Source organism: Capricornis sumatraensis, chromosome 16 (genome assembly GCF_032405125.1).
Source record: "Capricornis sumatraensis isolate serow.1 chromosome 16, serow.2, whole genome shotgun sequence".
Lineage (NCBI taxonomy): Eukaryota > Metazoa > Chordata > Mammalia > Artiodactyla > Bovidae > Capricornis > Capricornis sumatraensis.
In genome coordinates, this window is record NC_091084.1 from 49,942,623 (window position 1) to 50,014,711 (window position 72,089).

The window sequence follows — 72,089 nt, forward strand, 5'->3', positions numbered from 1 at the left end:
ATGCTCCTGAGTAGAATCCTTGAGGAAACTCTTAATTCAATAACAGTGGGATGTACCCCCATATCCCTTTCTCTTGCATGTAGGATGTGGGATGGGAGACAGCTCTTTCCAATGATTCTCTTCAGACATCTTTATTTAGATCCTCTAATTCATAACTCTTTTACACTTTTGATTAGGGCAGAGTTTCTCAACCTCAGCAGTGTTAACAATTTGTTCTGAATAATTCTTTGTTGTGATGTGATGTCTTGTGCATTGTAAGAATTCTAGCAGTGTCACTGGCCTTTACCTAAGAGATGCTCTACCCCCATTATGACAATAAAAAAATGCCACCAGGCATTGACAAGTGTGCCATGCAGTACAAAAGAACCTTTGGTTGAGAACCACTGAATTTTGCAAGTTCAGTTCAGTTCAGTCGCTCAGTCGTATCCGACTCTTTGCGATCCCATGAATCGCAGCACGCCAGGCCTCCCTGTCCATCACCAACTCCCGGAGTTCACTCAGACTCAACGTCCATCGAGTCAGTGATGCCATCCAGAAAGAAGTGTATAAGTCAGCTAACTGGTTCTATGAGAATCAAAATTTCCCACGATTGTTCATTAAAAATACAATAGCCATTATCTTCACATATGAACCGGTCTAAGATACACAGGATCCATTTAAAAATTCTGTTTCATGTACAAAGCATCTCAAACTCTGAGCACATTAGAATTTCTCATCTCAAAAGTGTGGTTTGTGCATGAATTAGGAAAGAATTTTCAGACACGAGGCAGAATCAGAGGTGAATAGAGTTTATTACAGAGAGAGATGCTGTTAGAATAGTGGGCCAGGTCAACGGAAAGCAGAGCCCTTTCAAGGGCTACTAGGCAATTTTTATAGCCTCAAGACAAAATTCCTGCAAGAACAGTGGCATTAGGTGATTGGTTAGGATGCTATAGGGTGGTTATTTTACCTAATATGGGGTCAGAGAGTTGGCTGGGGTAAGTCAGGGGGCTTGGTAATAGTTGCTATGGGGCTTGGTCAGTTCTGGAGAATTTTGTCCTGTGACTGTGGTAAAGGGTTCCACATCTGTGGCCTTAGTACAAGTTTCCCCACCTGTGACCTTAGTGTAGGGCTCAATAATAATCTCTCAGCTCAAATCTTTATTACATTCTTTTCTTTCTTTCTTTCTTTTTTAACTGAACCTCTTGCAGATTCTTTTTTTTTTTTCCTTTTTTTTTTATTACATTTTAAAATCTTTAATTCTTACATGTGTTCCCAAACATGAAACCCCCTCCCACCTCCCTCCCCATAACATCTCTGTGGGTGATCCCCATGCACCAGCCCCAAGCATGCTGTATCCTGCGTCAGACATAGACTGGCGATTCAATTCTTACATGATAGTATACATGATAGAATGCCATTCTCCCAAATCATCCCGCCCTCTCCCTCTCTCTCTGAGTCCAAAAGTCCGTTATACACAGCTGTGTCTTTTTTCCTGTCTTGCATACAGGGTCGTCATTGCCATCTTTCTAGATTCCATATATATGTGTTAGTATACTGTATTGGTGTTTTTCTTTCTGGCTTACTTCACTCTGTATAATCGGCTCCAGTTTCATCCATCTCATCAGAACTGATTCAAATGAATTCTTTTTAACGGCTGAGTAATACTCCATTGTGTACATGTACCAAAGCTTTCTTATCCATTCATCTGCTGATGGACATCTAGGTTGTTTCCATGTCCTGGCTATTATAAACAGTGCTGCGATGAACATTGGGGTACATGTGTCTCTTTCAATTCTGGTTTCCTCGGTGTGTATACCCAGCAGTGGGATTGCTGGGTCATAAGGTAGTTCTATTTGCAATTTTTTAAGGAATCTCCACACTGTTCTCCATAGTGGTTAACTGAACCTCTTGCAGATTCTTAAACAAATATGCCATTTCATGACCTTGTGCTTCTGTATTTGTTCTTTATCATGTCCTCTGCTGGGAATTTTTGCCACCTAAAACATTTCCTAGTGAATCCTACAGCTGTAAGAACCTTACCTGCTTATTTAATTATTTTCCTAATTTCTTGTGCTTTTTTGTGATTGTTTGTGAACTTGACATTTCCCTATTTCTGGTTTTATCAAATGCTACTAAAACTTTACATAAATCAAGCATTTTGTATCTTCAGTTCAGCTCAGTTCAGTTGCTCAGTCATGTCCGACTCTTTGCAACCCCGTGAATCGCAGCTCGCTGGGCCTCCCTGTCCATCACCAACTCTTGGAGTTCACTCAGACTCATGTCCATCAAGTTGGTGATGCCATCCAGCCATCTCATCCTCTGTCGTCCCCTTCTCCTCCTGCCCCTAATCCCTCCCAGCATCAGTCTTTTCCAATGAGTCAACTCTTCACATGAAATGTCTTCCTTATTACATTATCCTCAATACCTAGCTCAGTGCCTGGGGCTTTTTTGACCCTGAGAAAGAATGAATAGAGAAAATTATTTTCAGCTTCATAGTCACAGAAACCATGTCTTATCCAGAGTCTGGCTTGACTTCACATGATGTAGGCATTTAGTAATTGATTTTGGAATGGAGTCAGTCCATGACTGACATAATCACAGAAATAGCTAAAGGCTTCCTCACAAATAAGCAGTTTTAACATGTAACCTAAGATAGAGTCATCCACATTCAGTGCCATTCATGAGTTTTCAAAATTTCTCTAAAAAGAAGTTGAGGGAAATTTCTAAGGTGAAGAAATAATATGGAATGCACAACTAACCATTTTAAGGATATTAAGTGGTATTTGGCCTCTTTTAACCCAGAGTTTGAGTCTTCTTCTTTTATCAGTTATTTTCTCCCAAATACTGCCTACCTCTTAACATTACCAGGAATGTTTTAGGTACTGTCAATGAATTTATTCACAATTTCCTCAGACTATCATCACAAAACTCAATATGGGGACTATAAAAAAGGAAGGAGTCTGGTTCCTCTTGTTTCCCCACAGTATATATTGGGTACTCAATTTGTTTGTTAAATTATAAAATTAATTAATAAATAAATTAGCCAAATACCATTTTTAAGTAGCAACTATATGCTTAGACTTGATTAAAGTTTTAGATTATGATGTATGAATCTTGTATCTATATTAGTTATCAATTGATATGTAACAAATTAACAAAAAAAACCCTCAGTAGCTTAATACTTATTAACTCATTAAGTTATGAACTTTGTGTCTTATTTATGAAGGGCCAGTGATTGACTTGGGTGAGTGGTTCCAGCTAAGATTCTCTCATGAGGTTGCAGTCAAACTGCTGGTTAGGGCTCCAGTTCACGAAGAATTGACTAGGTCTGGAGGACCCTCCCCCAAGTTAACATGGGTGTTGGCAGGAGGCTTCAGTACCTGGTTGCTTAACCCTCTCCACAGAACTGTCTGTGATACACCTTCCTCCAGAATGAGACAAGATGGATGGTGCAATCTCTAATCTGAAAGATGGATGATGTAATGTTATACCTCTTCATTAAAAGAAAAAGAATCTAGTCTTTGTTTCACACACGATCATTTACTTCTTATTTTATTACTTATAAATGTCCCTAAGTCCACCCATACACAATGGGACAGTATTGCACAGGGGCATGCCTACCTGTATACTGCTTCCCAGGGGGCTCAGCGGGTATAGAATCTGCCTGCAATGGCGGAGCCGCAGGCGACATGGACTCGATCCCTGCCTGAGTTGGAAAAATCTCCTGGAGGAGGAAATGACAACCCACTTCAATATTCTTGCCTGGATAATCCCATGGACAAAGGAGCCTGGTGGGCTACAGTTCATGGGGTCACAAAGAGTTGGACATGACTGAACACACACACACATATATGCATATCTCTAGCTGGGTATCTTTGGGGGCAGGAGAAAATTAATGTTAAAGCATGTGTTGATGATTATAAGAATAATTTCTAGGATTTAAAATATTTACCTCAAAGCAAAAAAGAAAAGAATACAGGAAAGTTCCATGGATTAACTGGTTGTAAAGAAGTTAGTGTTCAAATCACCACCATCTTCCCATAATTTTTCTCTTTTTGTTTCTCATTCTTTTTCTCTTCTTTCTGCTTCTGCTTTTGATTCTACTTCACTTTCTTCTAGATATTTCTCTTATCAATTAACTTTTTTTTCTAACTGCTCAGCGTTTGTGGGATCTTAATTCCCTCACAAGGGATGGAAACTCAGTTGCAGTGGAAGTGCAGAGTCCTAACCATTGGACATATAGGGAATTCCCCTATTATTTCTTCTTATTTTCTCATATTTTCTTCTTTCCCAGCTCTCTTCTTTTTTCTTCTTTTTCCTATGTTATGGTCCATTTATCCTTCTTTATCTTCTTCCACAGCAAGAGCTGTGGTAGCATTGGTGCCTTCAGCTTGACATCATCAAACCCTAGGCTTCAGCTCATGCTGTTCTGTATTTCCTTCACACTGCAGAAAACAAAGCAAAACAAACCAAAATAAACAAAAGAAAACAAAACTCTAATTCTACATTGCCCAAGTCATTTGAAACTATCTCTATTTATTCAATCAATATATAGAGAGCCTTTACTAAGTGCCAAAGGGCTTCTCAGGTGCCCCTAATGGTAAAGAATCCATTTGCCAAAACAGGAGACACAAGAGATGTGGGTTCTATCCCTGGGTCAGGAAGATCCCCTGGAGGAGGGGATGGCAACCCATTTCAGTATTCTTGCCTGGAGAATCTCACGGACAGAAGAGCCCAGGGGCCTACAGTCCATAGGGTTGCAAAGAGTTGGACACGACTGGAGCAACTTAGCATGCACACACGAATGTATAGCTTAATATGTCAGCATTAGCAAACCTTAGAATATAACAATATATTTTTAGTTTTAATTTTATTTTCTTCAACCCTCTCTTCCTTCTCTGAAATTCCTTGTTATTGTCTATCATCTCTATAAACACCATCCAAATTAGCTTTGGCTGTTTTGTTCATAGTTGTGTCTACATTATTTTAAATATTGTAGGACACTTGTTGGGTTTTTAATAAGCATCTGTTGACTAAATGAACTTATACTCCCTGTTCTTTTAGATGAAAAGAGCAGGGAAAGACACATTATATATATGTCTCTTGCTTAAACATCTTTGAAATTTTAGGGTCTTTTCTGTTCAAATGTTTTTAATTACTTGCATAACGTATGCTCAGGTACTCCCATAATATTCCTTACTTTCTTGGTAACTGTCCTTTCACATGGATTGTGATGAACTCACTTGTTACATTTCCAATTGGACAATAAGCTCTCTTAGAGAGGAATCCCACCTGTGTTGATATTGCTACATCTCCAGGTCCTAGGAATACAGAAAAGTTGCTTGGAAGGTAGCATATAGTGATGTCTATTGAATTCATGCGTTAGTTGTGATCTAACCCAGGAAACAAAAACTTGGTATAGTTATGGTCCAGTCAGAATATAAGGACCACGTCAGTTCCTTTAATTAAGAAAAATTAATGTAAAACTTCATAATTAATTATTAAGTAATGCATAAGACCAAAAGAGATTATGATGGTTGTCACTAGAGGTGATAATTTCAGGAAGTAGTTTTTAACCATAGGACTTGAAGAACAAGGTTAGAGTTTTGAAATTATTAATTCTTACAGTTTTGAGGGAATAGTGGTGAAGAGCTGAAACTCAGACTCCTGAGAAGAAGATACTGTTTAGGTGATGCTGGGATCTTGAGTTCAGACAAGAGGTCTTACATAAATAAGATTTACTCCTCTGAGGTGAGAGGGACAGGGAACTTCTCTGGCTTGTTCAGAGGTCTTTAAAAGGTCCCATAAGACCCCTTCTGGAGTTTTGTTGTTGTTTAGTCACTAAGTCATGTCTGGTTCTTTGTGACTCCATGGACTATAGCCTACCAGGCTCCTCTGTCTTTGGGATTTTCCAGACAAGAATACTGGAGTGGGTTGCCATTTCCTTCTTCAGGGGATCTTCTCAACTGAGGGATTGAATCCAGTTATCCTGCATTGGCAGGCAGACTCTTTACTACTGAGCCATCAGGGAAGCTCTTGGAAAGCTAGAAAATGGAACCAGCTAATGCATTGGAAAGAATCATTGTCGCTCAAGTGCAAAAGTGTTGCTGGGGTAACACTGAAAGCAACAAAAAACAATCCTCCGTCTTGCTCTAGTTTCCTAGCACATCCTATTTGCAGATCTTGGGAACTGATTGGAAAGTGAGAAATGGAGTTTACAGAGACGCAGTACCACAAGGTAATGTAAATGTGTAATTGAGCCTGAGAGACAATAATAAAATAACTAGTACAGTAAAACAGAGTGAGCTTAATCTTGGAAATTGTTTGTACATATTTCAAAAGATCCAGGAAATGGATCTGCTGTTGCTAATACAACTTAGAGATTTGCCACTATGATCCACAGGCTGAAGACTCGAGGTGGGATCACCAGAACTGAAGCCAGGGTGGTTCCAACTGGCAAAAGCTGGAGCTGTGGAAGAAACGTAACACATTCCAGAGACTTCTTTAGACAGGAGAATGGAGAGAGTGACATAATCTCTGTGCGTCAGTGTTTCCTAACTACTGAATGTATCTGGAAGCTAGCTGATATTCAGTTCAGTTCAGTTCAGTCACTCAGTCGTGTCCGACTCTATTTGACCTCATGGATTGCAGCATGCCAGTCTTCCCTGTCCATCACCAACTCCCAGAACTTGCTCAAACTCATGTCCATTGAGTCAGTGATGCCATCCAACCATCTCATCCTCTGTCATCTCCTTCTCCTCCTGCCTTCAATCTTTCCCAGCTTCAGAGTTTTTCCCAATGAGACAGTTCTTTGCATCAGGTGGAGCTTCAGCTTCAGCATCAGTCCTTCCAATGAATATTCAGAACTGGCTCCCTTTAAGATTGGTGGTTTGATCTCCTTGCAAAGGACTCTCCTTGTGAAGGGACTCTCAAGTGTCTTCAACACCACAGTTCAAAAGCACCAATTCTTTGGCACTCAGCTTTCTTTATAGTCCGACTATTACATCACATCACATCACTACTGGAAAAACCATAGCTTTGACTAGATGGACCTTTGTCAGCAAAGTAATACCTCTGCTTTAAAAAAAAAAAAATTTATTTTTTTGAAGGATAATTGCTTTACAAGGTTCTGTTTGTGCCCTCCAAGAGTCTATTTCCCAGTCCTGTGTAATTTCTGGCAGCTCTTTGGTGGGGTTAATGGCGACCTCCTCCAAGAGGGCTTATGCCATATCCAAGTCTGCTGCACCCAGCCATACCCAAGTCTGCTCTACCCAGAGCCCCTGCACCTGATCAATTCACTGTTGACCCATACCTCCACAGGAGAAACTCAAACACAGTTTTGTCTCAATCTCTGTAGGGTCTCTGAGTCCTGGTGCACACAAAGTTTGTTTGAGCTCTCTGAGCATCTCTGATGGGTATGGGATTTGATTCTAAATGTGATTTCACCCCTCCTACCATCTTGCTGGGGCTTCTCCTTTGCCCTTGGACATGGGGTATCTTCTCACAGTCACTGCAGCACCTAGTGTCTTACTGGGGTTTCTCTGACCTTGGATGTGGGGTATCTCCTCATGGCCACTGCTCTTGACCTTAGCCATTCAGCCACCTCTCCAGCTGCCATCCCATCACTTCATAACAAATAGACGGGGAAACAGTGGAAACAGTTGCAGACTTATTTTGGGGGGCTCCTAAATTGCTGCAGATGGTGATTACAGCCATGAAATTAAAAGATGTTTGCTCCCTTGGAGAAAAGTTGTGACCGACCTAGACAGCATATTAAAAAGCAGAGGCATTACTTTGTCAACAAAGGTCCATCTAGTCAAAGCTATGGTTTTCCCAGTAGTCATGAATGGATGTGAGAGTTGGATTATAAAGAAAGCTGAATGCCAAAGAGTTGATGCTTTTGAACTGTGGTGTTGGAGAAGACACTTGAAAGTCCCTTGAACTGCAAAGAGATACAACCAGTCCATCCTAAAGCAAATTAGTCCTGAATATTCATTGGAAGGACTTATGCTGAAGCTGAAGTTCCAATACTTTGGCCACCTGATAGGAGGAACTGACTCATTTGAAAAGCCCCTGATGCTGGGAAAGATTGAAGGCAGGAGGAGAAGGGGATGAAAGAGGATGTGATGGTTGGATGGCATCACTGACTCAATGGACATGAGTCTGAGTAAACCCCGAGAGTTTGTGATGGACAGGGAGGCTTGGTGTGCTGTGGTCCATGGGTCTGTAAAGAGTCAAACACGACTAAACTGAACTGAATTTCTTTACAGAATTTTGCTGTTTTTTGTCAAACCTCAATATGAATCAACCATAGGTATACATATACCCCCTCCCATCTCCTTCCCCATCCCACTCCTCTAGGTTGATACAGAGCCTCTGTTTGAATTCCCTGAGCCATACAGCAAATTCCCATTGGCTATCTATTTTACATATGGTAATGTAAGCTTCCATGTTACTCTTTCCATACATCTCACCCTCTCCTCCCCTCTCCCCATGTCCATAAGTCCATTCTCCTTGTCTGTGTCTCCTTTGCTGCTCTGTAAATAAATTCTTCAGTAACATTTTTCTAGATTCTGTATATATGCATTAGAATATGGTATTTATCTTTCTCTTTCTGACTTACTTCACTCAGTATAATAGGTTCTGGGTTCATCCACCTCATTAGAACTGACTCAGATGCATTATTTTTTATGGCTGAGTAATATTACATTGTGTATATGTAAAACTACTTCTTTATCCATTCATCTGTTGATGGACATCTAGGTTACTTCCATGTTCTAGCTATTGTAAATAGTGCTGCAATGAACAATGGGATACATGTGTCTCTTTCAATTTTGGTTTCCTCAGGGTATATGCCTAGGAGTGGGATTGCTGGGTCATATGGTGGTTTTATTCTTAGTTTTTAAAAGGAATCTCCATACCATCTTCTATAGTGGCTGTATCAATTTACATTCCCACCAACAGTGCAAAAGCATTCCATTTTCTCCACATCCTCTCCAGCATTTATTGTTTGTAGACTTTTTGATGTTGCCCATTCTGACTGGTGTGAGGTGATATTCTAGTTTTGACTTGCATTTCTTTAGTAATGAGCAATGTGGACCATATTTTCATGTGTTTGTTAGCCATCTATATGTCTTCTTTGAAGAAATGTCTGTTTCGGTTTTTTCCCCACTCTTTGATTGGGTTGTTTGATTTCTGGTATTGAATTGTATGAACAGCTTGCATATTTTAGAGATTATTCCTTTGTAAGTTGTTTCATTTCTGTTATTTTCTCCCATTCTGAGGGTTGGCTTTTCACCTTGCTTATAGTTTCCTTTGTTGTGCAAAAGAGTTTAAGTTTAATCAGGTCCTACTTGTTTACTTTTTTTTTTATTTCCATTACTCTGGGAGATGGGTCATAGAGGATGTTACTTTGATTTACATCATCAAGTGTTCTGCCTATATTTTCCTCTAAGAGTTTTATAGAGTCTGGTCTTACATTTAGGTCTTTAATCCATTTTGAGTTTGTCTTTGTGTATGGTGTTAGAAAGTGTTCTAATTTCATTCTTTTACATGTAGCTGTCCAGTTTTCCCAGCATCATTTATTGAAGAGGCTGTCTTTGTCTGGGAAAAGGAGACCTCAAACACAATAAGTTAAAAAATAATAATAATAAGGCAGGGAAATACTATACAAATGAAGGAACAAACTAGAAACACAGAAGTCCAAATAAATGAAGAGCAAATAGGTAAACTACTTGAAAAAGAATTCAGAATAATGATAGTAAAGATGATCAAAAATCTTGAAAACAGAATGGAGGAAATGCAAGAATCAAGTAACAAAGACCTAGAAGAATTAAAGAATAAACATACAAAGACAAACAACACAATTACTGAAATTAAAAACACTTTAGAAGGAATCAATAGCAGAATATCTGAAGCAGAAGAATGAATCAGTGAGCTGGAAGATAAAATGATAGAAATAACTTCTGAAGTGCGAATAAAGTAGAAAGGTTGAAAAGAATTGAGGACAGTCTCAGAGACCTCTGGACAATATCAAATGCACCAGTATTTGAATTACAGTGGTCCCAGAAGAAGAAGAGAAAAAGAAAGCATATAAGAAAAATTTTGAAGAGATTATAGTTGAAAATTTCTGCAACATGGAAAAGGAAATAGTCAACCAAGTCCAAGAGGCGCAAAGAGTACCATACATGATAAACCCAAGGAGAAACATACCAAGACACATACTAATCAAACTAAAATGGACAAAACACAAAGAAAGAATATTAAAAGCAGCAAGGGAAAAGTAACAAGTAACATACACTTAAAGCTGATTTTTCAGTAGAAACTCTGCAGGCCAGAAGGGAATTGCAGGATATATTTAAAGTACTGAAAGGGAAAATCTACAACCAAGATTACTGTACCTGGCAAGGATCTCATTCAAAATTGATGGAGAAATAAAAATCTTTTCAGACAAGTTAAAGTTAAGAGAATTCATTACCACCAAACTAGCTTTACGACAAATGTTAAAGGGACTTATATAGTCAAGAAATACAAAAGAAGAAAAAAGATCTACAAAAACAACCCCAAACAATGAAGAAAATGGAAACAGGAATGTATATATCAATAATTAGTTTAAATGCAAATGGATTAAATGCTCCAACCAAAAGACACAGACTGGCTGAATGGACACAAAAAGAAAATCCATATATATGCTGTCTACAAGAAACCCACTTGAGACCTAAAGACAAATATACACTGAAAGTGAGAGGATGGAAAAATATATTCCATGCAAATGGAAAGCAAAAGAAAGCTGGAGTAGCAATCCTCATGTCAGACAAAATAAACCTTAAAGTAAAGAAGATTACAAGATATAAGGAAGGACACTACATAATGATCAAGGGATCAATCCAAGAGGAAGATGTAACAATTGTAAATATCTATGCACCCAACATAGGAGCACCTCAATACACAAGACAAACACTAACAGACATAAAAGGAGAAATTGACAGTAACACAATAATAGTAGGAGACTTTAACACCCGACTCATACCAATGGAAAGAACATCAAAACAGAATATTAATAAAGAAACACAAGTCTTAAATGGTACATTAGATGAAATGGATCTCATTGATATCTTCAGGACATTCTATCCAAATGCAGAATAAGCATTCTCAAGTACCTTCTCAAGTATGCATGGAACATTCTCCAAGATAGACCACATCTTGGCTCACAAATCAAACTTTGGTAAATTTAAGAAAATTGAAATCATATCAAGCATCTTCTCTGACCACAATGCTATGAGACTAGATATCAATTACAAGAAAAAAATGCTGTAAGAAACACAACCACATGGAGATAAAACAAAGTTTCTAAATAACCAACAGGTTATTGAAGAAATAAAAATGGAAATGAAAAAAATTTCTAGAAACAAATGACAATGAAAGCACAAAAACTCAAAACCTATGGGATGCAGCAAAAGCATTTTAAGAGGGAAGTTTATAGCAATACAGTCCTACCTCAAGAAACAAGAAAAAACATCAAATAGACAGCCTAAATTTACACCTAAAACAACTGGAAAAAGAAGAACAAAAACTCCCCAAAATTATTAGGAGGAAAGAAATCATAAAGATCCAAGCAGAAATAAATGAAAAAGAAATGAAAGAAACAATGATAAAGATTAATAAAAGCTGGTTCTTTGAGAAGATAAACAAAATCAACCAACCTTTAGCCAGACTCATTAAGAAAAAAAGAAGAATCAAATTGGCAAAATTAGAAATAAAAAAGAGGTTACAACAGACAATGCAGAAATACAAAGGATTATAAGAGATTATAATGAAAAGCTATATGGCAATGAAATAGATAACCTGGGAGAAATGGACAGATTCTTAGAAAAGTTCAATCTTCTAAGACTGAGCCAGGAAGAAATAAAAATTATAAAGAATCCAATTACAAGCACTGAAGTTGAAGCTGTGATCAAAAATCTCCCAGAAAAGAAAAGCCCAGGATCATATGGCTTCACAGGAGAATTCTATCAAACATTTAGAGAAGAGCTAATGCCTATCCTTCTAAAACTCTTTCAAACAACTGAGTGGAAGAAACACTTCCAAACTCATTCTACGAGGACACCATCACCCTGATATCAAAACTAGACAAAGACAGCACAGAAAAAGAAAACTACAAGCCAATATTATTGATAAACATAGATGCAAAAATCCTCAACAAAATTTTAGCAAACAGAATTCAGCAACACATCAAAAAGCTCATACACCATGATCAAGTTGGGTTTATTCCAGGGATGCAAGTATTCTTCAATACATGGAAATCAGTCAATGTGATACACCATATTAACAAATTGAAAGATAAACTTCATATGATAATCTCAATAGATATACAAAAAACCTTTGACAAAATTCAGCACCCATTTATGATTAAAGCTATTCAAAAAATGGGCATAGAAGGAATCTACCTCAACATAGTAAAGGCCATGTATGATAAGCCTATGGCAAATATTATTCTCAATGTTGAAAAACTGAAAGCATTCCCCCTAAGATCAGAAACAATACAAGGGTGTCCACTTTTGCCACTATTATTCAAAATACTTCTGGAAGACCTAATTACAGCAATCAGAAAAAGAAGAAAGGAAGAAAAGGAAATAAAAGGAATCCAGATTAGAAAAGAAGAAGTAAATCTCTCACTGTTTGGAGATGACATGATACTGTACATAGAAAACCCTAAAATTAGTATCAGAAAATTATTAGAGCTAATCTGTGAATTTTGCAGAGTTTCAGGACACAAAATTAATACACAGAAATCACTTGCATTTCTATATATTAACAATGAAAAATCAGAAAGAGAAATTAAGGAATCAATCCCATTCACCATTACAACAAAAAGAATTAAATATTTAGGAATAAACTTACCTAAGGAGAAAAAAAAACTGTATACAGAAAAGTATAAGACACTAATGAAAGAAATCAAAGACAATATAAATAGATGAAGAGATATCCCATATTCCTAGGTACGAAGAATCAATATTGTGAAAATGACTATACTACCAAACACAATCTACAGATTCAATGTGATCCGTATCAAATTACCAATGGCATTTTTTCACAGAACTAGAACAAAAATTTTCACAATTCATATGGAAACACAAAAGACCTAGAATAGCCAAAGCAGTCTCGAGAAATAATAATGGAGCTGGAGGAATCAACCTTCCTGACTTCAGATTATACTGCAAAGCTACAGTCATCAAAACCATATGGTACTGGCACAAAAACAGAAATGTAGACCAAGAAGATAGAAAGCCCAGAAATAAACCCATGCACCTATGGGTACTTTATTTCTGCTTTTTAATATGCTGTCTAGTTTGGTCATAGCTTTCCTTCCAAGGAGCAAGTGTCTTTTAATTTCATGGCTGCAGTCACCATCTGCAGTGATTTTGGAGCCCAAGAAAATAAAGTCTGTCACTGTTTCCATTGTTTACCCATGTATTTGCCATGAAATGTTGATACTGGATGCCATGATTTGCTGACATTAGAGTCTGGGATATCCTTCAAGTAATAAATGGAGCCCTGTGATATGGAGAAGAAACACAGAGAGTGAGAGGTGAATCCTTGGTATAGCATAGAGGCAGGATTCATCCACTCACCTCAGTCTTGTTATATCACTAGAACTGTAAAATACATGATCTCCTATGGACTTTTACCTTCATAGTGAGAATGATGTAAGGTATCAAGTCACTGTAGTCTTTAAAAATCACAGTTGGACTTAGTTTTTAGAACCAGAGTTTCTATTGTATATAATAATCTTCCTTCTTAAAGCCAAATAGCCAGATTATCTTGGAGTTATTTCAAAAATGGCACACATTCAAAACATATCCTATAACCTAACTCAAGTAGAATTGATTCTTTATTCATAACATTGTTCATTTTCGCCATGAAAGCAGCAATCATACTGTTATAGCTGTTCCTGCGTGGTTCTGTAGCCTTGATTGCAGAGAAAGCAGTGTAGGGGAAGAACCAAATACCCCTAGGATGAAGCACAGGTATGACCCGGAGTGCTGATTTGTTCACCATAAGCAGCTGACCTTGGAATAAAACGAGCTGCAACTGAGAAATTTGGTTCTTGTCTTTAATCATATCAAAAGGTATCAATTATGTCAAATATATAAAATTGATCTCATAGTTATATAGAAGATGTTCAGGGTTGATTTAAAATAGGTCTTGAGATCATTTATATCAGATTGAATTTTCATTGCAGTTGAATGGGGTTTGTGCTTGCTGAAGAATGGTCTATGTCCAGCAAACTCTTGTGTGTGTGTGTGTGTACAGATGTGTGATCAGTGACTAGAGCATTAGAGAATTGTAGGAATATATTTGTTTCTATCTGTTTGTAAAGAGTCGGACACGACTGAGCGACTGAACTGAATTGAACTGAACTGAAAAGAGGCAATGTAAATGTTAGTAAATAAAGGGCTGAATGTGCCTAAGGGTGTATCTGTGGGGAGGAAGGGTCTCAGAATGTCTATGATGCATCTTTGTATGCATAAGTAGGTGTGCATTTCTTGGCCAAGGAAGGATTAACATAGTAAAGGATAACATAGTAACGGATATAGATGGAGACATTAGCGCTGTTGAGGCTGAGAAGCTTCTCCTGGGAGCAGTTCTCCTATGGGCATTCCATTACTCATTGACACCACCCTCCCCATTATTTTCACTCTCCCTTCTCCCATCACAAACAAATATGCTTAGTGGTTTAATGTATTTATGAGTCACAGAAGACTGGGCTGATGCTGCTCAGCCTGGGGGATCCACAGACCACTGCCTCCAGTTACAGGGAAGAGTTGTCTGCTATCCAGTGAGTGCCACCTCCTTCAGATTGCTCATCAGGGCTCCTTATTGAGAACTTATCCCAAACTTTAACACTTTTACTGTGACTCCAGGCAGACTCAGACCCTCATACTCTCTAGACATTAGATAACTAGCTTTTCTTCCAAAGCCCGTGATTACAAACCCTGATGCCAGGTTGCCATCTAAATGAAAATCCTAGTACCAAACCATACATGTTTAGATTAAGAGACGCTTCATCAAATCTAGATTTTGTGTTGATGGTATCTATATTTTTTCCCCTGCAATTTGAATTATTGTATCCTATACCTAACTCTTGGGTGTGTAGCTGGTCAAAATCAAGAACCAAACGAACTGAAGTCATTGAACAATGAAGTCTTCAGTTTTAGCTGGATTTTCATTATTGAGTATGCCATGGGAACATAATTAATTAGGATATTACCGTGAGTCTGTTAGTGCATTTATAGCACTGTGTGTGTGCATGTGTACTTAGATATATACCTTCAGGTGGCTATAAACATGGAAGGATATTTGCAACATACCATATAATACCAATGAGGAACTATTAGTCTTATTAAATTCTGTGATTGTGCTAGTGTTATTTGAGCAAGGGACTATGCAATAGTTTCCATCTGTGTGATGTGAGGTAGTGCCTATGACTACATGGGTGTATAAGTGTGCACAGGAGTGTATTCATTGGTACCTTTATGTGACTGTGTAATCTATGTTTTTTTTATATATATTTATGTCTAGATTAATTATATTTAGCAAGACTTAACTGACACCCCTTTGGTCAAAACAAAGAAAAAAATTGTTGCTGGGTGGTGACAGATCATGTTTTCCTTGGGGGAGACATTTTCAAAGTTACCTTCTATAGTGAGGAAAATCTGAAACATTGGTGAAATACGCCCTTCTGGACTACATAAATTTGCACACCAGGGATTAAGGGCAGTGGGGTAAACCTGTCTTGTGAAGAGTCCTTTGTGTTTGTTGATGCTCTAAGAGTTTTTCCATTTCTCCAAGATCTAGAAATAATCTTGGAATGAAGATGATAAAAAAGTAGATACAAGACAGGTTGTATCTAAGATGATTTTTAAAGAGACATCAACTTTTAAACCTAGGTGAGGAGGAAGAGAAAAGTTTACAGGGGAAGTAAGAGAAAGAACTCCTATTTATTAAAGGTTTCCTTTGAATTCTCAGTTGAAAAGGAGGGAAACCAAATGAATATAATTCCTTCTTATGGTCCATGTACTTTCATGACTATTGCTGATATCAGGGCATCTCCAGCCTCTATTCACCATCTACTTTTACTGATTTTACTAAGAGGGCTAGGAAGATGATGGAAACTAGAAAAGCCAAAGAAACATGAGGCTTAACTATTTCTAAATTTCAAAGCAGTTTTATCTTATTTTTTAATTTTAAATATAGATTTTCTAGCTTTATTGAACAATTACTGACATATAACATATGTAACCTTAACTTACACAATGTGAGGATTTGGTAAGCAACTGTATTGCAAAATGATCACCATAATGAATTTAGTTAGCACCTCTATTTCCTTACATAATTATCATTTTTTTAATGTGGTGATAATATTTAAGATCTACTTTCTTAAAGGCTTTAGTATGTATATTGGTAGTAGTGGTTTTGTCACTAAGTCATGTGTGACTCTTGTGACCCCATGGACTTTACCCTACCAGGCTTCTCTGTCCATGGGATTTCCCAGTCAAGAATACTGAAGTGGAATCTTCCAGACCCAGGGATCAAACTCCTGTCTCTTGCATTGCAGAAGTATCCTTTTATGCCTGAGCTACCAGGGAACCCTATGTATGCATATTATAGAATTATTAATTATAGTCAACATGCATTTTATAGGTGGAAGTCTGCACCTTTTCATCAGCATCTCCCCATCTTTCCTCCAACCCTGCCACAGACCCCTGGAAACCACTGTTCTACTCTTTACAGAGTGAAGCTTTAATTTTGAGCTATCTGTTCCAGAGATATATAATTACAGAGATATTTTGGTTAAAAACTGGAAAGAAGTCCTTTATGACATGGTTTCTTAATTTTTACTATTCTGATTATTGATTTCTTTTCCAGGAGTTAGGCTGGAAAAGGACAAAGACAGAGAAAGAGGAATCAATAAAGAAGGTAGAGATTAAAATGCCAAGGAAGGAGGAAAATTAGGGAAATGCTTCTGAAGTAAGAAGGCAGTTCTAAAAGGATGAGTTACCAATATGTTAAGTCTCATAGGAAAGTCAAATAGATTAAGAAAGAGAATGTTTTCATTAGATTTGGTGACAAAGAGGTCACTAATGACCACACAGAAATTAGTTTCAATTGGGAGGGTGCAGTGTGGAAGCCAAAATACAGTAAATCAAGCACTGATAAGGCAAATTCTTGAATCTGGGTATCTCAGAATGGATTGGAAAAACAGACATGCAAACAAGCTCCCCTTCCTTGGCATCTAGAGAGACAGGGTTTCAAGAAGTTTGACTATGAATTGAGGAAGAATAACAGCATGGAAGCTAGAGAAGGAAAGTTATGTTTCTATGATGGGATAATCTTGTATGTGCTTATTGCTTGATGGGAAAGAGATAGAAAGGGAGAGGTTGAAGTACAACAGACTAATGGAAGAGGTCTCTGAGTGAAATGGCAAGAAATACAGTTCTAAAGGTGGAGGGCCTGGGCTTGGGGAAGAGACACCTTTTTCTCAGAAACCAAGGGCTAGCTGAGAGCAACTTAGTTTTTGGTAGTGGTAAGTAATCTCACTCTGTCTCCTCTTTCTTCCCCAATAAAGCACTTGCTTCTTTGGCTTTATCCAGCTGCACACCCAATTTGGTTATAGAATTTATCAGTGGTTATGAGTGAACTCCGGGAGTTGGTAATGGACAGGGAGGCCTGGCGTGCTGCGATTCATGGGGTCACAAAGAGTCAGACACGACTGAGCGACTGAATTGAACTGATGGTGTATTTTATGAATGTGAAAGAGAGGCAAAGGGAAGATAAAGATATCAGTCCTAGAGGGAGGGTAGGTCAGGAAAGCAGTGAGGAAGGAAGAGTTAATAGATAAATGGAAGAAGATGAAAGAATGGTTAAAACTTTGAAAGCAAGATCATGTGGTGAGAAGGTAAGATTATTGGTAGGTGGAAGGCCATAGTCAGAAGCTTAAAAAAAAAATAGAATTTAAGACTTCAAAGTGATAAGGAGGTTGATGTAAAGTCTGAGTAAAGATATTGAAGCTGTAATTTTCTAGCTGTAGAGGTTTCATCTTTGACACCTACAAAATGTTTCCCAGAGACAAGGACAGTGTTTCCTTTTCCCTGTACATCTTAATTTCTAATTTTTTCTCAAAATTTCCAGAATATGTTTTCTAGGGTGAGATGGTGAAGTGAAGGAATACTGGAGTTTTAAGTGAGAATTAGTAAACTATCTCATATAATCTCCTGTCCTGTCACTTTGCTCTTGCTCACTTGTTCATCATACTTTCATGGAGTTTATAACATGGTCGTGAGAGGGAACTGGGCTCTGGTGAGTCAGAGATGAGTAGAACTCAGTTATCCTCAAAGAGCTCATAGTCGAATGGAGGAAGTAGCACCAGAAGCCAACATTTTCAATCTCTGACCTTTGGTGTTGGAGATAGGATGTCTGAAAAAGAGTGAAGAACATTCCCACACACGTTCTTGGGCACATCCCCCATCTGTGTTCTTACATCTGCCTGCCATGTTGGGCCTCAATGGCACCCCCTTCCAGCCAGCCACACTCCAGCTAACAGGCATCCCTGGGATGCAGACGGGTCAAGCCTGGGTTGCTCTGGTTTTCTGCACCCTCTACCTGATTTCCATCATAGGCAACCTCACCATCCTTGTTCTGGTGATTCGAGAGCCTGCTCTACACCAGCCCATGTACTACTTCCTCTCTATGCTCTCCCTCAATGATCTGGGAGTGTCCTTTTCTACACTTCCCACCATGCTCGCTACCTTCTGCTTCAACGATCGTCATGTTGACTTTGATGCCTGCTTGGCTCAGATGTTCTTCATTCATACTTTCTCTTTCATGGAATCAGGCATACTGCTGGCCATGAGCTTTGATCGTTTTGTGGCTATTTGTGACCCACTACGCTATGCAACTGTGCTCACCAACAACCGCATCTTGGCTATGGGCCTTGGCATCCTTACCAAAAGTTTCACCACTCTCTTGCCTTTCCCCTTTCTGGTGAAACGACTGCCCTTCTGCAAAGGCAATGTTTTACATCACTCGTACTGCCTCCATCCAGATCTCATGAAAGTGGCATGTGGAGATATCCATGTTAATAACATCTATGGGCTCTTTGTGGTTATTTTTACCTATGGCATAGACTCAACTTTTATCCTGCTTTCGTATACATTGATCCTGAAAGCAGTGCTGGCAATTGCATCCCAGGAGCAGCGGTTCAAAGCTCTCAACACCTGCATGTCCCACATCTGTGCAGTATTGGCTTTTTATGTGCCTATAATCGCTGTCTCCATGATCCACCGCTTCTGGAAAAGTGCCCCACTTGTTGTTCATGTCATGATGTCCAATGTCTACCTGTTTATACCCCCCATGCTCAACCCCATCATCTACAGTGTGAAGACAAAGGAGATACGCAGAGGGATCCATCAAGTCTTCTGCAAGTCTTGGGGCTGAGGAATGCTGCAGACCCTGAGAGAACCATTTTGGAGGAAGGACTGGGACTTTTTCTGACTTTTGGAGTGTTAAAACAAGGAGAAGGACCAGGATCTTGATAGCGGTGAATATGGAACTAATAAAAGAACACCGGACTCAGTAAAATGACATATGTATTGAACACTTACTCTATGAAAAGCTTTGTGTTAGTGGCTAGCAATGTTATAATGATGAATAAGACATATTCTTAAGAGATAGATTTATCACGGAAAAACCATAAAACTAAAGATGCCCTGAAATATATTTGACATATGTGAAAATATTAGAAGCTCTACAGTGCACTTACCCTTGAACACAATTCTACTACTACCAAGAGTGAGGAAATGATACACTGAAGACAGAATTCAGTGGAAGTTTGGTGCTTCTTTGGGTGGAAAAGGACACTTTCCATGTGGTACTAGTAATAAAGAACCTGCCCACCAATGAGGGAGATGTGGGTTTGATCTCTAGGTTAGGAAGATCTCCTGGAGGAGGGCATGACAATCCACTCCAGTATTCTTGTCTGGAGAACCCCCTAGACAGAGAAGCCTGGTGGGCTACAGTGCATAGGGTCACACATATTTGAACACGACTGAAACAACTTAGCATGCATGGGGAGAAAGGGCCCATTGGTTTGTGGAAACAAAAAAAATTTTTCTATGTTTGTGAGGTAAATTATGAAGGAAGAGAAGGGCTATGGTAGTTGGTCAGGGTGGCAGAAAGACAGGAAAGTAATGATCTTGGCATAACAAATTGCTTGAGAAAAAAATATTTAGGCAAGCACATTTAGACCTTGTACTCCAAGTGTGGTCCAGTGAACAACAAAATTGTTATATCTGGTGGTTTGTTAATGAAACAGAATCTTAGACCCTGAACAAAACCTACTGAATTCAAATTTCTTTTAATAAAACCTTGGAGTGTTTAAAGGTTGAGAGGCATAGTGTTTCTCTTTTTTAACCCCTCTAAGGTTATGGGTATCTAATGTGCAGCAAAAATAACAAAGATCATGAATAATAAGAGTCTGAAAAAGTGTCATTCCCAGACTAGTGTCATCAGCATTGTTTGGGAAATTGTTAGGCATACGAATTCTCAGGCCTTTCCTCAGATATCCTGATCAGAAACTCTTAGGTGGTGAGGTCCAGCAATATGTATTTTTAATAAGTCCTCCAAGCAAATCTGATATATATTACAGGTTGAAAACATTTAAACTAGACTATTGGTCTAGACTATTTGGGAAAATTGCAAACAGCTTTATTTAGACAAAGGGAGGTTTCACACTAAGAAGCTCTGGAAACAAGATCGATCCTGAGAGACTGCCTAAGATTGTGTGTGTGCGCTCAGTCGAACTGGACTCTGTGACTCCATTGGCTGTAGTCTCTCCAGGCAAGAATAATGAAGTGTATGACCATTTCCTGCTCCAGGGATCTTCCAGACCCAGGGATCGAGCCTGTGTCTCTTGCATCTCCTGCATCAGCAGGTGGATTCTTTATCAATGTGCCACCTGGGAAGCCTAAGCTTGCAGGTGATTTTTAAAGCTGGAAGAAATTGAGTGCCTGACAACTAAGTGTAAAGCGTTGGTGGTAAAGGGATACACCGAGTTATAGCCTCTTATTTCCACAAAGTGGTTCACATGGAACACAGAAATGACTTAAATGGGCTGAACAATCTCCAGCCTCTTCACTAGCACTCAGGCTCCTGCCTCATCACTAGATTCCTTTCTTTTCTCCCAATTTCCACCTGCTAAGATCTCAACTAACCTGAAATCCTAAATTCAGGTAAAATCCAACTAGAAGGCTACCCTCTAAGTAAATACAATATAGAAGGGAAAATAATTCGTTGGGCGTTACACTGAGATACAGAATCTTGCAAGAGTTCTTGGGGTGAGTTTTCCATGCATACAAGTCTCCTGATCAAGACCACTTCTGAGACTTTTTTGTTTTCTACAAATTCCATTAACTTCCTTCTGAAGTGTGTATTCCTTTTCTAAAATGAGGAATTCTTAATGTGATTGTATTCTTCTGCACCAAACCTGTACCTCCATTGTGCCTATCTTTTCTTTGCTCCATTGAAAAAAAAATTGACTTAAACACCACAAGACAAATTTATTTCCCTATTTAAGCTCTGTGGGGCAAAATGTTTCATAATTTTTCCATAAATGAAAGTGAAAGTGATAGTCACTCAGTCAAGTCCAACTCTATGGGACCCCATGGACTGTAGCCCACCAAGCTTCTCTGTCCATGGGATTCTAAAGGCAAGAATACTGGAGTGGATTGCTATGCCCTCCTGCAGGGGATCTTCCCAACCCAGGGGTCAAACCTGTGTTTCCTGTATTGCAGGCAGACTCTTTACCATCTGAGCCACCAGGGAAGCCCTAACTTGTAATAGATCCTGGTTGTTGGGATTTGCACAAACATTATGTTTGGCATTATCACTCTTGCAGTGAACAAATACTATTTTCCCTGACTTCTTTTCTCATAAAATAGTGGCAGACACTAAATCTTGAAAGAAGACTTTTCAAAAGTTGAAAAAGAGTTAATGAAATGATAGTCAAACCTAAAATCTTACACCCAGCACAGTGTTTGATATGCCCAATGCATGTGAATTAAATCAACAACCAAATGACTAGTTAAATAAATGAAAGACTGTATCAAAGATGATGCTTATTTCCAATTATGCTGCCTCTAACGACATAGTTAAGAGACACTTCCCTTTGGGTCTTCTCAAAACCTAGATTCTCCTCACGAGGAACTTATTATGCTCAACCTGAGGCACCATTGTAAGTCTCTCTATCTCCATAATTCTATGACCTTATTCACAAGACTGTTTTCTGCATTCTCTTTAATTATATTTTCTAATTCCTAACCCATTAATTTTTATCTAGTGGGTTCTACAGTGATGGAAAGCAGAAAGAGTTTTCAAACTGCCTCTCTAAGATACATCAAAGTTCCACATGGAGAAGGAAAAATTTCTTCTATGTCCATATTTTGTTTCCATCCCCTAACCATCCCACGACTCGATAGAAAAAATAGAGAGGGTCTCCTACCATTCCTTCCCTCAGTACACCTTTACTCTGTCTGAAACTGAAACAAGGAGGAGGTAGAATGAAATACTTAATGCGAAGATCAGTTCTTTGGAAAAATAAACTATTTGGAGTATCTGAAACTAGAACCTTTAGCAGAACTTCTAATGAGTATAATTACCACATGTAGTACAATCACATTTTTAAAGATCACTTTCTTCTTTTTATTTGAATCCCTTATAGACAGGGTCTATTTTTTTTTTTTTTTAACAGATCAGGTACCAGTTTGAAGGAATACTAGTTTCATGAAATTATGGAGCTAGTAGATAGCAAAGTTAGGGCTCAAACTCATGTCTATGTGACTTTGAACTCAGTGGTCTTTCTGTGGGGATGTCTCTCCTGGAGGAGATCTAAGTCTTGTAGAACTTGGTAGAGGGTTGGATTGGAGGTGATGGGAGTGGGAATTGAGCAGGAAACACCAGTTATAAGTGGATGGAGGTACCCATGGTCATATGATCTGTTGGTTAAATCTTGGGAATAGCTCTGCACTTCAAGGTCTATTTTCTTGGCTCTGAGTTCTGGAGTTTGCCCATTGGGTCTATCGTTTAAATAGGTGTTCTCAGTCCTGTCCGGTTCTTTGTGGCCTCATGAACTGTAGCCCACTAGCTTTCTCTGTCCATGGAATTTTCCAGGCAAGAATAGTGTCACAGGTTTCCGTTTCCTTCTCCAGGGGATCTTTCTAACCCAGGGATCGAACCCATGTCTCTTACGTCTCCTGAATTGTCAGGCAGGTTCTTTAGCACTAGTACCACTTGGGAAGCCCCCAAAGTGAAAGTGTTACATGCTCAGTCCATGGGGACTCTTTGAGGCCCCATAGACTGCAGTCCACCAGGCTCTTTCGTCCATGGAATTCTCCAAGGCAAGCATGCTGGAGTGGATTGTCTTTCCCTTCTCCAGGGAGTCTTTACAACCCAGGGATTGAACCCAAGTCTTGCACATTGCAGGCAGATTCTTTACTCTCTGAGACACCATGTAGCTTCCCAGAAGGCTCAACAGTAAAGAATCTACCTGCAGTGCAGGAGACATCACTTCGACCCCTTGTTTGGGAAGATCACCTGGAGAAGGAAATGGCAACCCACTCCAGTGTTCTTGTCTGAAAAATCCCATGAACAGAGGAGTCTGGGTGCACTATAGTCCAAAGGGTCACAAACAGTCAGACATGACTGAACACACACACAACAATTATATACTATTTAGGGCTTCCCTGGTGGTTTAGAGGGTAAAGCTTTAGGTTCTGCCTAAAACATGGATTTTTAAGCCCCCAATCTGGGTATTTTAACTCTGAGTTCTGTGCTGAGAATTCTGATTTTGAGACTGGGTAATTGGGATAGGAAGAATGTTGCTATGGAGCTTGGAGGAAAATTCTCTTCATAGCAAGGATGCAGTTGGAATTTTATTTTCTCTTTGGAGAGAGGGCAGCATCTCCAGGGATAGTTTTTATTTTTCCTCCTTCTGTTCCCAAGTGACATCTAATCCTCCTTTTCTTCCCCCTTTACCAACACAGTATCACACTCAGGCAAACCAGGACCCCAGAGGCTTTGGTGCCTAGGAACTCATATTCAGAGACATAAAGTCTACCTCTCTGAGGCTAGTACCTGCTTGAGGTTCATTCTGGAAACACTGTGAGCTCAGGTTCTTTGTCTTTCAAGCCAACTCTCCCTTCACTGAGCTCTTTCAGGTGAGTCTGAAATCTATTTGTATGAGGACAAGAAGTGTATTTCAGTCTATAATTCTCTCTGTGCTCCTGTGTGGTTCCCTCAGCCTCTCTCAAGTCTCTGTGTCTTTGAGTGAATTTCTGTCCATGCTTGTATATTTGCTATCATTTGTTTGGCTTATGATGGAAGGGTTTAAAACAAATAAAAATAAAATTCCCTTTTGTCAGATTCTTTTGTTGGATCAGTTGAGATGATCTTGGTTGCTTTCCTTCATTCTATTAAGATGACATATCAGATTGATTGAGTTTTGTCTGTTGACCCATTCTCAAATTCCAAGAGTGGATCCCACTTGGTCATAATGTATAACCCTTTCAATGGAAAAAAAAATTAAAAAAATTCCAAAATCTTAGTTTCATGTATATTTTATTAAAAAAGAAAAAAAAAAAAAAAGAGTAATATACCTTCCAGCACCAGGTGTCCTCCAGGACAGCACTTTTAGATAAGGCTACAGAGACGGCTCTATCAGTGAAGGACACATGGCAATCCCATGACAGGGGCTGAGAGTTTGCCTCTGTTCTATTCCACACAGAACCGAAGTCATGATATTGTCAGCATCACAGACCAGGAGAGATTTTGACCTCCTGGAACATCAGGCCCAAGGGCAGAAGGAGACTTGAAAGTGCCTTTAATCCCAGTTCAGCAGCTGCTGGAATTCTACCCCCAGCATTTCTATCAATGGTTACACAATTGTGGCAATTGTTGCTTGAACATGCTCACTGATAAAAACTTATTGTCTCATCTTGAAGCTTTGACGCAGAAAAATCTTCCATACCTGGACCCTAAATTGTCATCTTCATCTCCATCTGTCACTCACTACCTCTTATACCCATCCCCGACCATCTCTGCTGCAGTCTCTTCTTCTCAGAAAAAAAAAAAAAAAAAAGCATCACTGGTTCCTTCAATGCTCTTTATATGACTTGGTCCCCTCTATCTCTGTGTGTGTCCCGTTGGTTTAACTTTGATCTAGAGAATGGAACCGAGAACTGAATGTACTTCAGTTATGACCCTGAACAATGTGCTCATCATGCTTTTATTAATTCATGAATTATTGAGCATGTCTTTGTGTTTGAAACATGAAGCAGTGGGAGGCAAGAATGAACCAGACACAAGTTTACCTAAGATTCCGAGGGAGAACAGAGGTGTAAAGGCACTTCTCATAAAATAAAAAGTATGTATAAAATATTTTAAAGTCATAGATGAGGCTATTATTTCCACTTAAGTAGTAATAGGAAAAGCTGCAGAAAAAACAAAGGTGTTGACTATGAATGGCAGTGAGAGTTCAAAAACAAGGAAGAGGAGGATAAAGCAAGTAAATCTCCTAGTCTGCTTAGGAGGCAGGAAAAATAAATCTGTCTGCCATTCTCTACTTTGCTCTGCCTGTGAAGGTGAAGATGACCAACTTCCCAATATCTCTACCTTCTTCTTACTTCAGTTCAGTTCAGTTGCTCAGTCATGTCTGACACTTTGTGACCCCATGAATTACAGCATGCCATGCCTTCCTGTCCATCACCAACACCTGGAGTTCACTCAAACTCAAGTCCATCAAGTCTATGATGCCATCCAGCCATTTCATCCTCTGTCATCCCCTTCTCCTCCTGCCCCCAATCCCTCCCAGCATCAGAGTCTTTTCCAATGAGTCAACTCTTTGCATGAGGTGGCCAAAGTACTGGAGCTTAAGCTTCAGCATTATTCCTTCCAAAGAACACCCAGGGTTGATCTCCTTTAGAATGGACTGGATGGATCTCCTTGCAGTCCAAGGGACTCTCAAGAGTCTTCTCCAACACCACAGTTCAAAAGCATCAATTCTTCAGTGCTCAGCCTTCTTCACAGTCCAATTCTCACATCCGTACATGACCACTGGAAAAACCATAGCCTTGACTATACAGAACTTGTTGGCAAAGTAATGTCCCTGCTTTTGAATATGCTGTCTAGGTTGGTCATAACTTTCCTTCCAAGGAGTAAGTGTATTTTAATTTCATGGCTGCAATCACCATCTGCATTGGTTTTGGAGCCCCAAAAATAAAGTCTGACACTATTTCCACTGTTTCCCCATCTATTTCCCATGAAGTAATGGGACGAGATGCCATGATCTTTGTTTTCTGAATGTTGAGATTTAAGCCAACTTTTTCACTCTCCTCTTTCACTTTCATCAAGAGGGCTTTTAGTTCCTTTTCACTTTCTGCCATAAGGGTGGGGTCATCTGCATATCTGAGGTTATTGATATTTCTCCCAGCAATCTTGATTCCAGCTTGTGCTTCTTCCAGGCAAGCATTTCTCATGATGTACTCTGCATATAAGTTAAATAAGCAAGGTGACAATTACAGCCTTGACGTATTCCTTTTCCTATTTGGAACCAGTCTGTTGTTCCATGTCCAGTTCTAACTGTTGCTTCCTGACCTACATACAGGTTTCTCAAGAGGCAGGTCAGGTGGTCTGGTATTCCCATCTCTTTCAGAATTTTCCACAGTTTATTGTGATCCACACAGTCTTCTTACTTAGGTGGCTGCAATTTCAGAAGGCTGGCAGCTGGGTTTCATAGGAAGGACCACAGGACTTAAAGTTGAAAGAATTAGATTCTAGTCCCAATTTAGCCACCTAATGACTTAAGGACAGTCACTTAACATGGTTTTTATGGGTCTGAAATGAGGCAGCTTGGTAGAGAGACAGTTGCCCATCTGGTTATCCTTTCTAGCACACAAAGACTGAATTATTTCCCTGAAGCTGTGTGCTCCTGGGTGCTGTTCTTACTCTTCGCCATCATTCATGTTCCTCCTCCATGCCATGGGTCAGGGGGTAGTGTTTATAAGCCTTCATTTTTACTCTTTGTGACAAATGAGGTTTGTCCATACATACCATATAATATAATGTTTACTTTTACAATGTCCATATGCAATAGATGTATTTTATTTTTCTATTTTAGATATAGAAACACAGAGACCTCGAAAAGTTAAGTTACCTGTTCAAGGTCACACTGTATGTAAACTGTAAATTGGGTTCCAAACTGAGGTCTGTGAGAATCCATTTGCAGAGCTCTGAAACACTGAACGTATGAAGCTATTTTTTTTCATTTATTTCTTATATTCAAGTAAGAGAATATTATTATTTTCACAAGTTAAATCATGTATTAACTGATTGAGTATTGATTTTGACCCATTTCTGATTTATTCCTGTGCTTCTCAATTTTTAAATGATGCTATCTTTCATAACATTGGGTAGTCTCAAATATCTCTTTTATACATAAGAGTTTAGGGCTCTCACTGTCAGGGGAATAGTAGGTGAGAATATTTTTACAAGGAATAATGTAGATGACACCAATTTCCTCCATGTCTTTCCATCTCTCTCTTCTTCACACTTTGAGGTATACTACTAAGGCAGAAGGCCTCAAGGGTGGGAGTTAACTGATTTTTTTTTTTTTTTTCAAATGGCAGGTAAAGACTGATCACTGCTGTTGGTGGCATGAAAGCTGAGAGCAATGAAAGTCTTGACTTCCTCTCTGTCTTCCTGACTGGCATTCCAGGATTGGAGGCCCAACATGGCTGGCTGTCCATCCCCTTCTTCACCATGTACACTGTAGCTATTGTGGGCAACAGCCTAATCATTGCAGCGGTGCAAGCAGATCCTGCCTTACATGAGCCCATGTACCTGTTTCTCTCCATGTTGGCTGTCACTGAGGTGGGTGTCTCTGTGTCCACACTGCCTACTGTCATGGGCATTCTTTGGTTTGATGCCTGCCGGCTTGACTTTGATGGCTGCCTTGCCCAGATGTTCTTCATCCACACCTTCTCCTGCATGGAGTCAGGGGTCCTGCTGGCTATGAGTTAAGATCGCTTTGTAGCCATCTACAATCCACTGCGCTACACAGCCATCCTCACCCTGCCCCGTACTGTCTCCATTGGTCTGGTCATTACACTAAAGAGTGTGATACTCATGGCTCCCCTTCCAGTCCTCTTGAGGTTACTGCCCTATTGCCACACTAACATCCTCTCCAACTCTTACTGCCTCCACTCAGACTTGATCCAGCTGCCTTGTGCTGACACTAAGCTCAATAGCATCCTGGGTTTGGCCATTGTCTTGGCCACTTTTGGACTGGACTCACTGCTGATTGTGGTCTCCTATATGTTGATTCTTTACACAGGGCTGGGCATTGCTTCTGGGGAGGGACAGTGGAAGGCCCTCAACACGTGTGTGTCACACATCTGTGCAGTACTTGTATACTATGTGCCTATGATTGGTGTGTCTGTGATGCATCGTACTGCCAAGCATGCCTCACCTCTGGCCCACACACTCATGTCCAGCATCTACCTCTTTGTCCCTCCTGTGCTCAATCCCATCATCTAATCCAACGGGGAATTGTCACCTTGTTTTTCTTCAAGAGAGCATTACTTTGAGTCATTCCAAGGGGGGAGGGACTTTGAATCAGTCCATAAACTCTGGTGGTGTTTCTTCTGTGGGCTAAGCTCCACACCAGGATTTCTGGGGAAGAATAGGAGTGAGAAATTCAAAACATTGCCTCGGGCTTGAAACTGGATCACAGGAGTTACCTTGACCCCTTGCCATCTCACATGTTATCCACATAGGTGTGTCTGTATGTGCCCACATACATGCCCTCTTTGACAGTTATGGTCAACTTGAGATCTTGAATGCCCTTTGCCGGTTTTCCTCAAGGCTCACATCAAACCGTCTGATAAATAGGAAGTTACCCGTAGAGGCTTGAGACTTAATGATATTTGAATTGAAATATAACAAGTTCTTGCTTTGATGGGTCAGACGGATATTAAAAATCTACTCCCAATAAAAGACCATCCTAGTAAGATGACTTTGAGCAAGATAAGTGTACTTTTTGGATTGTCCCAGATAGTCGTGATTTACACTTATTTTTCTCAGCATCGTTATTAACAGCAATCCTTCTTCCTCTCAAAAGTATCCTTGTTTAAACAGTAAATTTATGGTAAAACTATGTATAAAACAACTTCCTTCATGTTCTATACGGAATCAGACTCTTCCCCCCAGCTTACTATCCAGGGGTGTCTACTCTCAGACTATTCAGTCTGTTTACAATAGTGGCTACCAACATTTTATATGCCAGGAGATTCTGAGGATGAAGAACAGCTGAGTAAATGGCCTCAACTTAGGTATCAAGTAAAATATGGACAACCTTACCCACCAGGTTTCAGATCTGAAAAATCCCAACAGAAACACCAACAGAATTCTGTTTTGGTAGAGCTTTGGGTCCTGTTTTTCTGGTGTCTGGATATTTGCATTCCCTACTCTTATCCTCACCATGCCCTGAAGCAGGTATGCTTGGATCTTTCCTTCTGCTCCACCTCTTCTCTTTTACTGTCAGCAGAGTTCTAGTTGGCACTTCTTGCTTCTGCCTGTAGTTGTCTATGGTTTCCTGGAAACCTTCGGTCAAATGAGAGAGTATGTCTTCACACATTCTAAATAATAGAGGTCTGTGTATGGTGGATTGATAGGCTTGTGCTGCTTGATCAGTAACTGGCCTCAGATCTCAGCCTCTTACACTTCAAGGCTTACAAATGCAAGGGAAATTTTTTTCTTTCACCGTATGCTATTCTTCCTGAGCTCATTCACGTCATCAGGGTTACCTTTAATCAGTGAACTTTTTGAAATGCTTGGTCTGTTTAAAATAGTGGTTACCAAATTTTTACATTGTCTATATAAAATAATTAATAGGAAAAAACTAGGTATCCTTTTAGGCATTTTCAGGTTAAAACCTAAAATTTTATCATAGATTTACATAGTTGTTGAGCACACATTTTGGATATATTGTAAATATACTGAGGCTTCCCTGGTGACTCAGATGAGAAAGAATCTGCCTGCATCCCAGAGACCCAGGTTTGATCCCTGGGTTGGGAAGATCCCCTGGAGAAGGGAATGGCAACCCACTCCAGGATTCTTGACTGAAGAATTCCATGAACAGAGGAACCTGGCAGGCTGCTATAGTCCACGGGTTCACAAAGAGTTGGGCATGACTGAGAGACTAATGCTTCACTTTCATAAATATGTCAAGTTTAAAATAAATTGTTATATCACAGTTTAAAATAACTAATGTAAACTAAATGCATATTTTGATACCAGACATTATGAAGTTAAATATGCATGAACATATTCTTTAACATTCCATTCAGATGTTTTTATGTTAGTCCATTTTCTCCTCAAACTCAAATTTATATTTTACCTCCACCAAAGAGTTTGTAATACATATAATATATTTTTCTGTTTGGAAAAATTTTAGTGGTTTATCTTTCACAATATTTTCCAAGAAATATGTAGATATATATTTAAATTTTATGTTTAAAATTTGGTCATACATAGAGTATTGTTCTAAAAATGCATTGAGTTATTTTTCTGATGTTAATACATAATTGATAAAAACAACATGAGCATAATACAAATTTTTTTTTCATAATACAAATTTTTATATATTAAAAGTAAAATTTGATTTCAATCCATATCTTAACGAGCTGCATGATTTTATTTTTCTTGTATCTGGAAAATATTTATTATTTATTAATAAAATGAGACATAGGTCAATAACAATTCTGTTCCTACTTACTTTTTTCTTTTCTGTAAATGTGAAAGCTGTTAAGTTTGGTAACATAAATGAGAAAATGGCATTGGTACCATTTATCATTGCACAATTTCATTTTTAATGCCTTTGGAATTAAATGATAAAAATCATATGAAAATCTCATGAAAATTATCTTAATGATATAATAAATGATATTTCCATTGGATTACTTTTTATTTTTGTTGATAACAGTAAAATTGATACCATTTGTCTTACACTAGAATATGCTACCCTATCATTGGTATCATTCACTTCCTCAAAATCCATGTCAATATTTCCAGTAGTCCTTTTGATTGGTATCTCAGAAATGTTTACTATTTGGGATATATGATGGAAATATTAAATGGCTTTAAGAACTATGTCTATTCATATTTTTTCCTTTTTTAAAATTAAAATTTATTATTATTACTATTTCATTTGTGTAAAGTGAGAAAATAAGATTGTAGAAAGGGGAAAAAAATAGTGTAACAGAGGCACAGTCAAACCTCCTACATTCCCAGACAAAGCAATTTCGGTAAAGAAACTATATGGGTGTTTAACATCTAAAAATTTATTCTTACAAAAATATTTGTGTTCAGGCACTCTCAAAAATATCTTCTTATTTCTCTAGAGGAACAGGTAATCAATTTGAAGGCCACTAGGTTAGATATGCACATGAGTTTGGGTGGACTCCAGGAGCTGGTGATGGACAGGGAGGCCTGGCTTGCTGCAGTTCACGGGGTTGCAAAGAGTTGGACACGACTGAGCAAATGAACTGAACTGAACTGAACTGAGGTTAGATATCCACCAATGACAGTGTCTATAAACTGTCTAAGAAGGTGAAATTCAAGGTGAATTTCTTAGATATTGATCAAATTTCACAGTCAATCATCAAGGAAAATTACTACTTCTGGAGAGGTACCCAAAGACTTGGGATTAAAAATAATATGTATATCTTTCATTAATAAATGACTAATCATTTTCTTCATTTATCCAAATATATTTTTGAGTACCTACTATGTATAAAGGGTAGATATGTAATAATATTTTAGTTTTGGATGCAGCATAGAAAATAAAATCTAAAAATTTAGCAAAGATGTTGCAATAATTCTTGGGGCAAGTCAGATACTCCCTTCTAGGTTTTAGATGTCATCAGCAGATGAATCTACCAGTATGCTGCAAGTCTAAAGGATGAATGTGCTTCAACACACTTTAGATATGTAATCAAATCTCTTTTTTAGTCACATTACTTTCAGAGTCACTTCTATTGTCATAGAAACTATCACTTCAGAGGGCATGATTGACTAGCAGCAACACTCAGAATGATGTTCAGATTATTCTTTTTAACTAATTTATTTTAGTTGGAGGATAATTACTTTACAATATTGTGATGGTTTTTGCCATACATCAGTGCAAATCAGCCAGAGGCATACATGTGTTCCCTACATCCTGAACACCCCCCTCCCAATTACCTCCCCAACCCATCCTTCCAGGTAGTCACAGAGCACCGGCTTTGGGTGCCCTACGTCATTCATCCAACTCGCACTGGTTAACTAGTTACTTATGGTAATGTATATGTTTCAATGTTATTCTATCAAATCATCCCACCTTCTCCTTCTTCCACTGAGTCCAAAACTCTGTTCTTTATGTCTGTTGTCTCCTTTGCTGCCCTGCACATAGTATGGTCAGTACCATCTTTCTAGATTCCATATAGATGCAGATTATTCTTTTTTATTATTTTATTATTTATTATTGATTTTTTTCACAGTTGTTCAGGAATCCAAATCTTAGAAAAATCCAAAGTGATAGTTGTACAATTTATTTAAAGCATTATTTTATAACATTATCTAGTATATCTTGTTGTGTCTGACTCTCTCAATGGTTGTAACTTTAAATAACAACCTCCAAATTGCAAAAGCAGAGATGCTTTGCAGTCTTGGTTATTGAGCTCCTGAAAAATGGCTAATTTGAATTGATATTTGTTGTAATGACATGTGGCCAGACTTTGGAGACTTAACATTAAAAAAAAAAAACAAAGAGGGTAAATATCTTACAATTTTTTAAATATAGGTTACATGTTTAAATGATTACATTTTAGATATATTGGGTTAAATGATGTATACTTTGAAAATACTTTAACTTATTTCTGTTTACTTTTTTAATATAGCTACTAGAAAATTGTAACTAATGCTTGTAACTAATGCTTGTCTTATGGATCTACTGGGCAGAACTAGGTTTGAAGTTAAATTGTGTAAATTAATAAATTAAGTAGAGCGATACATTTCAACTGCAAGCATTTCTTTGTTTAATGAATCACATAGGTTCAGGTTCACGAAATTTCCAACATGAATGGTAGAGAAAATGTCTTAGGTTTAGATAACTTTACATACATTTATATGTATATAATACATTATACATATTTTTCTAATATTTATTTCTTTCACCTACAAATTGTGAAACATGATCAGCTTTATTATGGAGACAGGTATTCCTCTATATTTTAAACAATTTAAGCATGTATAAAGGAAGAGCATATTAGAAAGGGAAAATACATGCTTAAATTGTATTTAATTGAAGTTGCCATTTTCTTCTCTTGGGGAATCTTCTCAAACCAGGAGTAGAACCCACATCTCCTTCATTGGCAGGTGGATTCTTTACTACTGAGCCACCAGGGAAGCCCCTGCAATAACTTAGCTGGTTTTTAATACCCATGATGATGCTACCTTTTTCTACCAATTTACAGGGTAAAAGTTGTTGCTGGAGCTTTTAGTTTTGCAAATATTACCTGGTATTTAATACATAGATACTATACTCACTTAAAATATTTATATACATATATTTATATATTTACTGAAAATAGTCAAGCCATGACAAAAACCTAGCTTCCAAGATGAGAGGCAAAAGAAATACAAATAGATAATAAGTTTTAAAAATCCATAGTCACAATAACACAATGACAGAATATGCTCATATTGACATAAATGTTATGTAACAAGTTTTAATATTTTATAAATAAATTCAGAAGGGTTGTACAAGTATTCAAATTTGCTTAGTATTGCTTGTAAGACAAGTTAGTTTGGCATTTTTACAAAAAAGTTTAAATCTCTTATTTTTCTGATATTATTTCAGCATGGAAAATAGTGCTAGAATAACTTTAATTTATACAAGTTTTCAGTTAATTTTCTCACTGGAAATCTAACAAATTTTAGCTTCAATATTTCCTGTACAGATTTTTTCAGATAAATTAAAATTATTTCCAAAAATATTGAATTGTATGTGATATACGCAATTGTTGCTACTAGCTTGTCATTTCTTCTTGGTCCTCCCAGTTAAGAGAGCAAGAAAATATATGTCTGTATACTGACCTATTTATATACAAATATTTATAAATGTGTTTTACTTAATCATCTGTATCTACATTAAGCAAAACACGACTTCATACTGATGTCTCCAACTCCAGTCCATGGATCATTCATGTTGCTCCCCTTGCTTTTCCATAACATCCCAGCCAAGTAGGGAGAAACTTGGTTCCCAGATGGCACTAGTGGTAAAGAATCCAACTGCAGGAGACATAAATTATGCAGGTTTGATCCCTGGGTGAAGCATTTACTATATTTCATTTTGCTTTTAGTACAGATCCCACCCAATTCCAAAGGTCAGCATCATTTCCCTCCATCTTTTCCAGTGCAGTTGCTTCATAAATTCATAATAGAACTACATTTGAGCATATTGTGTCTTCCATTCTGAGTAATTAAAAAATATATATAATACATATATATAAATTATATATATTAATGACCACTCTGTGCTGCTGTAAACTTCTATGAGTTTTAGCAAATGCCTAATGTCATCTGTGTACCATCACAGTATTACAGAATGATTTCTACAGTCTACAAAACCCTCTGTGTTTCACTAATTTCATACTCCACTCCCTTAAATTCTTAGTTACCACCAGTAAGTTTACTCTCTATGAAGTTTTGCCTTTTTCAGAGTTTTGTCTGTATGAAATCATAAATTTTTTTAAAGACCTGTTAGACTACCTTCCTTCATTTAGCAATGAACATTTAGGATTCATCCATGTCTTTATGTATCTTGATAATTCTCAGCAGCTGCTGTAAAGACGTTATGCAGAGGCTTGACTGATGCTTTCCGTCAAACATTCTTTGTCTTTAATTGCTTAGCTTGTATTTTGCAATCATTCTTTGGTCTTTGACCCCTGGAGAAGGAAATGGCAACCCAATCCAGTATGCTTGTCTGGGGAATCCCATCGAGAGGGATGCCTGGCAGGCCACAGCCTATGGGGTCACAAGAGTAGGACACTACTTAGTGATTAAACTACCACCGCTGGTCATTGAGCAACTTATTTTGCCCCCAAATCCCCCTTCATGTTTCTAAGCTCTAGTCACTTTATAACCTAAATATTATTATTTTTTCTCCTATAGCTGACCTTTATTTCACAGTTTCAGAAATATTGTCTATAGGTCTTTGGTTGTATTACTTTGCTAGGACGGCCATAAAATGGGTGGCTTAAACAATAGAAATTTACTTTCTTCAAATTTTGGAGGCCTCTAACAATTTCTCACATTTCTGGTTTCTTGGGGGGCCTCTTCCCTGGCTTGCAGGTGGCTGTCTTCTCCCTGTGTCATCATTCTGGTCTTCCTTCTGTGCTTGTGTCCTAATAGTCTCTTCATATAGGGACATGAGTCACACAGGATTAGAGTCCACCCTAAGGACCTCATTTTAACTCAATTATGTCCCTAAAGTCCCTACCTCCAAATGCAGTCACATGCTAAGATACTGGGGTTAGAATTTCAAAATAGGCATGTGTGAGGAATTCACCCCAAGTCACTGGTAGATCGAATTGTCCTGAAGCTAATTTTGTTCTGTCTCCTCTACCTTCAGAAACCCCTTTTTGTCCTGGGATGTGTTTAGAGGGCGATTGGGAGCAGCTGTGTATGTGGATGATTCCCACTCGGCCACCCTAATTCCTGTTCCCACAATGGCTGCAAACATAAATGTCCTCATAGATGTTCTTATCCATAATCTGGAGTGTAAATTGTGGAGTGAAGGAGAAAATAATTCACATAAGCTGAGCACCTATGAAGGCTATTAGTAATGCAAGACTGTATCTTTTACATGGACTTCCCAGGTGGTGCTAGTAGTAAAGAACCCACCTGCTAATGCAGGAGACAGAAGAGATGTGGATTTGATCCCTGGGTCAGGAAGACCCCCTGAAGGAGGGCATGACAACCCATTCCAGTATTGTTGCTTGGAGAATCACATAAACAGAGGAGTCTGGCTGGACCACCAAAGAAGTTCCATGGCTGCCCTTCAAACTGATATTTCTGAGAGAGGCTACCTGGTTTCCATAAAATAATTTTTTTATGATCATTAAAGCCACATCTACTTTATTTGTTTGTTTTGGCTGTGCAGGGTCTTCACTGCATCACACAGGCTTTTCTAGTTGTGGTGCAAGGGCTTAGTTGCCCTGCAGCTGGTGGTATCTTTGTTCCCTGACCAGGGATTGAATCTGTGTCCCCTGCATTAGAAGGCAGATTCTTTACCAGGGACCACCAGGGAAGTCCAAAAGCCACATCCTTTCTATCATAACATTTTCTAGTACAAAGTCCAGAATGCCAAAGGGAAACTGCCTCTAAGAATTTAAACCACCTTAAAAACATTAAGGTTAAAAAAAAAAAAAAGCCTATCATAGTGAGAAAAATAAATTTATATCCCCACAAATGTTACCTGCAGACGTACTTGAAGTTTTGATCCTAAATACTAAGACCCTCTAGCAATGCAGGAGAGTTAGTCCAATGCTGGGGGCTCTAACTATACCAACCTCCATCTTTAGGCTCTTTGCTCATTGTGTGTGTGCTTAAATCATGCTGAGTATAGATTACGTAATCTCAGTTGAATAGCTGGGAAATATCTTGATCAATATCCATACAGCCTGGATCAATATCCAAACAACTTGATCAATATCCGTCTTCCCTCAAATATTTACTATTCTTTTGCAAGAGAAACGCAGAGCACACCTATCCATTATATGAACCAGAAAAGTGGAGTTTACCTGGAGTAAGTGGAGCTGCCTAGGAGAATATGTGGTGGGGGCAACAACAAAGGTTTTCATTCACATTTACTTAACCAAGCCCACTGGAGAGAACAATATTCAGAAAGGAAGAAAAAATTTAAACAGACCTTTACTCAGTCAATGATGCTTATTTCATTGGCAGATAAAGGTGCTAGAATCAGATCAAATTGGATCCACAACTCTTTTGGATAGAATGTTTGCTGCTAGTTTTTCCCAGAACAAAAATCTGATTAAATGCAAGATCATGTGGGATTTTTTTTACACTGTCCATTTAAAAAATTTGACCATACTCTCCCTGTAGACCTATGACTGCAATTTCTGTGTAATTAAGAGCATTCAGTCCTTCACCTTAAATGCATGCTTCTTTGAGAAATGAGGCGAAAAATTCCCTGGCGGATCTGCTTAATCTTTACACTGTAAATGATGGGGTTCATCACTGGAGGTGCCAACAGGTAAATATTGGCCACAATAACATGAACTAGAGGAGGGGCGTGCTTGGCAAATCGATGGGTCATAGATACCCCAACCATGGGCACATAGAGGACCAGAACAGCCAGCATATGGGACAGACAGTTATTGAGGGCCCGCAGTCGCTCAGTCCATGAGGCTATGCACAAGATACTTTTCAGGATGAATGTGTAGGAGAGCACAATGAGCAGAGGGTCCATCACAATAATGAGCAAAACCACAGCAAAGGCATACCAGCTGTTGACTCGGATGTCAGCACAGACCAGGCGAATCATATCCTGGTGGAGGCAGTAGGAGTGAGAGAGAAGGTGGGAGCGGCAGAAGGGCAGGCGCTTGAGTAGGAAAAGGGAGGGAAGAACAGCCAGAACACAGCGGCAAAGGATGGCTAACCCCATCCTGCCAACGACACTGTTGGTGAGGATGGTGGCATAATGAAGGGGGCGGCAGATGGCCACGTAGCGGTCAAAGGACATGGCCAGTAGGACTGAAGATTCCATAAAAGAGAACGTATGGAGGAAGAACAACTGGGCAAAACAGCCCTCAAAACTGATGATCTGATTGTTAAACCAGAGGAGCTGCATGACTGTGGGCAGGGTGCTGAGGGTGAGACCCAGGTCAGTGAGGGCCAGCATGGAGAGGAACGTGTACATGGGCTGGATGAGGGATGGCTCTGTGCAGATGACAGTGAGAATGGTGGTATTTCCCATGATGGAGATGGTGTAGAGACAGCAGAAAGGGATGGAGATCCAGATGTGGTGGGCCTCAAATCCAGGGATGCCCATGAAGATGAAGTAGAAGGGGTCTTGGGTGGTGTTAGCCATGCTTGATGAAGGCAAAACCAGCATCTGTGTGTTCCGCATAAGGATTCCATCAGTGTGTTGCTGCCATAGAGACATCTTCTATTCAATCCAGGCCCCAAATATGTGTCTAGGATTGTTCTAACACCATGGAGCAATACACCAGTCAGAGCACTAACAGCAGAACTGTGGTTCTTACTGCCCTACATTCTTTTTTTTTTTTTTTCCTAAACTTTTAAGAGTATTTTTCTTTTTTTTTTTTTAATTTAAGTTTATTTATATTAATTGGAGGCTAGTTACTTTACAAAATTGTATTGGCTTTGCCATACATCAACATGAATCGCCACGGGTGAACACATGTTCCCACTCCTGAACCCCCCTCCCACCTCCCTCCCCATACCATCCCTCTGGGTCATCCCAGTGCATCAGCCCCAAGCATCCTGTGTCCTGCATTGAATCTAGACTGGCGATTCGTTTCTTGTAGGATATTATACATGTTTCAAAGCCATTCTCCCAAATCATCCCACCCTCTTCCTCTCCCACAGAGTCCAAAAGACTGTCCTACATTTTTATTTACAGGGACCTTTTGGGGACTTCCCTGGTGGTTCAGGGGCTACGACTTCATGATCCCAATGTGGGAGACTGGGCTTTGACCCCTGGCCAGGGAAGTAGATCCCGCTTGCTGCAACTAAGTGTTTGCATGTTGCAACTAAAGATCCACATGCTAAAATGAAGATCCAGTATGCTGCAACTAAGACCTAGTGCAGCCTAATAAATAAAGATTTTTTAAATAAATAGATTTTAAAAATAAAATCACCTGTTTTTTCAACTTTCATGCCTGACCCTATACACTAAAATTTAGCATTATTCTTCCTATAAATCTTGTTACACACTTCCCACTTACTTGTGTGTAAATATATATGTACATACAAAACTTACATGGTCTTCCCAAGTAACGTTAGCAGTAAAGAACCTGCCTGCCAATGCTGGAGACATAAGAGATGCAGGTTCAATCCCTGGATTGGGAAGATTCCCTGGAGGAGGGAACGGTAACCCACTCCAGTATTCTTGCCTGGAGAATCCCATGGACAGAGGAGCCTGGTGGGTTAAGGTCCACAGGGTCACAAAGAGTCAGGCACAACTGTAGTGACTTAGCATGCTCACACATAAACTTATGCATTTTCTAACAGAAACTTCTCTCATCAATATTTCAAATAACTTTCAGTTCAGTTCAGTTCAGTCGCTTAGTCGTGTCCGACTCTTTGCGACCCCATGAATTGCAGCACACCAGGCCTCCCTGTCCATCACCAACTCCTGGAGTTCACTCAGATTCACATCCATCGAGTCAGTGATGCCATCCAGAGACTTATTTCAGTTAATCTTGTACTTGACACACAGAAAAATAAACTTCTGCTAACTACTTCCTTCTTTTCAGTTGAATGGAACTATTATTGAGAAAATAAATTATGACCATATCACAGTATTTTGTTTGAGCACCTGTATGGTTGCAAGAGTCAGATACGACTTAGCGACGAAACTACCACCATATGGATTATAGTCCCAATTACTTTTATTTGGCACAGTAGAAGAAGAGACGGGGAAAGATTAATGGCTTGGTTTGTACATGTTGAGTTTGATGTTCGTAGGAGCTATCTAAGAGAAATGACAACTAGGCAGATGAATATAAGGCCTAAGAACAGAAAAGTTCTGTTGAGCATTTTCAGTCTTTGGCATATTGGTAGTAGCCAAGAACCTGGAAGTTGATGTGATCATCTTGGCTAGAGATAGAAAAATGAAGGTTGAGGCGAGATCTAGATAAAAATGCAAGATTTAGCAATATGGTAGATGTAAAAGATTGGAGAAGGCAGTGGCACCCCACTCCGTACTCTTGCCTGGAAAATCCCATGGATGGAGGAGCCTGTTGGGCTGCAGTCCATGGGGTTACTAAGAGTCAGACACGACTGAGCGACTTTACTTTCATGTTTCACTTTCATGCATTGGAGAAGGAAATGGCAACCCACTCCAGTATTCTTGGCTGGAGAATCCCAGGGACGCGGGAGCCTGGTTGGCTGCCGTCTATGGGGTCGCACAGAGTAGGACACGACTGAAGCGACTTAGCAGCAGCAGCAGCAGCAGATGTAAAAGATAAACTGAAGGAAACTGTGAAAGACTGCCAGGGGAAGTAAGTAAAATACAAGGGAAATGGTAGTCACAGAGGCCAAGCAGGTAAAGAGTGTGGTCCATAGTCTAGCGCTTTGTAGATATTCAGTAAAATACCTACTAGAAATTGTCTATATAATTTAGGGATGTAAATGCTAGTAGTAATCTTTTCGAAAGACATTTCTGTAGAGAAATGGGACAAGAAGCCAAATTAAAGTGGTTTGAGAACTGAATTAATATGAAGGATTGGAGACAGTTTCCATATGTTTTGTATTCTAAAGGGGAAGCTATATTGTCCCTAGAAGATTAATAGAGACTTTTATTCTTTAAATACAAGGGTGAATGTAACTTGAGGGAATGAATGACAACTCGTGTTTGAAGTACACTGAGAAGGAAAGCTGTGAACCTTCTTGTGAGGAGATACACATAGCATTTAATGGGTTCCTAGTATTTGTGTATCTACTCAAACTCCCCGTAAAGTGCCCATAAATGCCAAACTAAGAATCCTTCAAAAATCATTATACTTATGAATTTAGAAAATAATTCAGAATAAAATTAGGGGATAAGGGGAAATAAAGATGAGTAAAATGAAGGAATTTTTCAATTAGAAAAGCAACGGGGAGGGAAGAGGGAGGGAGGTTCAGGATGGGGAACACGTGTATACCTGTGGCAGATTCATGTTGATGTATGGCAAAACCAATACAATATTGTAAAGTAAAAAAAGAATAAAAATAAAAAAAATAAAAATAAAAAAAAAATTATGTGGTTGAAAGGATCTATGCAATCTGAATCCCTCTAACAAATCTGATAAAGAAAAAGAAACATAGGCAAACATATAGAAATGAAATGCAATGAAAGAAGTAAAACTGTTGAAGAATTGTGGAGGTCAATGAGAGGTCACCAATACAATTTTAAATAATAGGAATTATTTGTAGGACTTAAATTATAAACCAAAAGACAGGAGGTCAGGACAAAGGTTTTTTAAACTTAGCACTGAGTACTAATGGACTTGATTAACATAGTTGAGGTATTGGAAACACTTTTTCAAATATTCTAAGTAAAGAACATGCTAATCAGAGAGAAGCATGGTCTTTATGGAAGCATAAGGGAAAGAACATTGTAGGTACAAATGGTGATGGTACCTATTCAAATACTCATGTCCAAACTCACTTTTGCACTTTCCGGTTCCTTCAGTGTTTCTGTGGCCTTTATTCTCTCCTCTGGCTGAGTGTGGTTTTATGCTCCTGAAGATTCCAGGCTAGATTGCAAGAGGTGGATGAAGACACTTCTGAAAGAATCTTGTAGGAATATGAGGACTGTGCTCTGAGACTTAAGGCCTCAAGGGACAGAACCAGGAAAAATGACAGTAAATAGAAGAGCTAACTTTTACTGAGTGCCCAACAGTTACCAACCACTGAGCTAGCCAACACATGGAAATGTGTAGATTTTGTGAGGTGATGTGGAAAAGACATAGCCTGTGCTCTGGCAGATTTACTTATTTATTTATTTTTTCCTCAGCAATCAGTTCCCTTCTGCTTACTACAGTAAGAGAGGGACTATTATGTTGGAATAGAGCTGACCTTCGATGTTGTCATCTTGAATGTGATTAAACTCAGTTTTGATACAGCTAGACGATTTGGGGAAAGATATCCCAGATCTCTTGATAGATTCAGAAGTCAGACAGGCAAAATAGATTTTTTTTTTTCCTCTCGGGGTCTTACAGATATTAACCTAACATACATTGTATTTTACTTCTTCCCTAAGAAGAAATATCTAGAGATAACTGACCTAGGGTTTTATGTGTGAGTTTATTTAGAGTATGCTTTTCTCCAGACAGTGGAAATCAGCAACTGTTTAGGTATTCACTGTGAAATCTATTGTTTTCTACAACCAAAGGCAGGGTTTCCTGCAAATGTGGCTTATCTTTGTGATTCCTCCTGTATCTGGCTTACTTGACTTTTGAGAATTTTTTGGTTCCAGGAAAGACCCCTCCCACAGGAGACAGGGATTCAATCACTGGGTCAGGAAGATCCTCTGGGGAAGGGAATGGCTACGCACTCCAGTATTCTTGCCTTTAGAATTTCATGGACAGAAGAGCCTGGTGGGCTACAGTCTATGGGGTCACAAAGAGTCAGACACGACTGAGTGACAAACACTATTGATTATTTAATTTTAGTTATTTGTAATTTTAGTATTCCTATTTTATTTTTAATAGCTTGCAATTAAATTGCTTAAATTCTACATCTTGAAACTTAAGTCCTAGGCTATATTAATCAAAAATGTTTTAATGTCTGTGTATGCTAACCGCAATACCTGGATCACTGTGGATCTAATCCTTTTGTTTTCTTTTTAATCTCTTAATTTATGTTCAAATTTTGTACTTTGCATTCCTGTTTAGGTTTTAATGAATGCCATGAAAAATTATGAGAAATAATTTGAAGTGTTAATTAATAACTTCCTGCTGAGAGTATTTAATTTTCCTTTTGGTTAGAGTGACCAACCACCCCAATTTGTGGCTGAAGGATTTCCTAGGATATGGTACTACCTGAGATACAGTTAGGGAAGTTCTGAAAAACTAAATTGGTTGGTTACCCTAATTGTTACAGACAGAAGAGTAAAATTAGGTAGTGAGTTGACTTTATAAATAAAACTACGTATTTCCCTGGTGGTCCAGTAGTTAAGACTTCACTTTCCTATGCAAGGGGTGTGGGTTTGATCCCTGGTTGGGGAGCAAAGATCCCACATGCCTTGCAGACAAAAATCCAAAACATAAAATAGTAGGAATTTTGTAACAAATTCAAAAAAGACTTTAAAAATAAAATAAAGAGAAAAGAAAATGTTATTTATTTATTTATATAAAATAAACTATTTGTTAGTCTAGGTTGTTTCTAAATTTCTCTATTCTAAGGTGAGAATTTTCTGAGATAAAAATAAATGCCTGGGCATTTATTAGTCTCCTCGTTCTTGGAGATAGTTGTATTTCTTTTCCCCTTTGCAATACAGCCCTTTGAGGATGCTGTAAGTGCTTCTGATTTTAAGTTATTACTTTTGAATTGACAGATTTCTTAAGTGAGAGAACTGCCCCAAAACAGCCTCACTCTTCTATGTCTCCCTTGTATTTGGAATCTCATCCTTTACATCTTCCTGGCACTGTGATGCTCTCTGAAGTCATTTACAAAACATTTATTTAACTTTTCTAATTATTCTTTATTTTGTATTAAAAATTTTTTTTAATATAAATTTATTTATTTTAATTGGAGGTTAATTACTTTGCAATATTGTACTGGTTTTGCCAGACATTAACATGAATCCACCACAGGTATACACGTGTTCCCCATCCTGAACCGCCCTCCCTCCTCCCTCCCCGTACCATCCCTCCTGGTCGTCTCAGTGCACCAGCCCCAAGCATCCAGTATTATGCATTGACCCTGGACTGACGATTCATTTCATATATGATATTATACATGTTTCAAGGCCATCCTCCCAAATTATCCCACACTCTCCCCCTCCCACAGAGTCCAAAAGACTGTTCTATACATCTGTGTCTCTTTTGCTGACTCACATACAGGGTTATCATTACCGTCTTTCTAAATTCCATATATATGCATTAGTATACTGTATTGGTGTTTTTCTTTCTGGCTTGCTTCACTCTGTATAATAGGCTCCAGTTTCATCCACCTCATTAGAGCTGATTAAAATGTATTCTTTTTAATGGCTGAGTAATACTCCATTGTGTATATGTACCACAGCTTTCTTATCCATTCATCTGCTGATGGACATCTAGGTTGCTTCCATGTCCTGGCTATTAAAAACAGTGCTGCGATGAACATTGGGGTACATGTGTCTTTTTCAATTCTGGTTTCCTCAGTGTGTATGCCCAGCAGTGGGATTGCTGGGTTGTATGGCAGTTCTATTTCCAGTTTTTTAAGGAATCTCCACACTGTTCTCCATAGTGGCTGTACTAGTTTGCATTCCCACCAACAGTGTAAGAGGGTTCCCTTTTCTCCACACCCTCTCCAGCATTTATTGCTTATAGACTTTTGGATTGCAGCCATTCTAACTGGCGTGAAATGGTACCTCATTGTGGTTTTGATTTGCATTTCTCTGATAATGAGTGATGTTGAGCATCTTTTCATGTGTTTTTTAGCCATCTGTATGTCTTCTTTGGAGAAATGTCTGTTTAGTTCTTTGGCCAATTTTTTGATTGGGTTGTTTATTTTTTTGGAATTGAGTTGCAGGCATTGCTTGTAAATTTTTGAGATTAGTTGTTTATCAGTTGCTTCATTTGCTACTATTTTCTCCCATTCAGAAGGCTGTCTTTTCACCTTGCTTATAGTTTCCTTTGCTGTGCAGAAGCTTTTAAGTTTAATTAGGTCCCATTTATTTATTTTTGCTTTTATTTCCAATAATCTGGGAGGTGGGTCATAGAGGATCCTGCTGTGATGTATGTCAGAGAGTGTTTTGCCTATGTTCTCCTCGAGGAGTTTTATAGTTTCTGGCCTTACATTTAGATCTTTAATCCATTTTGAGTCTATTTTTGTGTATGGTGTTAGAAAGTGTTCTAGTTTCCTTCTTTTACAAGTGGTTGAACAGTTTTCCCAGCACCACTTGTTAAAGAGATTGTCTTTACTCCATTGTATATTCTTGCCTCCTTTGTCAAAGATAAGGTGTCCATAGGTGCGTGGATTTATCTCTGGGCTTTCTATTTTGTTCCATTGATCTGTATTTCTGTCTTTGTGCCAGTACCATACTGTCTTGATAACTGTGGCTTTGTAGTAGAGCCTGAAGTCAGGCAGGTTGATTCCTCCAGTTCCATTCTCCTTTCTCAAGATTGCTTTGGCTATTCGAGGTTTTTTTTGGTATTTCCAGACAAATTGTGAAATTATTTGTTCTAGCTCTGTGAAAAATACCGTTGGTAGCTTGATAGGCATTGCATTGAATCTATAGATTGCTTTGGGTAGTATATTCATTCACTATATTGATTCTTCCGATCTATGATTATTCTTGACAAGAGGATTGGTCAGAAACAATATTCCCTTGATGAATGTAAAAATGCCTATATTTCATTCAGTTTTCAAAGTGTTCTGATTAGTAATTTAGCTTATGCCTACTTGAATATGAGGACACAATTTTGTCCTATTGTGAGAATAAACAATCAAGGTGGTGTCAAAGGTCTAAGTTTTAAGTTAAGATAGTAAACATAAAGGAAGAAAAATATAAAGACAAACAATATTTTTTCATAGTCACATTGGATTCTACTTATTATTCAATTTTATAGACACCCAAAGACTTCCCATATGGATATGGTAAAGAATCTGCCTGTCAGTGAAGAAGATGCAGGTTCAGTCTTTGGGTAGGTGAGATCCCTTGGAGAGGAGAATGGCATCCACTACAATATTCTTGCCTGGAAAATCCCATGGACAGAACAGCCTGGTGGGCTACACTCCATGGGATCTCAAAGTGTCAGATATGACTGAGCATACACAGCACAGATACAGAGACTTCTAAATTATTTTCACTGTGTGATTTTCTAGAATTTTGTCTGATCTTGAAGTTGTGTTTGAGTCTGGACTTTAGGAAGATGAAAGATTCAGACTGGAAAGATTGGAGCTAGCTAGACAAGGCATGGTGTACAGAGTTCTTTCTAGGATAGAGCTAAATTAACCATGATCTGATAACTAATGATAAACTCTAGCTAAAACAGAATATAACTGTCTTTGATGGCCTTGAATATAGAATTAATAATATTCTAGAAGCCTGAGGATTCATCATGTAATCTGAGAGAGAAAATGGATGTGAGCACATAAGATCTTCATTTTACGTCGAGCCACCTGACAACCTGGTCCCATCATCTCTTACTGAAACTTTTAGCTATAGAATATCTTTATCCAGACACTCTAGTGATATCCTGGATTCCTTTCTCCTCCCAGGTAATCACCATTCGCTCACTTCTCTGGTTATCTATGGGATGCCCCTTCCTGTGGGTTTACCTGCTTGGTTTCATTTGATATTTCTAAGTCATAATTCTCTTCAGAGTTCTACTATCCATCAGCAGGCTGTGAATCTAGGATATAGTTGCACACAACTGAAGACCCCTAGGTCAGAGTATATGGAAAAAAGAGTATCTAGAAACCTGGTGGTAGAGTTACAGAATTAACTTAAAAAAAAATCTTTGGATTTTTTTGGCATCTCTACAACATACAACACAAACAAAGATTTTAAAAATTTAATTCATATTCAAAAACTTTATTTTATTCAAAAGTATTACAAGGTTTATTTAAAATTGGTTCTAAGCACCATTTTGGGAAGCATAAACCCTGTAGTGGCAGAAAAAAAAGTTTCTAAGCTCCATGAGGAGCTTAGTTTCTTTTGTCCTCACATTGTACCTAGGGTCTAGATTTGTGGAATAAGTAAGCAAAGACAAATCTCTTTCTGACCTACTGAGTTTGTTCAATTAATGATATCTGACTGACTACTGAGAGGATTCAAAGAGCTTCAGTTCTTGCTTAGTTGACAGTATAGTTTAAGCTTTTATGCTGGAGTATGATCCAACTGGATTCCACTGCTAATTTTTGGATGTAGGTTTCAGTAAGATACTATATCTAAGCATCAGTTTTCACCTGAAAAATAATAATTGCATTGAATATAACTCATAGGATTTTTGTGGGGAATAATTGAAATAATAAATATAAACTTCCTAGTGTACATTTTCATCTCAAAAGTCTTAGCTACTTTCCATAAAATATAAATGTTAAATGTTTACATTATTCCAAATATCTGCAAAGAAATATCAAATCAGATAGAGCATATTAATGTCCACAAAGGGGATTTTGCTTTTTTGAAAGATCCTGTGTTATGTGTGGGAGACCTTCAGACTTTGCATCATGAGCAACATTTGTAATCTTCAGACTCCCAACTTGGGAGTCTTGGTAAGAATGAGTGAATGCTACGTTGGGGCCAGTACTGAAAGTCTACTCAGAGTGAACTCTTAGTATGTCCTTCTGTTATTGAGCTTGGGTACAAACAACTCAAGAAAATGTAAATCCTTGCACTTTTTCTTTTCCTAGAACAGTTGACTCAATAATTTACCAGGACATCTTCCAATTTCTGATTACTTTTATTCCTTATGTGGAGTTCTATGTCTTCATAAACAGTCCTTCTGGCATTGTTGTTCCATCTATGCAAGGTATTGCAAAGAACATGTTTTAAAATGACATCAGTTCTTTACACTGTTCTGTCATACATAATCCCTTTCCACTTGCACCCCAGCTCCTGTTCACTGCCATATTATGGATAACCTCCTCTTGTGCTCAGTCACTTCAGTTATATCTGGCTCTTTGCTACCCTGTTGACTGTAGCGAGCCAGGCTCCTCTGTCCATCGGATTCTCCAGGCAAGAATACTGGAGTGGGTTGTCATTTCCTCCTCCAGGGGATCCTCCCAACCCAAGGATCAAACACACATCTCCTGAGGCTCCTGCATTGCAGGAGGATTCTTTACTATTGAGCCACCAGGGAAGCCCAACCTCCTGTTAGATACCATATTTTAAGGTAACAATCATTTGTATAACATGCAAGTTGGGACCACTTGTGGTTATAGAAGAAGTCTCTTTCTACTTTGTCCTTTGTCTAAACTCTGGCTTTCTTCTCTGATAATATCCAGGAAATGCCACGACGGATTTCCTTGGTCTTAATGCTGTAGACAATGGGATTGACAACAGGTGGTAAGAAGAGGTAAGCATTGGCCATCGTAGCATGGAGCAAAGGGGACACATGATATCCAAGGCGGTGCACCATGGACAAACCAATCATAGGCACATAGTAAGAGAATACAGCACAGACGTGTGAACTACATGTGCTGAGTGCTTTCCTCCGCCCCTCCCCAGTGGCAATGCTTAGTACAGTGTGGAGTATGAACCCATAGGAGACCACAATGAGGAGTGAATCAAGCCCAAAGGTGGAAGTAACGATGAAAAGCCCATAGATATTGTTGATAGTAGTGTCCCCACAAGGTAGATGGATAAGGTTGGGGTGAAGACAATAGGAATGGGAGAGGATATTATGACCACAGAAGGTCAGGTGCCTTAAGAGAATGGTCAGTGGGGCCATGAGCACAATGCTTTTCAACCCAATACTAGCTGCCATGCCAAAAATACGGGGCACAGTTAGGATGGCTGTATAGCGCAGTGGGTTGTAGATGGCCACAAATCGGTCAACAGACATGGAGAGCAACACAGCGGACTCCATAATGGAGAACGAATGGATGGAGAACATCTGGAGAAGGCATGCATTGAAACTAATCTCGGTGATACCAAAAAGGAAAACACCTAGCACTGTAGGCAGAGTGGATGCAGAGACACCGACTTCAACCAGTGCCAGCATGGCAAGGAAAAGGTACATGGGCTGGTGTAGAGCAGTGTCTATCCTGATGACGTGAAGAATGGTGCCGTTCCCAAGGAAGATGATCGTGTACATCAAGCAGAAGGGGATGGATATCCAGATGTGCTCTGCCTCCAGTCCTGGGATGCCAACCAGAATGAACATTGTAGGTAGGGACTCCAAAGTACTACTGGAGTTCCTCATGTTGAAATCTCATTCAGTAAAATCAGTGCTTCCTTGATAATTAAAGGCAAACTAGTGAGATGACATTATAGTGGAGACTGACTCCTGGACACTAAGGAAAGGGAGGAACAAGACAAAGTCACAGATTAATGTGGTTAAATGTCTCATGATTGAAAACTGATGATCATCATCAGGAAATTCCCACTTACAAGGAGTTGATAGTATCCAACAGAAGGAAGTTCAAGGTTAGTAGAAAATTATCCCTATAAATGGTAGTGCCTCTTGAATCTGCTAAGGGAGAAATGGCTGTCAAGTCGTGGTATGAAAATGCCTGAGCCTGGAAAGCTGCTGGGGAGAAGGCATGTGTAGGCAATCTCAGCATACTGTCTGCTGTGCTTAGTCACTCAGTCCTATACGACTCTTTTCTGTCCATGAGGAGTCTACAGGCAAGAATACTGAAGTGGGTTGCCATGCTCTCCTCTAGGGAATCTTCCCAACCCAGAGATTGGACCCAGGTTTCCATTGCAGGTGGATTCTTTACCAGCTGAGCTACTAGGGAAGCCCAGCATAAGATATGGGATAATGTTAGTAATAGATAAATACAGATATTTTTGGAAAGTATCTAGATATAAGGCAAAAGGTCACTATATAAAAACAGTGAAAAATACCTGATAAACATATATAGATATATAAATAATTGAGTTCCAAAGCAAGCCTGAGAAGTGGTGATGACCAGAGCCTGGAGCCAGAGTCCAAAAAAGTTAAACTAGAAAAGAATAGAACTTGGACACTCACTGATGTTAGCTGTTTTGGGCTTTGAAAGGACTAGGAAGCACCTTCATAGATTATGCGTAAAAGACAGAATAAGGTAGGAACCAAAGTTGGTGTATTAGTATGGAGACGTTCTGGCTCATGAAAAGACTGCTATGATGGTCTTCACAATCTTTCAAATCACGGTTCTCAGACACAACTGATCTGACCCACTGGGACTTCTTTCTGGCTCAGACAAATCTCTGAATATATTGCAACAAAAATGGAAACCTAAGCAGACTGTCAAGGAAGGTTTTCTTGGGCAGGAGAGGAAGGCAAGATAAAATGACTTCTCTAAATTGAGTCCATTTGAAGCTGAGCACTGTCTAGATCAGAAATAACAATAGAGTTCTAGACTGGCAGGGTAGGAGAGGCTCTACAGGCATTTTTCAACTCATTCATCCAACACACAGACACATACCCACACACATATCTACACACATGTTTGCACATGCACATATTTCCACCCTTGCTGAAATCCTGTCTGAACTTCCATGATGTGAACTATTATCCAACCACTGCTGAATAAAGGACATTGGCAACACAGATTCCTGGAGAGATCTTCCCAGAAAACCTCAGCAACTTTCAACTGCAGGTCAAAAAACATACTTTCCCCTATAAGTAGTCAAATGCAATCACCAAATGCCCTGGTCTTCTCTCTAAGCTAGTTAAATTATGTTAAGTGTTGCAAAAGGAAAGTTCATAATACAATGAGAAGGAACTAGAAGGAAAAAACCTACTTTACTCTAAGAGTCAGGGAAACCTACCTCAGAAAGTAACATTTCAGCTATTTCTCGAGGAATTAATGGACATTTTTCAGGCTAAATGGAGAATTTAACTGTAACAAAATATAGAAAAAATTACCACACTGTGAGTATATAAGGCCCTACATTGTCAAAGACTAAAAGAAATAATTGAGGAAGTGAAAACTGTTGATGTAATATGATAACAAAATTGTTGATTTTCCCATAATGTTACTTTCATGAAAATATGAGAAGAAAAAATGAAATAAAAGACCATTGTCTGCCTAAATCCAGGATCCTTGTGCACCTGTCTTGGTCTGATGCAGTCTACCTCATTAAATATTAGCTTGGGTAAAACTCTGTGTCATGGGTTGTACTAAAATTTAAGGCATGGAAATTCAGGAACACATTATTGACCTCAAGAAATTATCATTGTTATCAGAACTTTCTTTGGTTGAGAAACTCGAGAGATACTTCTGAACCCGACTTCTAATGGTCTTTTCCCTGTTCTCTTATCACCTCCAGATGGCTAACATAACTTTCTTTACCCTTTCAAGGACCAAATATAGGTCTGTCTCTGGATAGAATCTGCCTGTCAATGCAGGAGACACAAGAGACTCATGTTTGATCCCTGGGTAGGAAAGATCCCCTGGAGAAAGGCAAGCGATCCACTCTGATATTCTTGCCTGGGAAATCCCAAGGACTGAAGAGTCGGATGCAATTGAGCACATACCACCGAGTAAAGCAGCTCTTCTACGTGTAGCCTCACTGTACTCTTAATCCTACTGCAGCCTATTTCTTGCCTATCTCACTCCCAGTGACCAGATATTTGGAAGGGACAGTCTTGAAGGATACTTGAATCTAGGATTTCCCCTCCCCTGTTAGAAGCTGTCTTCTCTGCTTCTTCATGCTCTCTTTTGTTTTCTTTCTTTTTTCCCTTACCTTTATTTATTATTATCATTATTATTATTGTTGCTTTTTTTCATTCTTCCTATCTTCAAGAATCTTCTCAGACAAAATTCAGGTCTTTTTAAAGAAGATATTAAAAGGCAATGATTCCCCTGAGTTTAGGATTTGTATGACAGGAGTGTTTCAGTTTTAGAGAGGTTAAAAGGCATAATTTAGTCTATTGCACCAGAGAAGGAGAAGGCAATGGCACCCCACTCCAGTGTTCTTGACAGGAGCCTGGTAGGCTGCTGTCTATGGGGTCGCACAGAGTCGGACACGACTGAAGTGGCTTAGCAGCAGCAGCAGCAGCAGCAGCAGCAGCAATCTATTGCACACATAAGAAACAACAAATCCTTAGAAAGAAAAGTATGCAATCCAGTTCATACTACATCTCTGAAAGTGAACAGAATTAGAAATGAATGCTATGTGGAGAGTACTTTTATTTACTTAAGCATTTGTAAAGCTTTATTTCTTTATGTTTAAAGAGAGAGATATGAATACCTACATCTCAGAGTGGCTCTAGGTGTTTAATGTGAGCTTTGAGCAATCACTGAATGTTATTACTCCTTGTTCTTTCTACCTCCACCCTCAGGCATTATCAGAAGGAATCATCCAAAGTCAGTTTGTCCCCACATATCTATTAATATTGATATATTTTTGTCTTTGTCTCACTCATACTCAGACTATATCTGTGAGAGAAACAAGGACACAAGGACTTTCCACTTAACAGATGAGAATATAAAGAAGACATATACATTGCATGACCAACTGAAGACAGCACGATGACTAAACTCTTTCTGAAATCCATGACGGTTGTTTTTATTTTGTTCTTCATCTGCTACCAAGTTTAGAAAAATCTTCTCATCCTGTCACATAGGCTCAGGAAGCTAGAAAAATGGTCACTGACTATGGAAATATCTAGAGGGCAAATTGCGAGGTAGAGTTGAGACTCTTGGCAACTGCTTCTGAAAGCTGCTTCAGGAGGCAGGACTGGAGATTATGGGCTTGAGTACTCACCACAAACAGACCTGACCTCTGAACGTCAAGTAGGACTAGGGAACTCAGTTTACCAAGTCCCAGCCATCTTGGCTTTAATACTTCCCTCATCCTAGGGGGATGCTGTGCCCTTCTTTGTAAGGTGATTAGCTCTGGTGAGTGGAGGAAGAGAGAGAGACTTGGGTTCCCTGAGGAGAAATTACTTAGGTAATTACATCACTTCTTTTCAATGTCCAGGGATCCTTGAAAGAAACAAGCAAGTGTACTGAGTCAGTACCTCTGTGAAATGAGTATAATAATAGTAATAATAATTGAATGCATCCTGTATGAAAATGAGATAATTCATATATACAGATTGCTTAGAAAAGTGTCTAGATTATCAGAAGTACATCATAAGGGCTAGCTATTATTATAACTATTATAAGAAAATTATATCCCAGAGAAAGTATATATTCCTCTACTATGATCATTGACTATGGCTTTCACAAATATATATTTAATATATAAGGAACAAGGTACAAAAATGTTGATATCCATAAATATCAAGGATGTTTAATATCAGAAGATGACAGGATCCAAGGGGTTATATTATTGTGAGAAAAAGTTCCAGATTGAGTTAGGGTCAAGGGAAGGGGAGATTGCTCAGAAAGGTATGATGAATAGGGCTTCCCAGAATAAAATGACTGTGGAAGAGCTAGTAGAAATTGAGCATTTCCAGAATCCAATGTTAAAATGATTTAAAATTGCTGAGCAAAATGAGTTTTGATTATATGTAGATGGCTGCTTCATTTGCTAATTTTCTGACTGACAAGAGGGAAAAAAAGAGTTGACTTAGAAATTCTACCATTTATAGAACCTTTTTAAAATTATTGAGGTATAGTTGGTTTACAATCTTGTGTTAGTTTCTGCTTTACAGCAAAGTGGAATATATATATGTGTATATATAGAGAGACCGCAGCCTGCCAGGCCCCTCTATCAGCGGGATTCTCCAGTCGTGAATACTGAGGATTACTGCTGAGGGAAAAAAAAAAAATGAGTATGACTGCTCATTGTCAATGTACCTGGTCAATATAGTGCTATAATTGCAATATATAGTGATTCCTCTAGTGGTTCTGGGAAAAGGAAATTGAAAAAAATTTTTCTGGAAATTATTCACCTTTTGAGATGAGATGGCATCTCAAAAGGTGCCATTAAGAACATTTTTAATTCATGGGAAGAGGTCAAAATGTAAACATTAACAAGAAGTTGAAAGAAGTATTAACCCTGAGTAATTTGGAGGGGTTCAGGACTTCAGTGGAGAAAGTAAGTGCTGTTATAGTCAATTTAGCAAGAGAGTTAGAATTAGAAGTGCAGCCTGCAGATGTGACTAAACTGCTGCAACCTCAAGATGAAAATTTAATGGATGAGGTGCCACTTCTTAGAGATGAGCAAAGAAAGTTATTTCTCAAAATGAAATCTACTCCTGGTGAAGGTGCTTTGAAGGCTGTTGAAACTAAAACAAAGAATTTAGAATATTACATGAACTTAATTGATAAAGCAGTGGCAAGGTTTGAGATTGACTCCAATTTTGAAAGCAGATATACTTTGGGTAAATTATGATCAGAAATCAAACATACTATAGAGAACTGCTTCATAAAAGGAACAGTAGACAGATGCACGTTAATGTACTTTACAAAATTGCCACAGCCTCCCCAAACTTCAGCAACCACCACCCCGATCAATCTGCAGCCATCAACATGGGGGCAAACTCCTCCAGCAGCAACAAAATCAAGACTCACTGAAGGTTTAGCTAAAAATTAGCATTTTTTTAGTAATAAAATATTTTTATTAAGCTATGTACATTGTTCTTTAGACCTAATTCTATTGCACACTTAATAGACTATGGTATAGTATAAACATAACTTTTTGTACATTAAGAAACCAAAAAAAAAAATGTGTGACTTTTTTTTATTGTGATATTTACTTTACTGTTGTCTGGAACCAAACCCACAATATCAGCAAGATATGCCTGTATATTGTATTATGAAATCATGTATTGACCTTTTTATTTTAGTAGTAGACAAAATCTGTTAAGAGAAAAACAACCTTGATTAGAAACAAAATTAAGATACAGCCTAATTAAGTAAAAAATAAAAATTATCCATATCTTTCTTTGGGTGATATAAACATAAGAGATAAGGAAATATGTGTAGACCTGTATTCATTCATTCAATAATTAATTTATTCATGCACCAAATATTTACCGAGTAGCTAGTATATTTCAGGCATGTCTGGAATCACTGGAGGTACCTAATGAGAAGAGAAGACACAGTCCATGCCTTAATAAAATTAAAGTATAGTGGACCAGAGAGGCATTTAAAAGGTAAAGCAATATAAAAATAATTACTTGATTACAACTGTGATGTGTGGGATGAGACAAACAATAAGAAGTAACAAATATGACTAGTCTTCATAGCCACGAATGCTACTATGGGAAAGATAGAAACAGGCCAGTAGGAATCCAAGAAAAATAAGGTATCAGAAAAATTTCCCTTCCCATATTACCTTGCTAACATTCAGTCTACAATGACTCAGACTCAGTCAGCTTTTTGGGGCTGGTGCATGGGGATGATCCAGAGAGATGATATGGGGTGGGAGGTGGGAGGGGGATTCAGGATTGGGAGCTTGTATACACCCGTGGTGGATTCATGTCAATGTATGGCAAAACCAATACAGTATTGTAAAGTAAAATAAAGTAAAAAAAACAAAACAAACAAAAAAAAAAAAACCTCACATTTCAAAATCTCAAGTGGACAAAGGATATCCTAGCATTAGCAAACTTATCTCCTCTGCTTTCCATGTCATCATCTTCATGAGAAATTTTCCAATAAGGTCTTAGCAGGAGAATTGTGGAGGAGCTGGAAGGCTTTAAGCAATACTGAGAATGTATTTGCTCCACTCATGACGAAGGTTGGAAGCTGGAACGAGCATAACAAAGGGTTATGAGCGTTCACCAAGTACCTGAGGCTGGGAATGGATAACAAAGGGTTATATGCCCGGCCTTAAGCCGTTCAAAGGCTTCCTTCTGACCACCTGTTTCTGGGAGCAAGGACTGTTGTTTCATGATAAGACTCCCTTTAGAGTTTCACCAAAGCTATGTTATAGCTTGGGCGGTTGGAACTGTATTTTATGCTTGAATGCTTTCATGTTTTATCGAGAAAGGCTACATGCAAGTCTGCTTCATGCTCTGTTCCCTGAGACCATATATTTGCAAAAGCTGGATAATAAAATTTGTCAGTCCACTAGAGGCTGTCCCTGAGTGTCCCCTTCAGAGTGCGGCCCTCCGAGCCTTACGGAGAATTAGTCTTATTCCCCAAAGTCAGTATTCCTCAAGAAGTTTGCAGACTCCTGATTCACAAAACTCTTCCCTCTAGACTTATTCTCAGTTATAGGACTTTGGTTTTAGTACCTAGCTTGATTCTAATTGTCCCAAAGTTTGAGCAGGTTTCCAGTATAAACACAGATATAGGATCTGTCCACACGATGAAATATTCTCAGGAAAAAAATCCAGATATATAAGCAAGAAAATAAAGTAAAAAAAAAAAAAAAAAGAAATAACAAATCACACACACACACATACACGTTTGATAATACTTTTTGTACAACAATTTGACCACATAAAAATAGCAATTTGTTGGTATATGTAATAACACATACTAAATTGATAACAATAATAACTCTTTTGAAGGAGTCAAAAGGAATTCTCTATGTGTATTGTTTATAAAATTTGAAGAATATAACATTCAACACTCTCTTTTGTTATAAACATAATAAAATCCTCCTGTTGCAGACAGTTCTTTACCATCTGAGCCACCAAGAAAGCCTTGTGTACATACGTAATAGATACATTATATATATATGTGTGCATATATATATAATGCATGTGTATATATATATATATATACAACAAAATAGAAAAAGCATGAAAGTATGAATCTAGGGCTGTGCTAAGATTTGGAATTTCTGTCTTAAAGAGTAGGTGCCTTTTAAGTTGACATATAAATAGTTGACAAAACACTAAACAGTACTATTTTAGATGACAGCATGGAGTACAGGACAATGAACAGTCTCTCTAATACATATTCATCAACATGCAGGTTTTTCAAGCTTTCCAACTTTGAAGGTGATGAGTACTCCCTCCCTCCCTGGACCCCTTGGATGATGACACTGAATGCTTTGAGGGTAATCCTCTCATTGCCCCAACTCCGTTCTTATTTTCTTTGAAGAAAGAGTCGGATTAGCCCCTGGCGAATCTGCTTGGTTTTAACACTGTAGATGATGGGGTTGAGCACAGGAGGCACCAGAAGATAGACATTGGCCAGGAACAGACGGACAGCAGGGGCAGCCTGCTTCACAAAGCGGTGCACCAGGGCCACACTGATCATGGGCACGTAGTACACGAGGACCGCACAGATATGTGAGACACACGTGCCAAGGGCCTTCCGTCGTCCCTCCCCTGAGGAAATGCACAGCACTGTGTGCAGCATCAGCATATAAGAGATGACAATGAGCAATGAGTCCAGTCCAAAGGTAGAAGTCACAATGCAGAGCCCCAGAAAGCTGTTGGGGCGAGTGTTCCCACAAGGCAGCTGGATTAGGTCTGAGTGAAGACAATAGGAGTGGGAGAGGACATTGTGGCCACAGAAGGGCAGATGTTTCAGGAGCAAAGGCAATGGAAACATGAGCATCACACTCTTTAGTCCGAGAACAGCAGCAGAACCAGCAATACGGGGCAGGGTGAGGATGGCGGTGTACCGAAGAGGGTTGTAGATGGCCACAAAGCGGTCCACAGACATGGCCAGCAGAACTCCTGACTCCATGATGGAAAATGAATGTATGGAGAACATTTGGAAAAGGCAGGCTTCAAAGCAGATCTCATTGGCACAAAAAAGGAAGATGCCCAGCACAGTGGGCAGGGTAGAAGCAGAGACACCAAGCTCTGCGAAGGCTAGCATAGCTAGGTATAGATACATTGGCTGGTGGAGAGAGGTATTTTTCTTGATCACTGTCAGAATCAGACTATTGCCCACAAGAGCCACAAGATACATGGTACAGAATGGAAAGACAAACCAAGGGTATAGGGTCTCCAGGCCAGGGAGACCAGTCAGCAGAAAATATTTTGGGGTGAATTGACTACTGTTGAACATTTTCCTATGTCTGGAGTCTGGGGAGCTTGACCTAGGAAGATGCCAAGGATGTAGCCTGGGGTGAGACACAGAAAGGTTATTAAAGGCTGAGAAGGATCGGAGAATTACCTTCCTAGTACTATCTGCAAACCTATGCCACTTCTCCTATCATGACCAGCTCCATTTGGTCTTCCATACTAAATAAAAATGTGGAGTCATCTTTGCAAGTAGATATAACTCCAGAATAAGGAAATCTGGTAGAATATTTTATAATTCAAAATTAAAATTAACCCCTTAGTGATGTCACTGTGAATATTTGGTAGGAATTGGATGTTTCTCATGTCTCTATGAAGAGATGATATTGTATAGTTTAAAGAAGGTACCAATAGAAAGAAACTTACATAAAGAAAGCTGTAATCTATCAGATATTCTATAGATCCTGGTTAGAGTATGTTGGATTTTAAGTGACTGATGGGAATAGGAGTTAAGAATAAAATTACTTTGGCATTAATATAGAATCTATACTAGAGATTCTAAATGTCCATGCCTGCTCTTCCAAGTAGCATCAGAAACTGCCCTCCATTGGAGAATTATCTACCTTTACCCGACTCAACATCCTTGAAAGGGGCTCAAATCTCTATGTTCATTTCACAAGCTCTCAGGGGTCCTCAATCTCCAGGACCTAATGTCTAATCATCTGAGGTGAAGCTAATGTCATAATAATAGAAATAAAGCATACAATAAGGGTAGTGTTCTTGAATCATCCCCAAATCATCCCCACCCCAGTCTGTGGAAAAATAGTCTTCTACAAAACTTGTCCCTGGTACCAAAAAGGTCGGAAACTCCTGTGATTACTCTGCTTCTTATACATCATCGGGAGAGCATAGAAAAATGACAGTGTTATAAAAGTTGATAGAAAGACTTTTTCACCCCTTAGAATTCTTATTAGTGGGGAAAATATTCTATTCATTGGAAAATTCTTCTCCTGTTGTCAGTCTACACATTGGCGCATGGTTAATCGATGTTTGCTGTGTATACGAGTTCAGCAAACAAAAGTCCAGGAATATGTTCCCTTTATACCATGTTTCTTTTCCTTTTTTGATACAATATTTGCTTTTATTTGGAAATACAAGAGCTAGATGTCTTCTAATACACCATGTTTCTGAAACAGGAATAATGACAAACATTTTTATCCATAATGGCCCAACTTAATAGTGTGCTGTCTTCTGAAACCCTTCCTGGGAAGGCTATCTGTATCTGTTTAAGTTATCCAAGAGAAAGATATCTGTTCAGGACAGAGGAAAACAACCTCTGCCTAACAAGGAGACATATCTATGAGGAAACAAACATCAACACCTCAGGATAGAAGGTCAATCAATATCTCTGTGTTAGAAAAAAATATGAGAGGAATAAAATGTCTCTCTTCTCAGGTCAAGAAAACAGATCTGATTCCCCACAGGAAACAAAAAACTGCATGATACAAGGGAAAATGTACTGGGAATAAAGAAGCTGCAGGTGTTGAAAGGTGAGCTACAGTTGAATTTGCAAATATGATTTTAAACCTTTGATTTCTATTAATAGTTTCTAGCAGGCTATTCTTTGAGCTGCAAAATGGAGATAATTATAATATATAGCTCCATAGGCTTGTTTTGGGGCTTAAATAAGTCAATGTAAGTGGATCACTAGTGTATGATGCACTTTCAATAAATGTTACTATTGTTGGTGAAATAATAATAATGACAGTAATAATATCAATACCAATCAGGCACTTAAGTTTTATAAAATTAGTTTTTATGTAGGCTTTTATCCTCCCTCTTTTATGAGTAATATTCAGTTTTTCTTTTGCAATGAAGCCATTTCTTAATTGCTTTAATTTTTCTGGTTGATGACACCAACTTTATATCTTTACCCCAAGATACATTACGAGTATCTGGAGTGTCTCTAAGAAATCATTTAACCCTGTTTCCTGATTCATCAGGGACACTTCATCTCACACATATTAAAAAGTCTGCTGCTTCCCATAGCTCCTCTGTGCATTAATAACAAAAAAGTAGAAAAATGTTTTCATGAAAAAAGAGTCATTACTTAGAACCATCAGTACTAAGTGTCACCTGCCAAGTAAAAGGAAGCAGCCGTATGTTAGCTTCATGTATGTCATCTTTTTTTTATCATCTAAATGCTCAAAACGACCAAATCACACCCAATTTACAACTTGAGAGAGTGAGAAATTGGTATTTAAATTGACTTGGTAAATCACTGTTGCAAAATTTAAAGTTAGGAGAGGAGAAAGAAAAGAAGAAAAAAAAAAATACAGAAGAAAAGCCATACAAGGAAAATAGAGATAATGACTAAGAAGTGGATGAAGATAAAGCCAGTCAGCCAGAGAAAGAAATGAACTGGTGAAGCGTTGGTCATCCATGGAGTTGGGTTTAAGAGTGACCATGCCTTAAAGGTCATGCAGCTGCCTACAAGGGTTTGAGGGGACAAGGCCTATTTATTGGGTGTGGAAGGTGAAAAAGAGGAGGATAAATAGGCATAAGAAAGGAAGATAGATTTAAAAAGAGTTGCATGACTATTTAAAAGAAATGGATTTGAGGACAAAATGGAGGCTTCCTTGTCCCAGGTTTCCTGAATTAACAGAGAGGAAATAAATAGCACAGACTCCAAATGTTTCTCAGTCACACTGACTTTCTGGACAAAAGTCTGTGTCTTATGTTTATCAGAGGGGGAAGGGTGGGAGGGCAGGGATAGTTAGGCAGTTTGAAACGGACATGTACACACTGCTACATTTAAAAAGGATAACCAACAACGTCCTACTATATAGCTCAGGGAACTCTGCTCAGTGTTATGTGGCAGCCTGAATAAAAGGAGAGTTTAGGGGAGAATGGATACATGTATATGTATGGCTGAGTCCCTTTGCTGTTTGTCTCAAACTATTACAGCATTGCTTGTCAGCTGTACTCCAATACAAAATAAAAAGTTAAAAACAAAAACCCAAACACCAAAAAGTCTATGTCCTCCAAGGTAGAGTCTTTCATGACATGAGGAAAGAGAAAATAAAATGTATACTAGAAATGAACTGCATGTAGGAACAAAAGCCCCAGGTTGAGCTTACTTGGACAAATTTCTCATCCTCTTGCTCCTATTGACTGGACTTCCAGGCACAATTCACTCATCTATGAAGACCCAGTGTGGGTTGGTCTCAGACTTTCAATGGCGTTGGTCTCAGGCCTGGTCTCTAGGTTGCTAGCTGGAGGCAGGAGTAGGCTGGCCTTCTTATTTACTGTGACTCCAGAACCAGCCCTCTCCTTCCTCCATTTTTGTTAGTCTGTCCCTTGGGATATTCAGACAAACCAGCCTCAGAAAAATATGCTTCCTCTCACTGGACCTGTAAGAGAGAGGTAGGCCAAGAGAGAAGAGTCCCAGAGGGAACAAATTCAAAAACAAAGTCAAATCCTGAGAAAATATAGAATGAGATGATGTATGTAGGGGCATGCATATGTGTATATACCTGTCTGTGTAAACATGTTTTAATGTCCATAGGCACATATATAAATTTATGTAGATGAACATATGAACAAATCTCTATACATGCATAAGAATACAGGTATATCCATAATCATGTGTGGAATTTTATTTGCAAGTTTTCATGGCTGTATAAGCTCTAATATCTTTCCACATAGATATTTATCATCAGATGTGATACATTCACATCTATGGATGAGACTGTATGTGCTGCATTTCTCTAGATATGTCTTTATGTAATAATATATGATTTCTTGAAGAACCTTCTAAAATACCACAATTATTGTCCCTAGCCTAAACCTTATTGATCAGATATATCCCACTGGCAAAGTCTGATCTGATGGGCCTTTGAATTTGTACCTTTCATTCAAATCTGGAGGTTTGTTCCTTAGGTTAGCAACTCCAGGTCATACCTCTGTCATAGTACCATCTGTAATTTTGATCCCCTCAATCTCAATTTTTCTCACTTTGGTTATAATCCAGGCTTTTATGTTTCTCCTGGCTAAATTTTACCTGTTGTTTGGACTCTGAGAATGCATTCACTGTGATGTCTATTTCAGAGCCCAAGTTATTTTGCACCTGGAGTTGACATTTCCTGGATTAACCACAGAACTTGAAGTCAAAGCACCTGATTTCACTGTCTGTTTTCTCTCTTTAATGTTACTTTTTCATGGGACTTCCCTAGTGGTCCAGTGGCTAAGATTTCACACCCCCAATGCAGGGGGCCCAGGTTCAATTCCTGGTCAGGGAACTAGATCCCACATGAGGCAACTAAGAGTTTGCATACCACAATGAATGATCCCATATATTGCAACTAAGACCCTATGCAGCCAAATAAATAAATAAATATCTTTTAAAATTTTACTTTTTCATTGAGAATGTATGAATGGTCTCTGCACTTATTTCCTCCCCCTTAATAATGTGAATGATTGTGCTTGTTTCAAAGAACACAATATTAGTATTTTAGTTTTTGAAAACTTAATTAAACAAAATTAAGTTCAATTAAATGTTTAAAAGTAGTAGGTACTCAAAATGTTATTTGGTTGTTCTTTTTCATCACCAGCAGAATCCCATTGCCAAAGAAATCATCCCCAGTTCTCTCTAAAATTAACCCTTGGCTTGCATTAATTCTCCTCTTTCTCTGACCTTTGCCCCTAGGGACTGCAATTGAAATTTTTTTTCTTGGATCAGGCGCTGACTTTGCTAGTCTGAGGTCTGGTCCTGATGGCATTCTTCTTAGATGACCACCTCACTTAGCCTCCCCTGAGGTAGAATCCCCCATATCCAGATTATGCAAGGATTTATAGCCAGAGTTATTGGGATGATTTTCTCATTTTCAGCTGCTCACTTTCTCCTGTGTTCTGAATTATCACCAAATTATAGAAAATCTAGATTTATAAGACACTCATCTCATGGCAGTGTCCTAGGCCGTGTTGTATTCTAAGGCTCATGCCTTGGGTTTCCTTTGGTAGGATTCCCACCCCAGCATAGTTGCAAGGAGATATACCCTTGATTTCCCTTCATAATCAACCTTGATTCATTTAGGTATTGCAACCATCGTACTTCTCAGTGTGCGTTTATATATTTTGTGGCATCTATAATCCGTTGTTCCCCAGGGATAGAGAGAATGACTAAGCAGCTATGTTGGGATGGGGAAGTCTTGGCCAAACCTTGTGCAGCATTCAGGTTTCCCAAAAAATGTTTAGAGGTAAGCTTTCCTATGCCTCCTCCATAGCTATCTCAACTTACACCCTAAGGAGAGTTCCATTCTTCTTTCCCCAAAATAAAATAGATTAAATGTCTCTGTTTAATAGCAGCTTATGTATGTGGAGCACCTATTATGGTCCAGCTAGAGCTTAGAATCCTATCATACATCCACCCTCCTACTCTGCATAAACATTACAATCTGCCAAACAAGAGCTAGAACATAACTTTTATAAATGAGAATCAAGAAGGATAAATACTTCATAATTGAAAGACTAAGAGATAGAGCAAACACATTTCAAAACAGTTATGTTATTGTACTTTTCTCACCTATTCTTACATGCTGTCCACTTTATTCTTTAGAGTCCTTGGCATATTATTCATAGCTCATTTAAATTTCCCATTCAAGACTTTCAGCATTCTTGTCAAATCTGATTCTGATTCTGGTTCTGTCTTTTAAAATTGTGGGATTTTTGCCTTTTGGTATGACTTGAACTTTTTTTCTTGATAACTGTTCATGATGTACCGGGTAAAAGGAACTGTCATAATTGAGCCACTAGTAATGTGGTGATGAGGTGTGAAGGTGGGAAAAGCATTCTATAGCATTACGATTAGGTCTCAGCCTTTTAGTGGGTCTGTGCCTCTGGACTGTGAACCTCACAAGTGCTTCTTTTCTTTTTTTTTTTTTTCTTTCTCTCCCCTTAGGTGGGACAGGATGGGTTGAGCCAGCTGTGAAGTTTGTTATGTCCCTTCCCCAGTTAGTTAGACATTGATAATATACCTTAGCAGGTTTGGTTAACTAGTTTCTCTTGAGGACAGGCTTTATTAAAGAATAAATAGTGTTCTAACATATCACAGCATGGTTCCTTTTCCTCTTCTTCTGATGAAAAAGCCTGAGATAATTTTTCTCAGATATTTATTGTGGACTCAAACAGAGCTAGTGGGGGCAAATCTCTCCTAAGACTTAATCCTTTGGGAGATTTTTTATTCTGTTGTCCCCACTGAGCCTTCAGCAATATTCAATTACAGATCAATTTTTCTTGTCCAGACACTGGTGGCTGCACTTGCTTCTGGTTGAGAATCTCTGCTCTGGTAAGCCATGACTTATTTATCTGTCCATCTCTTCATTCTTGGGAACAGCATTTTACTCTGTGTCTTCCCCTCTCTTATGGAACCAAGAAGAGTTATTGATATTTTTCAGTCTGTTTTGCATCTTACTTTTTAGGATGGAGTGATGTAATCAAGCTCCATACATGTGGAATCAGAAAACAATAATCCTTTTCTCCATTTTTAAAATACTTTCCTCTTATGAATTTTGTGACCCCATATTCTTATATTGTTCCTCTTGTCTCATTAATCTTCCCTCTGGTCTCCTTTGCTTGATTGTATTCTAACAAAACCATAAATATTATGGTTCTATTAAATAACATAATAAATATTATGTTCTATTAGTATTCTTTTGAAAACTATTGCAGGTGCCTAAACTTAGTTTCCCTAAAGGTCATTTCCACTTTTATGAATTTCAATACCAGCTATATGCTGATGACTCACAAAGTTATAATTCCAAGCTTGAAACTCAACTGTCCAAATATGAATCATTCAAATATGAATAATGAGGATAAAAAAGCAGTGTTGGAAGTTCAGTTCAGTTCAGTTCAGTCCCTCAGTAGTGTCTAACTCTTTGCGACCCCATGAATCCCAGCACGCCAGGCCTCCTTGTCCATCACCATCTCCCGGAGTTCACTCAGACTCACGTCCATTGAGTCAGTGATGCCATCCAGCCATCTCATCCTCTGTCGTTCCCTTCTCCTCCTGCCCCCAATCCCTCCCAGCATCAGAGTCTTTTCCAATGAGTCAACTCTTCGCATGAGGTGGCCAAAGTATTGGAGTTTCAGCTTTAGCATCATTCCGTCCAAAGAAATCCCAGGGCTGATCTCCTTCAGAATGGACTGGTTGGATCTTCCTGTAGTCCAAGGGACTCTCAAGAGTCTTCTCCAACACCACAGTTCAAAAGCATCAATTCTTCGGTGCTCAGCCTTCTTCACAGTCCAACTCTCACATCCATACATGACTACTGGGAAAACCATAGCCTTGATTAGATGGACCTTAGTTGGCAAAGTAACGTCTCTGCTTTTGAATATGCTATCTAAGTTGGTCATAACTTTTCTTCCAAAGGGGAAAGCGTCTTTTAATCTCATGGCTGCAGTCACCATCTGCAGTGATTTTGGAGCCCCAAATAATAAAGTCTGACACTGTTTCCACTGTTTCTCCATCTATTTCACATGGAGTGATGAGACCGGATTCCATGATCTTCGTTTTCTGAATGTTGAGCTTTAAGCCAACTTTTTCACTCTCCTCTTTCACTTTCATCAAGAGGCTTTTTAGCTCCTCTTCACTTTCTGCCATAAGGGTGGTGTCATCTGCATATCTGAGGTTCTTGATATTTCTCCCGGCAATCTAGATTCCACCTTGTGTTTCTTCCAGTCCAGCGTTTCTCATGATGTACTCTGCATAGAAGTTAAATAAGCAGGGTGACAATATACAGCCTTGACGAACTCCTTTTCCTATTTGGAACCAGTCTGTTGTTCCATGTCCAGTTCTAACTGTTGCTTCCTGACCTGCATACAGATTTCTCAAGAGGCAGGTCAGGTGGTCTGGTATTCCCATCTCTCTCAGAATTTTCCACAGTTTATTGTGATCCACACAATCAAAGGCTTTGGCATAGTCAATAAAGCAGAAATAGATGTTTTTCTGGAACTTTCTTGTTTTTTCCATGATCCAGAGGATGTTGGCAATTTGATCTCTGGTTCCTCTGCCTTTTCTAAAACCAGCTTGAACATTAGGGAGTTCACGGTTCACGTATTGCTGAAGCCTGGCTTGGAGAATTTTGAGCATTATTTTACTAGCGTGTGAGATGAGTGCGATTGCATGGTAGTTTGAGCATTCTTTGGCATTGCCTTTCTTTGGGATTGGAATGAAAACTGACCTTTTCCAGTCCTGTGGCCAATGCTGTGTTTTCCAAATTTGCTGGCATATTGAGTGCAGCACTTTCACAGCATCATCTTTCAGGATTTGAAATAGCTCAACTGGAATTCCATCACTGTCACTAGCTTTGTTTGTAGTGATGCTTTCTAAGGCCCACTTGACTTCACATTCCAAGATGTCTGGCTCTAGATGAGAGATCACACCATCGTGATTAGCTGGGTCATGAAGATCCCTTTTGTACAGTTCTTCTGTGTATTCTTGCCACCTCTTCTTAATATCTTCTGCTTCTGTTAGGTCCATACCATTTCTGTCCTTTATCGAGCCCATCTTTGCATGAAATGTTCCCTTGGTATCTCTAATCTTCTTGAAGAGATCTCTAGTCTTTCCCATTCTGTTCTTTTCCTCTATTTCTTTGCATTGATCACTGAAGAAGGCTTTCTTACCTCTTCTTGCTATTCTTTGGAACTCTGCATTCAGACGCTTATATCTTTCCTTTTCTCCTTTGCTTTTCACCTCTCTTCTTTTCACAGCTATTTGTAAGGCTTCCCCAGACAGCCATTTTGCTTTTTTGCATTTCTTTTCCATGGGAATGGTCTTGATCCCTGTCTCCTGTACAATGTTACAAACCTCATTCCATAGTTCATCAGGCACTCTATCTATCAGATCTAGGCCCTTAAATCTTTTTCTCACTTCCACTGTATGATCATAAGGGATTTGACTGAGGTCATACCTGAATGGTCTAGCGGTTTTCCCTACTTTCTTCAATTTAAGTCTGAATTTGATAATAAGGAGTTCATGATCTGAGCCACAGTCAGCTCCTGGTCTTGTTTTTCTTGACTGTATAGAGCTTCTCCATCTTTTGCTGCAGAGAATATAATCAGTCTGATTTCGGTGTTTCATTTAAATCTACAACAAGGTTACTTTGATGAAAGGATATAATAGAACTATTACATTATGAGGAATTGTGGTATATCCGTTAGTTAATCCAAGGAATGTGAAATGATGATTCAACTTTCCACATCATCAGAGTAATTTATCATTAATGCCATTATTATAGAATTAATATTCTAATAAATCAATAGAAGATTTAAAAAAAATCACTTTAAGTGCTTCTCTGGTGGCTCAGTGGTAGAGAATCTACCTGCCAATGTAAGAGACACAGGTTCACTCCCTAATCAGGGAAGATCACATGTGCCATGGAGCTATTAAGCTGGTGAACCCAACTACAGAGCAACTATTAGAGCCCATGCTCCACAACAAGAAAAGTCACCACAATGAGAAATCTGTGCTCCACAACTAGAGAGTAGCCCCTGCTCACTGCAACTAGAGAAAACCCTGAACAGCAATGAAGACCCAGCACAGCCAAAAATAAATAAATAAAATTATAAAAAATAAAGTGTTAATATCTCATGCAGTTTATAAAAAAAGGAGAAAAAGAAGTCACTTTAAACTTGCAGACATTTATGTAAAAGACAATCATTTTTATGTAAGAAAATATTTTACTCTATATTTGTAACTATATATACAAGTAGCAATAAAGATACATGTTATCTTAACATTAGAGTGAATTAATGATGTACAGTCAACAGATAAAACTAAATGAACAGAAATTGTTCTGTGATAGGAAGACTCTAGAAAGAAGCTTTACTGCATATCTCATTTTAAATTGCCCTGGTCCATTTCTACTGTCTCACTGTATCTTCCCTAGGTAGAGAGCCTTGAGGATGGCTCTGCGGATGCTGGGTCTTGATGCTGTAAATAACAAGGTTCATCAAGGGTGGGAAGAACACAGAGACACTGCCCATAACGATGTGCACCAGGAGTGAAGTGTGGCTCCCAAACCTGTGTACGATGGACAGACCTAGCATAGGCACGTAGAAGCAGAGCACAGCCAGGAGGTGGGAGACACAAGCGTTGAAGGCCTTGAGCCTCTCCCCAGCAGAGGCCATGGCCAGCACAGTACAGAGAATGATTGTATAGGAGAGCAGGATGAAAAGAACATCAGAGCCCATGGCCAGCATGATGATGCACAGTCCATAGAGTCTGTTGAAACGTGTATCTGAGCAGGTCAGGTGGATCATGTCCTGCTGAATGCAGTAAGCATAGGACAGTGCCCCATGGTGACAGTAGTCAAATTTCAAGAGATGCAATGAAGGTGCGGCTGTAATGGCAGCGCTCTGCAGGCCCAGCAGGACCCCGACCAATGCCACACGAGGCCCCGTGAGCACAGATGTGTAGTGCAGTGAGAAACGGATGGCCACCAGGCTGTCCAGAACCATAGAGAAGAGCATGGCAGATTCCATGAAGGAGGAGTGTAGGAAGCGCTGCTGCACAACACACGGAACCAGGCCCACCATCCGGGTCTCTAACCACAGCACACGCACCACTGAGGACGAGCACAGGCCCAAATCTGTCACAGCCAGGATGGCCAGGAAGTAGTACACGGGCTGGTGGAGGCAAGGGTCATACCCAATGCAAGATAGTGGCATTGCCCAGGAGGGCCACAAGGTAATGCACACAAATGGGCAGGGAGTTCCAGGGGTGAGCCCGCTCCAGGCCTGGGAAGCCCGTCAACAGGAACGTAGAAACTCAGATTGGAGCTTGGCAAGGTGGGCACATGGTCATTCTCAAGAGTCCTCTTTGTTCTGTTAAAGGTGGCCATGGGTTCAAGTTTACTAGGCCAGGAAGCATGAGATGTTATGCTGTCATAGGAAAATAATGCCCTGCTGGCTAGTCTGGCCTCTGCTCTCCCTGGAATTCAATGACCTTGCAGTAAACCCCTGCCCTCACAGACAGCCTGTCCTTTTCCTGTTTGTTTGTTTTTTTTTTTTTTCATCTTTCTCTTATTCCCATGTAATCTTTTACTTTGATGACATCAAATCTCAGCAAGGGTTTTCTGTATTCTTATTCTAAACCAGCTAGTGAAAACCAGTTTATTTTTTTAACCTCCCTTACAAAAGTCTACATAGCTCAACCTTAACAGAATGCTGTTTCTCAGAAATATCATTAGTCCCAAATTGCTTTCGTTTAACTTTACCACTTCAAGCTTTACCTATGGAAGAAATGATCTCTAAATTTTCAGAGTGAAGTAAAGATGCCCATAGAGTTTCCTCATGCAATCTGCTCTCCTCTCTATCTCTTTATTGCCATGATGTGAACCTCTCTGCATGTCCATGCGATCAGGAGAAATGGTATCTTGCTTCTCTCTAAACTTAATCTTCTCAGAAAACTCGGAGTTCATGGTTTCTAAAGAAAAGAAAAAGAAATATTTGTTTCCAAGGAGCTGACACTGTAATATCTTAATTTTTCCATTTTTAGTTGTTTTATTAAGATAGATTCAAGGAGTGGTATTTCTGAGACAGGGTGTATGAATATTTTAAAAAATCATTTGATGCATCTTTTTTCCTATGGAAAGTGAAAGTCACTGTCATGTCCCACTCTTTGCTACACCATGGACTATGGCCTGCAGGCTCCTCTGTCCATGGAATTCTCCAGGTCAGAATACTGGAGTGGGTAGCCATTCCCTTCTCCAGGTGATCTTCCCAATCCAGGGATTGAACCCAGGTATCCCATATTGCAGGAAGATTATTTATTGTCTGAGCCACCAGGGAAGCCAAATCATATTATGTTTTCACACCAGTGTATGAAAATCCTTCTTTTACCATATATTTGTCAGCACAGACCTTCATTATTAACTGTTTTCTTCAATACTTACTTATTAGCATGATGTAAATATGTTAATTTGCATTTTAAATTTCAGCAAAGTAGAAATTTTAAAATATTATTTTGTATACATATTTCCTAAGTTCAAAAATAAGAAAACTTCCGCATTAGTGGCCTATTTGCTAGTAACTGACAGAAATTGAACTCCAACTCTAAATCTGAATTCTATTCTTTAGACCTCATTCTACTAATGAGATCCATAGACAGTAAAGTTCCACTCAATCTGGAGAAGAACATTCTGAGTCTTAGAGCTGCTCTTCAATAGTGTGGCCTACAGTGTGGATTTCAATTGAAGTTCCGAGTGGAATCTGTTTGTGCAGAGGGTCTGCCCTGAAAAATGTCCATGAGGAAGCAACGTCAATGCTGAGACTCCAACGTGAATTTTGTTTAGTCAACAGTAGGGGAAATCTCTGCCATTTTTAGGTTCACAATATCATAAGCAACAGGAGCATGACTTTAGATGTATTTGTGGTAGTTTCCTTTATTAGAGCTTTGTTGCATTTCAGGTCATTGTGGAGATCTCACGATTAGAATACCCAGAAGCAAACATTGACTTCAGTTAATGTCAGTAAATCCACATGAAAGATAAAATCAGAAATGATTAGAGCCAGGGGTGGGGTCCAGGGTATCTACTAGATGAATAAGGCTAGAAGAAAGTACATCATCAGAAACATTTGGAGAAGTTAAATTAGAAAAGAGTGCAGGAGTTCTGATTCTTCCAATGTGACTCAAGAGTCCAAAGGATACGGGTTATGTAGGATAGAAATTTAAGAGAAGGATTGGCCAGCTGAGAAAGGAGGCAGTCCCAAGGAGCCATGGAAGAAGGTACATTTTGTGAAGTGAATTTAAACAACTGACACTTGCCTGTTCTCTCATAAGTTCTGTTCTATGTGCTTCTTTGTTGATTACTCTTCTTCAGTAGTTGCTTAGTTTCACTTTAGTTTTTACACTTTGATAGCAACCTTCCTCTGGGCAGTTTTTGCTGCTACCGAAATATCTAAGTCTTATATAGAAAAGAAGGCATTATAATTCAAGCAAGAGAAGGTCAGCATCACCAACTCATAACTCAAGAAAGAAATTCACCCATATTTTATTTAGGGCAGTGGAAAAAAGCCTGGGAAAACAAAGGGTGTAATCAGTTCAGTTCAGTTCAGTTCAGTTCATTCACTCAGTCATGTCCGACTCTTTGTGACCCCATGAATTGCAGCACGCCAGGCCTGCCTGTCCATCACCAACTCCTGGAGTTCACTCAGACTTACGTCCATCGAGTCGGTGATGCCATCCAGCCATCTCATCCTCTGTCGTCCCCTTCTCCTCCTGCCAGCAATCCCTCCCAGCATCAGAGTCTTTTCCAATGAGTCAACTCTTCGCATGAGGTGGCCAAAGTACTGGAGTTTCAGCTTTAGCATAATTCCTTCCAAAGAAATCCCAGGGCTGATCTCCTTCAGAATGGATTGGCTGGATCTCCTTGCAGTCCAAGGGACTCTCAGGAGTCTTTTCCAACACCACAGTTCAAAAGCGTCAGTTCTTCGGCACTCAGCCTTCTTCACAGTCCAACGCTCACATCCATACATGACCACAGGAAAATCCATAGCCTTGACTAGACGGACCTTAGTCGGCAAAGTAATGTCTCTGCTTTTGAATATACTATCTAGCTTGGTGATAACTTTTCTTCCAAGGAGTAAGCGTCTTTTAATCTCATGGCTGCAATCACTATCTGCAGTGATTTTGGTAATAACAAGTACTAAATGCTTTCAATCTTTGGCCTGATTTGGGACTTTCTTCTGGGCCCCCAGTGGAATTTTTAACCTAGGAGCTTGCTGATGACACGGCGAATCTCCTTGGTCTTAATACTGTATATGATTGGATTAAGCATGGGAGGCACAAAGAGGTAGACATTGGCCATCAGAAGGTGGAGAGCAGGTGGAGCATTCTTCCCAAAGCGGTGAACCAAGGACAGCCCCATCATGGGCAAAAAGAATACCAGCACAGCACAGAGGTGTGAGGCGCACGTTTGGAAGGCTCGGAGCTGCTCCTCTTTGGAGGCCAGTCTTGCCACTGTGTGCAGGATGACCCCATAGGACAGTGCAATGAGCATCAGATCACCAATGACAGCCCATACAGGTTGTTGAGGGTGGTGTCTGTGCAGGCCAAGTGTATCACCTCCTGGTGCAGGCAGAAAGAGTGGGAGAGGACTCTAGACCCACAGTAAGGGAAAGTCTTCAGGAGGAGAACAATGGTACAGTGGCTATAGGTCCCCGCAGGATGACAACCAGGCCTGCCCTGAGTACTCGCTGGCCAGTGATGATGACTGAGTACCTCAGAGGATAACAGATGGCCACAAACCGATCAAAGGACATGACAAGGAGCACTGAGGACTCCATGAAGGAAAAGGAGTGGATACAGAACATCTGGACTTGGCAGGCTCCAAGGTAGATGCCATGGGACTTGAACCAAAAGATGCCCATAGTAGTGGGCAAGGTGGACACTGACAGGCCCAGGTCAGTGAAGGCCAGAAAGGAGAGTAGATAGTACATGGGGGTGTGCAA

At 39.0% G+C, this 72,089-nt stretch overlaps 5 protein-coding genes and 2 pseudogenes across 5 annotated transcripts in view; 2 read left to right on the top strand and 5 right to left on the bottom strand.

Moving 5' to 3' along the window:
• Positions 1–18,534: 18,534 nt before the first annotated feature.
• LOC138092916 (olfactory receptor 51I1) lies at positions 18,535–19,479 on the top strand. Its single transcript, XM_068988978.1, has one exon. The coding sequence runs from the start codon at positions 18,535–18,537 to the stop codon at positions 19,477–19,479; it is 945 nt and encodes a 314-aa protein (XP_068845079.1).
• An 8,268-nt stretch (positions 19,480–27,747) lies between these two features.
• Positions 27,748–28,629, top strand: LOC138093203 (olfactory receptor 51I2-like; annotated as a pseudogene).
• An 8,671-nt stretch (positions 28,630–37,300) lies between these two features.
• On the bottom strand, positions 37,301–38,320 carry LOC138092160 (olfactory receptor 51Q1-like). The gene has a single exon (XM_068988011.1). It carries the CDS (start codon positions 38,318–38,320, stop codon positions 37,301–37,303), a length of 1,020 nt encoding a protein of 339 aa, XP_068844112.1.
• A 9,688-nt stretch (positions 38,321–48,008) lies between these two features.
• On the bottom strand, positions 48,009–48,962 carry LOC138093177 (olfactory receptor 51J1-like). Its single transcript, XM_068989289.1, has one exon. The coding sequence runs from the start codon at positions 48,960–48,962 to the stop codon at positions 48,009–48,011; it is 954 nt and encodes a 317-aa protein (XP_068845390.1).
• Positions 48,963–56,688: 7,726 nt separating this feature from the next.
• Positions 56,689–57,624, bottom strand: LOC138093168 (olfactory receptor 51I1-like). Its single transcript, XM_068989281.1, has one exon. It carries the CDS (start codon positions 57,622–57,624, stop codon positions 56,689–56,691), a length of 936 nt encoding a protein of 311 aa, XP_068845382.1.
• Positions 57,625–67,507: 9,883 nt separating this feature from the next.
• Positions 67,508–69,058, bottom strand: LOC138092161 (olfactory receptor 51L1-like; annotated as a pseudogene).
• Positions 69,059–71,344: 2,286 nt separating this feature from the next.
• The window catches only part of LOC138093184 (olfactory receptor 51M1-like), a 943-nt gene continuing 198 nt past the window's right edge, over positions 71,345–72,089 (bottom strand). The window contains 3 exon segments of the mRNA XM_068989301.1: positions 71,345–71,646; positions 71,649–71,777; positions 71,780–72,089. The exon segment at positions 71,780–72,089 is cut by the window's right edge and continues 198 nt beyond it. Coding sequence (XP_068845402.1) covers positions 71,345–71,646; positions 71,649–71,777; positions 71,780–72,089 — 741 coding nt within the window.

What these genes read in the sequence shown, in the direction of transcription:
- LOC138092916 (XM_068988978.1), top strand. Translation starts at nt 18,535, where the DNA reads ATGTTGGGCCTCAATGGCACCCCCTTCCAGCCAGCCACACTCCAGCTA.
- LOC138092160 (XM_068988011.1), bottom strand. Translation starts at nt 38,320, where the DNA reads ATGTCTCTATGGCAGCAACACACTGATGGAATCCTTATGCGGAACACA.
- LOC138093177 (XM_068989289.1), bottom strand. Translation starts at nt 48,962, where the DNA reads ATGAGGAACTCCAGTAGTACTTTGGAGTCCCTACCTACAATGTTCATT.
- LOC138093168 (XM_068989281.1), bottom strand. Translation starts at nt 57,624, where the DNA reads ATGTTCAACAGTAGTCAATTCACCCCAAAATATTTTCTGCTGACTGGT.